Genomic DNA, 72,089 nt, shown 5'->3' on the forward strand with positions numbered 1-72,089 from the left:
CAAAGCATGTTTTTTTCTGGGAGATCTTGAGGGGTGTTTGACCTTGGCTATACAAGAGTACGTTACAGTGTGGGGGAGCTCTTCTACACTTGGAAAGGCAAATGGTTAGGAAAGTCTGGGGCCAAGACTATATATCTGGTAGTTTGAACACAACAGACTCAGGCAATATAATCAAAAAAAAAAAAAAAAAAACAAAAAAAAAACCTTTACTTCTTCCACTATCCCATTAAATCTGCCCAATGAGAGCAATCCTGTTTGCGTGAAAACTCAATCCCTCGGACTTTTCTGATCACTGTGCTGCAAGAGAAAGTCCTATGGTCTTTCAACATGGCAAACAGAAATAACAATGTCTTTTACATAATAATCAAAATTCTAAATTTGATTTCAACATCAAATCTTCACACTTCCCTCGAGCTGAAGCCTTTTTTGAGCTGATTGCTGACAGTAGGAAGGGGGACATGGTGTTCCTTTTCTCTTTTATCCTGTCATACTATTTCGCCCCTTTCCAGCTTGTTGTCATTCTTATGTTTTGGTCCTTCCTGTGTTGACGGGAAATGGCAGAGAGAAGAGGGAAGGTGGATGGAATGTGGGGGTGGGAATCACAATAATCCATCAACATTCTCCCTCAAAACCACTTGATAAAATTCTTTGTCCATCCTTCTACTTTTTCATATTTCTATTGTGAATAAGGAAAATTTAAGATTGTTACAAATGAGTGTAGGCTGGTTCCTTTGAAATCCTGCCTTCAAGGAAGTCTAGCACTTGCTTGAATGCAGCACCACCTATATTCTGCTGCTTTATTCAAAAGTTCCAATTTAATATCCTGTTAGAACTATGCCGTGGAGTATTGGTATCTTAGTTTGGACTGCTAAAAAGAAGTATTGTGGATTTATTAACAACAAAAAAATTCATTTCTCACAGTTCTGGAGGCTTGAAGTGAGATCAGGGTGCCAGCATGCTCAGGTTCTAATGAGAGCTCCCTTCCTGTTTGCAGGATGCCCACTGCTTTTTTTTTTTTTTTTTTTTTTTTTGAAATCTCACGTGGCTAGAAAAGCAAAAGAGTTCTTGCAGGTCTTTAATCCAGCTCGTGGGGGCTCTGACCTTATGACCTAATCACCTCCCAAAGTCTCCACCTCCTAATACCATCACATCAGGGATTAGGTTTCAACATAAGAATTTTGGGGGAACACAAAGCTTGAGTCTATAGCAGCAGCAGGTTGACATGAATTCTGTCTCCAAGGAAAGAGGTAATCCTAGAATCACATCTAAAGGATTTGTTTCCCTGGAGACATTCTTCAAGGGCCTGATTTACATAGTCCATCTGGTTGTGCTGGTAGCAGTGAGCAATGGGAATGTATGTTTGTCTCAAGAGAGCTTTGAAGAATCTGAAAGACTGGCATCAACTGGCATTCTTAGATGCAGTGTGGTTTGGAGGACTTGAAAATAATAGCCATAAAAACAGGGTCAGCAGATGATCTAAAGCAATCAGCAGATGATCATTTTTGAGGGTCAAGAATAAGGTAAAAACAGGGGTGCCTGGGTGGCTCAGTTGGTTAAGCATCTGCCTTTGGCTCAGGTCATGATCTCAGGGTCCTAGGATTGAGCGCCACACTGGGCTCCCTGCTCAGCAGGGAGTCTGCTTCTCCCTCTCCCTCTGCTGCTTCCCCTGCTTGTGTTCTCTCTCTCTGTCAAACAAATAAAATCATTTTTAAAAAAGAACAAGATAAAAACAGAGGAGGAGGCAAACCATAATAGACTGTATAGTTAAGAGGAACAAACTGAGGGTTGCTGCAGGGGAGGTTGGTGGGGAGATACACTAAATGGGTGATGGGTATTAAAGAGTACACTGGTGATAAGCACTGGGTGTTATATATGAGTGATGAATCACTAAATTCTACTCCTGAAATAAAACAAGTATATATATATATATATATATGTATTTGTATATATAGATATATATATTTGTGTATATATACATATATATTTGTATATGTATATATATATTTGTATATATATACAAAACAAGTATATATATATATATATATATATATATATATATATATATGAGAGAGAGTCTCTCCAAGGCAGTCTAAAATAAAGTCTATGGTTCCAAATCTCAAGGGCACTCAAGTATTAGAAGATAAAATTCTGTATATTTTGACATCTCTGAGAGTAATATATTAAATGTAAAAATCACAAAATTTCCAGCCCAACATTTCCCTGTCTCCATGCTTTGCTTAAAATAGTCTCTGACAACACTGTCTTCATTCCCATCACCTCTTGGGTAGCTGATTTAAAAGTTTATATGTTCATGCCATATTTAGGAGCTTGCATTTATCTTAAAACAATGGTGAATTATTGAAAGATTTTAAACCAGAAAAATTATACAATCATACTTGCCTTTTAGACATCTTATTCTGGCAAGATTGTAGAGGATAGGTTAGAGACATGTGAGACTAACCAGTACATCAACAGTTAAGAGAAAATGGAGAAAAAGCCAACAGTAAAACTAAAAAAATGAAAGTGGAAAGGGTATAAGAATGCTATCACAAATGCCACAAGTGGAGGCAGTGATAAACAGTGCTTCTAATCAGTATATGACATATATTAGAAAGTCTTAGGTCTCTTTTCTTAAGATTTTATTTATTTATTCATGAGAGACACACACACAGAGAGAGAGAGAGAGAGAGAGAGAGAGAGAGAGAGAGGCAGAGACACAGGCAGAGGGAGAAGCAGGCTCCCCATGGGGACCCTGATGCGGGACCCGATCCCAGGACCCTGGGATCACGCCTTGAGCCGAAGGCAGGTGCTCAACCACTGAGCCACCCAGGTGCCCTAGAAAATCTTATTTCTATTTAACAAGGGCATTACACACTCCTAACTGTACATGTATCTATTCATGTCTTTTTAAACATAGGAGCACATACGGGCACCTTGGTGGCTTGGTCAGTTAAGCGTCTACCTTGGGCTCAGGTCATGATCCCAGGGTCTTGGGATCCAGCAGGGAGCCTGCATCTCCCTCTTCCCCTGGCCCCCACTCATGTTTACTCTGTCTCTCTGATGCTCTCTCTCAAATAAATAAATAAAATCTAAAATAAGAAAAAGAAAACCCATAGAAATTCCTGAATTGAAAAAAAAAACTTGAAAATGAAAAGCAAGGACCATATGATATCATAATTCTAGAGAAGGTCTTGGGTTTCAATTTTTGGTGCTTATGTTTTTTCATTTGCCACTCAATCTTTTCTTCAAATGAAATCTTACCTGAAACCCAACACGCATATGTGATCTGGAATGCTTATCTTCCCATTCCCTAACTCTCACATTGACTCCTGGTGCATTCTGAAGGGTCTGTTGATCTCTGGTCTTGTGACCATTCATCATTTAAAACTGAAATGTTATATTGTGAGTTCCATGAGCTGTAGGGCCTTTTTTGTTTTACCACTGTATTCCCGATACCCAGTGCAGCACCTGGCACAAAGTTGGTGTCTAGTGAATATTTATTGAATGAATGAGTGAATAAATATTAGACAGAGAAAATTAAGTGACTTGGATGAAATTACACAGAAAATTGATGAGGGTGGGACTTCATACATGGGGAGTGACTGGGTGGATATCGGTGGCATTACCAGAATAGGAGATAAAAGAGAAGAAATATAGGAAAAAGGATGTTGAGATCAGTTTTATATATTAGACTTTGAGGTGCTTCGGGGGCATCCGGGTAGAGGCATCCACAGACAACAAACTGCTCAGTTTCTTTCTTTCTTTCTTTCTTTCTTTCTTTCTTTCTTTCTTTCTTTCTTTCTTTCTTTCTTTCTTTCTTTTCTTTCTTTTTTTCTTTCTTGGTGGGGGTTACACAGAGGGAAGAGGAGAAAGAGAATCCTAAGCAGGCTTCATGCCCAATGCGGCCGTGGGGCTTGATCTCAGGAACCTGGGATCATGACCTGAGCCCAAATCAAGAGTTGGGTGTTTAATGGACTGAGCCGTCCAGGCGCCTCTGCTCTCAGTCTATTTAGCTTAGACTCAATGGTCTAGCACTTCAGCTCTTCTTGTAAAAGGCTTTCATTTTGCTTGTAAAGCTCGACGTTTGTCCAGGGATGTTTCCCGCCCTCACATAGCCACCAAGGTCGAGTTTCCTAAACTTTATTGTGCACGAAAATCACATGTGGAATCTAGTTAAAATGCAGATTCTGACCCAGAAGGTGGAGTCTGAGCTTTGGCAGTCTTTAACAAGCTTCCATGTGATGTCAAAGCTGCTTATCCACATTTTTGAGAAGCAAGACCCTGCAAATCAGCAAAAATGGCAGAGAGCTGGTTATCAGTTTTTTTTTGTTTGTTTGTTTGTTTTGTTTTTGTGACATTCCACAATCTTTATAAAAAGTAGAGATGGATAGACTTGCAAAGTTTTGTCTGTCAAATGAATTTCTTCTTCTAAGCTTTGTTTTGGCTCTTCAAAGAACATGTTCAGGTGTTTTACAAGTTCACTTCGAAATATAATACGGCTTTCATTTCATAAATTAATTCAAGACAAACTTTCTTAATTTTAATGGCGATCCCATAAACCACTTATTCTTTCTAGGAGTTTTTTTTAGCTTTTAGCTTCAGGCTAAAGATTTTAGGCTAAGTTTAGCAGCTGTTGGAAGTAATGCAGCTAGAGAAGTAGGCTCTGTCAAGACATTTTGAAACATCAAGAGCTTAGAAAAAGTACCAATTGCAAAATAGTAACATGGGCTAAATCTCCCAAGAGGTACAGCTATTCTTATCCTGAAACATGGAGACCATCCCACTGCAAAAACAAAAGGAGATTTTTATTCGCAACCAGTAGCCTGGTTTCTTAGATATCATTAGATTCATTTAAATTGAATGAATGACGTAGGTATCATCTGTACTTTTTTATTTTTATTTTTTTTCATCTGTACTTTTATCTAAGTCCTTTCTCTTTTACTGTGAAGGTTTCATAAAATGTCATTATTTGTTTTCATTCTTCCATTCCAAAAGTCCTTTTAGGATGTGTTATGGTTCTGGACACTGAGAGACAGCTGTGAGTTAGACAAAGACCTCGAGGTCATCAGACTTGGTTTTGTAGGAAAACAGACAATCACGAAATAAATAAATGTGATAGGTTTTAATATGTCCCATTAAAAATAAAAGAGCAATGAACTGGAGTGATTAGGTATCAGGTGGTATTCTTAGACTGGATGACCCGGAAAGCCCTACTTAGGGGGTAATGTCTGAGCAGAGAGAGGAGTAAAATGAGGGCATGAACCATATTAATATGGAGAGAAATAAGAAGAGCAGAGTGAAAATGCCATATATTAAAGAATCAGCTTGGTGCGTGGAAGGGAGATTAAGACCAGTGAGATGAGGGACTCAAGGGAGCGGAAAGCAGTAGGAGATGGAAACAGGAGAGAGAGCAGCAGCCAGATCAAGTGGGGCTGGGAGTCTGGATTTTATTCTAGGGTGACTGCAAATATTTAGGGTCTTAAGCCGAACACTGCATATGGTTTCTCTGTCTTTAGCATTGCCATTCGTACATTCCCCCACTATAGTACGTGCTTCTACTAGGATACATTTCCGAATGAATACCTGGGTATTTTAATTGTTCCCAAACCTACGTTTCTGGTTGTAATCTTTCTCTTGGATTCCAGTCTGATACTTTCAAATGCCTACTGCTATTTTCAATGAACTCTCCAATTTTCTCCTCAAACTCAACACCACAAACTCATCATCTCATTCCAACGTCTCCACGTTTATTGGCCGTACCAACTTCTCTCTAGTTTCCTAGGTCAGAAATGATTCTTCTGACGTTGGGGATCTCCTTTACTCTATTACACTGACTCTAACCCTGGTTCAGCCTTTTCATCACTTAATTGCTGGAAGCACACAACAGATTTTTTACCTGGCTGGAGAGACATTCTTTTTCTTTTCTTTCTTTTTTTCTTTTTTAATATTCTATGTCTTTATTGTCATGGGAGTTTAGCAGGCAGGGTCCATATTTTTTGGTCAGTTCTTCTTTCTGTCCTATCACATATGTAGGAATGGTTCATTCTTTTTTTTTTTTTAATTGGAGTTCAATTTGCCAACATATAGCATAACACCCAGTGCTCATACAGCCAAGTGCCCCCCTCAGTGCCCGTCACCCCAACCCCCCACCCACCTCCCCTCCCATTACCCCCTGTTGGTTTCCGAGAGTTAGGAGTCTCTCATGGTCTGTGTCCCTCACTGATATTTTTACTCATTTTCTCTCCTTTCCCCTTTATTCCCTTTCACTAATTTTTATATTCCCCAAATGAATGAGACCATATGATGTTTGCCCTTGGAGAGACATTCTGACTTGAATTTCTTCTTTCTTCACATTCATACTGCATAGCTCTCCAAGCCCATTGCTGCTGAAGTTTATCATTTTGTTCGTAAGTGTATTCCTTATTCTTTTTATTAATAGTTTCTCACACTGTGTATGAAACATTCCATCTTCTTGTAGCAAACCTTAACTGGTGCTCATATGAACTGAGGGAGACGGTGTTTTTATCTCCATTTCATAGGTGAGGAAAAGGAGTGCTGGGTATGTCAGGCCATCTGCGGAAAGTTACAAGGACACCAACAGGGAGACGGTAGGGCTTAGATTTGAACACAGGCCTATTCCGCTTTAGTTAATGATTGCATAAATAAATACAAATCTTAAAAAAAAAAATAAATTCCTGCCTCTCTTTGGGGCTTTCCAGGACGCAGGCCTGCATGTCTTACGGAACTTGCAGGCTGTAGTCCACATTCCAGATTTCTTTCTTTTTTATTTATTTATTTTATTCATGAAAGACACAGAGAGAGAAACAGAGAGTGAGACAGAGACAGAGAGAGACACAGGCAGGGGGAGAAGCCGGCCCCACGCAGGGAGCCCCAGGCGGGACTCGATCCCGGGACCCCGGGGTCACGCCCTGGGCTGAAGGCCGATGCTCAACCGCTGAGGCCCCCGGGGGTGAGGACCCCTCTCAGGCCTCTCCAGGTGTGTGCTGTGCACGACCTTTCTCCTGCAGCTGTGAGCTCCCTGCGATGCCACGCGTCACTCCGGGCTCCAGGAACGGGAGCTGCTGGGGTGCGGTGCGCGCGGCCTTCTCCGCGGGGCCGGGGCCTTGGGCACGGCCCTTGGCGCACCACGTGCCTCGGGAAAGGTAAGGACCCGGGGATCCCCGGGGGGCCGGCGGTTCGGCGCCGCCTGCAGCCCAGGGCGCGATCCCGGGGACCCGGGATCGAGTCCCACGTCCCTGCTTCTCCCTCTGCGGAGGGGAGGGGAGGGGAGGGGAGGGGAGGGGAGGGGAGGGGAGGGGAGGGGAGGCCGCTTCTAGCTGTCCTGGCTGGAGGGGCGGGCGCACCGGCCCGAAGTCCTCAAGGGAGGCCCCGAGGTGCCGACCTCTGCCTGCAACGAGAACAGGTCACGTCCTTGACCCCGGGTCACGTCCCGGCTGAGCCTCCCGGACCCCGGGTCCCCCCCCCCCCCGCCGCGCCGCCTCCAAGCCCCGCGGGCAGCAGTAGCCCCGCTGGGTTCACGTGCCTGCCGCCCGGGGAGCCACCTTCACCGGCCCTGCGTGGGGCACCCGCAGCGTCTGCTCGAGCTCCCCGGGTCCGCAGGCCGCCCCCCACCCCCCCGCCCCCCCGCCCCCCGAGCTCCGGGGAGGATCCGCGCACACGCCGTGGCGAGAGTCGGGGCAGCAGCGGCAGCTCCGAGGGCGCGGCGGACCCGGCGGCCTTAGGACCGCGCGGCGCCCGGCAACCCGAGGCCCCGCCCTCCCCCCCGCGAGCGCGTGCGCGGCCGCCCGGTAGCCCCGCCCCCCGGAAGTGCCGCGGGCGGGCGGCGGGGCCCGCGTGTGGCGGTGGCGGTGGCGGTGGCGGGGACGGCGGCGGTGCCCCGCGCGGGAGCCATGGAGGTGGTGGAGGCCGCCGCGCAGCTGGAAACGCTCAAGTTCAACGGCGCGGGCCTGGCGGACGGCCCGGCCCTGCAGTCGGACGCGGCGGAGGACGCTCGGCAGGAGGCGGACGCTCAGCCCGCCGCCGCGCAGCCGCCTCGCTCGGCCCCGCGGCCGGAACCGGGAGCGGGACGGAGCTGCGTCACCGGCCCGGGCGCCGCGCTGGGGGACACGGGGTCGGACTCGGACTCGGACAGGTGGGGGCGCGGGGGCCTGCGGGGGGCCTGCGGGGGCGGGGCCTGCGGGGGCCTGCGGGGGCGGGCCGGGAGGGCCGGGGGCCTGGAGGGGAGCCCGCGGAGGTGGGGGCAGGCCGCGGACCTGGGGGGGGGCCTGGGGAGGTCGGGGCCGTGGGGGCGGGGACCGGGGGCGCCCGCAGGCCGGGAGGGAGGGAGCCGGCGGCCGAGCGCGCACGTGCAGGAGCAGCTCGCACCGCCCGCGCCTCGCCCGCCCGCGCCTCGCCCGCCCGCCCGCGCCTCGCCCGCCCCTGCGCCCCGCGCTGCCGCCCCAGGTCGGTACGCGCGGCCTCTGCCGCCTGCAGCTGGGCCCTGGAGGATCCTACGTAGGGTCGCAGAACAAGACAAAACAAACGAACCCCCCCCCCCCCCCCAAACCCAAGCAAACCCTGAGGATATTGGATCATTTCGACAACCACTCAGTGTGGCGTGGCCCTTTATGGTCATGAACTTTGGGATTTTGTGTTCGATCTTCTTCTTTTCTTTAAGATTTACTTATTTATTTGTGATAGAGAGAGAGGCAGAGACACAGGCAGAGGGAGAAGCAGGCTCCACGCAGGGAGCCCGACGCGGGACTCGACCCCGGGACCCCAGGATCACGCCCTGGGCCGAAGGCAGGCGCCGAACCGCTGAGCCACCCAGGGATCCCCCCCAGATATTCTTTTTATTTAAAAAAAAAAAAAAAAGGTCTAGAGCGTGGCCTTCGTGTTTGAACCAGTGAACTGGGGACCAGTTAGGAGGATTTCGCACGTTTGTTTCCGCTTTGGCTCGGCCGCGAGGCTGGGGGGACGCCTCCGCCTTGTGGTGGTCTGGGAGAGGACCTCGGTGTCGGGTGTCCCTGGGTCACGCGGACGATGCCTCCCAGGGTCCCAGTGTGTCACGTGGGCCGCTGAGCGGACGGACAGGTGTGCCCCTGCCCTCCATCCCAGGGAGGAGGACGAAGGACGGGACTCCGTGCATTGGTGTCGGGAGGAGAGGTCAGGGAGAGCAGAGCCCCGGTAGCCCTGCGTCCGGGAGGAAGCAGAGGAAGGGCGCGCCCGGCTTACTAGGGTAGTGAGCCTTGCTCTGTAGAGCCCGGCTGGACTGGGTTCAAGGGTGGAAGCAGGGCCGCCCTCAGCCCAGGGCCTGACCCTGGAGACCTGGGGTCGAGGCCCACGTCGGGCTCCCTGCATGGAGCCTGCTTCTCCCTCCGCCTGGGTCTCTGCCTCTCTCTGTGTCTCTCATGAATAAATAAATAAAATCTTAAAAAAGAAAAAAGTGAAAGCAGAGAAGCATGAGTGGGACGGGGATTGGTGTGGAAAGAGTCGGAAAGACCTTGCGTGAGTTCAAGATGTGACCGTGGCTCTCTGGGTCAAGTGTCTGGAAGTCGTCCTAATAGATGGGGCGGTGGGCTAGACAGGGAGGCATCAACCGGCTGGAGGTGCCGGTGGTTGGTAGGATGGGGAGTAACCCATCTGGGACGGGGCTGGAGACCAGCAGGGGTTAACTTGGACGGTGAAGTCGAGGTCTGTTCTGCAGCTGATGGGACATTGAAGCAGCGGGTAATGACGTGAGAGACGTAAATGGAGACATCAGTTTATGGAGATGATTTGCTTTTTTTTTTTTATCATGGATATTTTCGAATTTATTAAAGGTAGGGAGTAGTATAATGAACGTACATGTACTCATCACCACACTTACACGGTTTCCAGTATTTTGTTAATGTTGTTGTATCTAGTACTTCTAAAATTTTTTTTTTACCTCAGATTTTTAGAGCAAATCTCAAACACTATGTCACCTTGTCCATGTCCTTTACTATACGTTTCTGACTGATAGAGTACTTGTCCTGTAACCACCATGTCATGATCAAACATGGAGAGTTGACCTTAATTCCTTAATACCACCTAATAGTATTCATATTTCTCTAGTTGTCTTTTGACAGTTGGTCTATTTGAATTGAAATTCAAACAAGATTCTCAGGGCATTTGGATGTGATGTCTGTTTAGTCTCTTTTAAGTGAAGGTCATGTTTAAAGCCATGAAGACGGGATCCCTGGGTGGCTCAGCGGTTGAGCGTCTGCCTTCGGCCCAGGGCCTGATCCTCCCTCTGCCTGGGTCTCTGACTCTGTCTCTGTATCTCGTGAATAAATAAAATCTTTTAAAAATAAAGAAAATAAATAAAGCCATGAAGACACAGGAAGGCACCTGAGGGTGGAATCCCACGGCAGCTTAGTGGATGCCAAAATACGGAAGTTTTTTGAGGAAGTAAGTGGGAATCACGTCAGATGTTGCTCAAAAGTTCAGGTGACAGAGATGTCTACTAGACGGAACACCTTGGATGTTGTCGGTGACCTTGTAAAGGAGTGGTGGTGACGGAAGCCAGTTTGGGGTAAAGACGGAATGGGACGTGAGGGAACAGAGATAGCGGGCGTTAATGACACTCAAGAAACTAAGGGGAAAATGAGGCCATAGCTGGAGGAATTGAACAAGTACTATAGGATTTTGCTGTGTTGATGGGAATGAACTGGGGGAGAGCGAGAGATGTAGAATATAGTAGTAGCAGGAAAAGGTCGCTTGTGAATGGGCTGCCCATTGCCCCTGTAACAGAAGGAAAGACCGTAGGTGCCAGAACTAATAATGCCTTTGTTTCAAAAACTTGATAACCCATCCGAGGAGACGTGTTTTCCATGTTTGGTGGAGAGTATGAGACAGGCTGTACTCTAGGCATTGTTTAAAAAATTGCTGTGAGAGGACATGGATTGTGGAGGTTAACTAGGAACCTGACTGTAAAGGGCTCTGAGATGGCCTTTATCTTGTACACAGTATAGGTTTATGAAGAAACTACTAAAGCTTTTTCTCTATGTCTGATGTTTTCCTAATGAAAAATGGAAAGAATGGTACAAACAGAGCCATCAGCTTGATTCAACCCTTATTAGCATTTCAGAACTTAGTTTCACATATGTATGCTGGTACGACCTTTTAAAGTCGTTAAGGGTTTCAGCATGCATCTCTAGGGGACATTCTTTTACACAATCACAGTTGTTACACAACAGAATGGATAATTCCTTCATTTATAATGTGTAGCCATAGGTTTTTTTTTTTTTTTTTCTTTTAAGCAAGCATGTGAACTGATTAAGATGGAAGGTCACGAGACGGTGAAGATAATAGTAGGGGGAAGGGTTGATTTTTGTGGGAAGACTGATGTCAGTGATACTACAGGAAAATAGGTGAGAAATGAGGGGAACCCCTCTCTCCCCTTACCAAACAAGGTCATAGTAACAGTGGAAACGGGATTGAGAAATTGAATGAGAACGACGTTTGCCTTCTGAAGGTAGGATTTTATCATTGGCTGTGAGCTGGCATTGATAAGTGCCAGATGGCTTAAAATGATTCCAAGGTTTCTACCTATAGTGACTGAATTGAAGACTAAACAATGAAAATAAGAGATTCCAGGGGAGGAGCAGGTTCCGTAAGGAGAATCCTTTTTTTTTTTTTTTTTTTTTAAACTTGTTGCCAGAATGAAGTAAGTCTACGTTATTCATACAGAGGTGGCCAGTATGTAGCTAGGGATTAGGGGTGAAGCTTAGAGTTGTCAGTATCAAGGCTGACGATTTAGGAGTCATCTATACATGAATGATCATTGAAATCATTTGAGTGGATGACAGTACCCATGGGAAGAGGACAGAGAAGAGAAAAGGAGCGTGAACTTTTAAAAACACATAAAATGGGCTAAGGGAGTTTTTAGAGTAGAGTTGACATGGTTGAAAGCTTTCAGGAGTTTCCAAGTTGTATGAAGATTGAAAGCATTTTATTGGCTATTAAGTGATCTGGTCATTGATAATTAATAAAGGCTCTCTTTTGTCAGTTATTTATCACATGCTTGATTATATTAAGACAAATGTGTGATGTGTGAGTCTATAGTAATAATAGGATTTAGGTCACAGCAGGGATTTTGAAAATGTTATCAATGGATTGAAGACTACTTTCCAAATACCATAGCCAACCTCGAAATGCTAGGTTTTGAGTTACATCAGCACCAGTAACTGTGTAGTAGATATTTCCTAGTTGAAAAATTGTAATTTAATACCATTAAAATTATACTTTGCGACTAGGTTTTTTTTTACTTTTTCTTCCCTACAGTGACACAGATTCAGATAGTTCAAGCTCCTCCTCTTCCTCTTCCTCCTCATCTTCCTCATCGTCTTCCTCTTGTATATCACTTCCTCCACTGGTGTCAGATGGAGAAGATGATTTACAAACTGAGAAGGAAAACAAGAATTTTCCTCTTAAAACAAAAGATGAGTTACTCCTTAATGTAAGTACTTAGATTTGTTATTAAACCTAATTTGAATGTTAAAGATACATTATAATACTAATATTGATCTCATTTGGCCTGTATCCAGCTCTGTAAATTTGAAGACTTCTCAACCTCTTACTGGGCATATACGTTTGCTGTGCCCCCTTTTTTTTTTTTTTAAATAAAAGAGAAGATTGATCTGGTTGCTAAGGTTTCTTCTAAATCTAATGTTTGATTATTGTTCTTGATGGGCATCAACTTCAGTTTGCTATTTTTTGTTTTTTTATCTTTCCTACAAAGATTTCTTATATACATTTACAACTTTGGTTTTTGTTTTTGTTTTTGTCCACAAGTCAGAAAATTTTGCTCAGTAATAATTGAAATCTTTTTAATTGATTGCATTTAAGAGACGCAGAAAGTGAAATTAGATGGGTTGAGTTTCTTAGACTCCTCTTAGCTTGAAGTTTTGGGAGCATTTTTGTTACAGATGCAGGAAACTTACTTATAGGTTGGTATTTATTGGCACTTGACAGGTTTGGTTTGTACAGTTGATCCTTACATGGTTCTTTCCTCTTCTTTCCACCCTAGAAGGATGAAGGATGGTAGTTTGGTTGAAACCTCATGATCCAAAAGGAATGTCTCCTCAGAATTTCAGACTATAGGCTGTATTGCCACATTATTTATTCTCCCTACACCCACATGTACTTCAGGTACTACCGATGCTTTTTCAAAATTTAATGATCACTAATTACAATTATTATGTAATACTTAAATCTACGAAACAGTTTAATGCAAGGTTTGAAAACAGTTTGAGTCTCAAGGTAATTTTCTTTTCATGCCAATATTTTTTCTTTTTCTCTACTTGTAATAAGAAATTTCCTACCTCACTCATGCTTTTTATGTATTGAAAACCCCTTGATTTTTATACAGTTTCATCAGTGGTTCTTGTTTTCATACTACAGACATTGCTATCCCTTCGTGGTCTTTTTACGCAAAGGCTCTCCCAACTTACAACTATTTTCTGAAAGCATTAGGAGACTTCTTTGGTCTTTCTCTTGTACCTTAATCACCTCTCTACTTAAGTTTTCTTAGAGTATAAAAATCAACAAATAAAGGACCCACAGTACTTGTTATATGTGTCATTTTCTTATGTCTCTTACTTGGAATTTTTTACCTTGTGAATCTCTTGAAATTTAATTCAAAATCTTAGTCTATATATTTAAGTATTTTTCTTGGTTAGAGTGCTCATATTTTCATTAGAAAACTAAAAACTAAAAAATTTCCTCACACAGAGGCCAGGAACCACCTTCTGGAGGGCTGAGTTCATATCTGCTCCTTTTAGCTCCCAGCGTCCAATAGGATGCTTGACAGATAGTGGGTTGTCAGTCAGCAGTAATGCGTGATTATAGAATGAGTGAGGAAACAACAGGCATCTTGCATTCATTCATTCTTCAACTGTTACAGCACACCATTCATATACAGGTGCTGTAAGCAAGACCCTCCAGTTCTGTTCTCATAGTGCCTGGTGGAAAGAGACAGTAAATAAAGCAGAGACAAATATAATTTTGGAAGTGCTGTTCAATTGTGAGAGTGTATGTTTGGCTCATAATCAGAAAATTAAATTTTTGCTGGAAAGGTATGTTAGCTTTTGAAAGTTGAACAGTGAGCCAATCTGTTCCTTTTTTTGTGCCAGTTCCGAGGGATCTTTGGGAAGGATGGAAGAAGCAATTATAGTCTTTATTTTTCAACTTTGGATTCTTGAGTAGCTGTTCACTTTATTTTATATTGACATGATTAGGAAGTCAACTTACTGGAAGTTCCTAGTCTTTTAGACCACTGCTACTGGAGATAGGTAGAAGAATGAGTTCCCTGAATTGCCACACATCTTTGACTGCCACAGTCCGCATATGTGAGGACTCCTTCAGGACTTCAACTCTGAAGTTCAAGGGAGGAGAATGACTTGGCCCTGCAGACCAAGAATGGTATGGCCATGTATACTCTATGTCTTTAGGACTCTGCTGCTTTCTCCACGGGGCTGGCAGTTTGGTCATTGATAGTCCTATATGAAAGTCTTGGGGGATATGTGTACCAGTTTACCTGGGGCCTGGTACACAGCCCTGAACTCATCATTGAGGTTAGTGGGATTGTATTTAGGTTGCTTGGGCATGAGTCACATAATCACTCCTGTTTGCGTGGGAGGATATGTAGGAAAGTGAATGCTTTAGAGAACACACATGGGCAGGTGTGAGGGTGGGAACACGTAAAAGCCAGTTGACAGGAAGGGAGTCCAAATCTGTGTGTATTTTGAGGAAGGAGAGGGGTGGGTGGGTGGTACCAGCCCCTTGCAAACCACAAGGAATTGGTTCTCTGTTGCAGGAAAGAAGTCGTCTTCTCTCCACTTCAGAAAGGGACGCTGTTCAGTCAGTAATAGTCATCCCATTTAGAGAGTAAAAGGGAAATACTTGGAAGAGTTTATCACATAAGAGTTTCCAACATGTGACTTGTGTTGGACTCTTGTGATTGTCCAACCAAAAAAGACTCACCTCACCTCAAGAGAAGGGGGATGCGTTGTAAACTGACTTGGATAGGGAAGCCAATGGGAACTAAGGCAGCTACCGAGGAGATAGCCAGGCTCTTTCTTTTACAAGTCTTTGGATATTCTCATAGTTATCTTGAGTGTCCTTTTCTTTCTTTACTGACTGACTTCTGTTTACCTATAGATTAATCTTTTAAAATTCTAGTTTGCATGTAGATTGTTGTGACCCTGGCTTCTACTTTGATTTTCCCCTTGAACCAACCAATTAATGCCAGATTTCTTTGCCGACTTTTGAGACAATCCTATTAGATTTGTTTTTTGTGTGTGTTTTGTTTCTTTTTTCTTTCTTTCTTTTTTTTTTTTCTTTGAACATGACAATCCACTTTTCCTGGGAACTGTCCCTTGTTAAAACCAGCTCTAGCCAATGTCAAATATACCATTTTGTTCGGGTCATACTGGTATACCCTCTTAGCACGGATTGTGCATGGAGGTTTGATCTATGTATTTTATTTAGTTTCCTAATGAAATGCTGAAGAAAATTAAGGAAACATTCTAACCATGTTGGACTTGCTAAGAGGTATACATAAAACGGGCCAAGCAGTTTTATCAATTTCAGAGTTTGTGCTGGATCTTTAGAAGATCTCTAGAACATAGACCTGCCCAATTTAACCCAATTTTATGTTCATCTCTTTATAAAGTGTCTCATATTCTAGGTTGTTTCCTATTGCCATTCAGGCATGCTGACCTTAATTTTTACCTCCAGTTAGTCTGTCAAGCAGGAATGTCACCTCTGTGGATCTAGCTTTTTAAATCTTTTCCATCCTTGGCAAGTTAGATCCTGGTGATCTAACTACTGACTATCGCCGATCTTTAATTCTAAGTATATAGGACCACAGTGACATAATCTCAAGATTGTTCTTTTAGAATTAAACCTTAGAGAGTTGCAACAGTCCCTTGGGATGACAAGATATGGTTGTATCTTGATTTTAAAGAAAGGGAATGGTTAGCTACAGAGGCGTTGAAAAGGAAAGTAGTCTTAGTTGGCTCTTTTTATAATGTCATAGTTATGTAATATATGCTGTTAAATTTAACCAAGTGGAATTATTCTTTTGATCATAAACTCCTCTTTAATGCTGAGATTTATATAACACCTACACAGTAAATATAAAGCAGCATACATATTACAGCTTTGAAACTGCTTTAAACCACATAGGGTTTATTCAGTGTTTCAGTGAACTGGAAAATTAGGTCCTTTTCGAAAAATTTTCTCAGCAATTGATGTCCTGAACTGTTTATTTAAATAAATCAGGTGTAATTAAAAATTTAGAGTAAAACATTTTTGGGATTGTGACATTTCCGAACCTTAATCAGAAATTAATTTTATGGGGCACCTGGGTGGGTCAGTGGGTTGAGTGTCTGCCTTTGGCTCTGGTTCCAGGGTCTTGGGGTGGAGCCTGCGTCAAGCTCCCTGGAGCTCTATGCTCAGCGGGGAGGCTGCTTCTCCCACTCCTCTGCCCCTCACCCTCCCATATGTGCGCATGCACCTGCATGTTCTCTCAAATAAATACAAATCTTAAAAAAAAAGAAATGAAGTTTTTAAATTAATGTCTGTTATTTTCTTTTCTGAAAACTTGGAAGGCTTTACATAACATTTCAAAGTTATGGTTACCGTGCTTGTGATAAAAAGCGGACAATACTGCAGTAGGCATATTAATACGTATTTATACACATAATATAGCATGACCAAGAAAAAATGTGATGCTTGCAGGCAGTTCTTGGAACCTTCATAGTTTGGAGATTGCCTGTGTTATATTGTAAAAACAAAGGCATTTTGTAGTTAGGTTGAATACATGGATTTTCTTTCTGATTTTGGCAGCGCAGACAGATACCCTTAAACATCCTTACAGGATATAGAAGTATCTGGGCCACCTCAGGTGGTCAGAAGTTACAGCAGATTATTTCTTAATTTTTGATCTCTCATCATCCATGTATTTGCAGTGTACCATAGTCTTCACTTAATGATTGACTGAGTACGTTGTTTTTAAGGGCTAGCTTACTTTGTAAGCTTTGCCCTAAATACAGGCCTCTTTCAACTTGAGCATTTTATGACTCTAAATGTACTTGAGGTTATTATGTTGTATCATAGAATACTGATAAAACTTAACATTCTTTTCCAAATGTCTGATATTTAAGAAATGGGTTATATACTTGAGGTGTTTTTAAATTAATGCTTGGTGCTTTTTAAAAATAGTGCTCAAATTTTTTAAAAAATTAAAATTTTGTGCTTCATTATACAAAGTATTTTAGTAGAGCTTATAGCAAACAGAAATGATCCCTTAAGCTAAAAGAATATTTTCAGATATTCTTATGAAGATAGTGTTTTATTCAGTAAAGTAACCATGTATGTTCCGTGTATATACGTATTTATGGCTATTATTATATAAAAGTATTCCATTTATAGATTTCCCCATTCCTCAGTAGATTTTAATAAGTTCTGATTGCTTTAGAGGATAAAGACAAATGTCTGTTAAAAGGGAATCTAGCTAGAGAGTGTGCATATGCACTTTTGCTAAAAGCAAAGTGACACCAGAAAGTTAATGATTGAATGCAGGATGAATGGTACTGGACATACAAAGTAGTAGGATTGAGTGGAAGAAGAGATAACTGGCAGTGCAGGGGTCAAGGAAGTCATCCTGAATTTTAAGACAGATCAGATGGGTATGGAAAGGTGACAGGTGAAGAGAATTTGAACTGTCTCACTCATTAGATAGAGTCTGTTGCATGACACTTGTATTCCAGTGTTGCTTACATAGTAGGGGCTCAGGGAGTGTTTCCTTGTTCATTGATTTATTATCCATTTGCCTAATGTTGTCAATTAATGGGCATTTCTTTCATTTTGAAATTTGGGACTAAAAGTTGATGACATTACAGTTATTTGGCAGTGCTTATATCTTCGTGATATATAAAGGCAACGCCTTAGATTTGATGAAACATGGACTCCTCAGTTAACATAAAAAAGATATTGCTTAGGGACACCTGGGGTAGCTCAGCGGTTAAGCATCTGCCTTAACTTGGTGGCTCGGGGCATGGTTCTGGAGACCCGGGATCAAGCCCCACGTCAGGCTCCCTGCATGGAGCCTGCTTCTCCCTCTGCCTGTGTCTCTGCCTCTATCTCTGTGTGTCTCTCATGAATAAATAAATAAATCTTTTTTTTTTTTTTATAAATAGTGCTTAGAGTTATATTGTTGAAGGTTGTTTCTTACTGAGATGGATTATATTTTTATGTGAGTCAGCTTTTGAAGATAATCTTTTTTTTTTTAAAGATTTTATTTATTTATTCATGAAAGACACAGGGGGAGAGAGAGAGAGAGAGAGAGTCAGAGACACAGGCAGAGGAAAAAGCAGGCTCCACGCAGGGAGCCCGACGCGGGACCCAATCTGGGGTCTCCAGGATCACACCCTGGGCTGAAGGCGGCACTAAACCGCTGAGCCACCCAGGCTGTCCTGAAGATAATCTTAGAAACTTTGTTTCTGGCAGTAATTTTAGGGAAAAACAGGGTAAGAACATTGTATTCATTTTAAAAGAAAAATACAAAGACACTGCAAAGAAGTGTTGAAAGGGTCAACCAGGAAATTAAGAAAGAATTAAAAAGATTCATGGAAACTAATGAGAATGAAGATACAACCGTTCAAAATCTTTGGGATACAGCAAAAGCAGTCCTGAGGGGGAAATACATCGCAATACAAGCATCCCTCCAAAAACTGGAAAGAACTCAAATACAAAAACTAACCTTACAGCTAAAGGAGCTAGAGAAAAAACAGCAAATAGATCCTACACTCAGCAGAAGAAGAGAGTTAATAAAGATTCGAGCAGAACTCAATGAAATCCAGACCAGAAGAACTGTGGAACAGATCAACAGGACCAGGAGTTGGTTCTTTGAAAGAATTAATAAGATAGATAAACCATTAGCCAGCCTTATTAAAAAGAAGAGTGAGAAGACTCAAATTAATAAAATCATGAATGAGAAAGGAGAGATCACTACCAACACCAAGGAAATACAAACGATTTAAAAAACAAATTATGAACAGCTCTATGCCAATAAATTAGGCAATCTAGAAGAAATGGACGCATTCCTGGAAAGCCACAAACTACCAAAACTGGAGCAGGAAGAAATAGAAAACCTGAACAGGCCAATAACCAGGGAGGAAATTGAAGCAGTCATCAAAGACCTCCCAAGACACAAGAGTCCAGGGCCAGATGGCTTCCCAGGGGAATTCTGTCAAACTTTTAAAGAAGAAATCATACCTATTCTACTAAAGCTGTTTGGAAAGATAGAAAGAGATGGAGTACTTCCAAACTTGTTCTATGAGGCCAGCATCACCTTAATTCCAAAACCAAAGACTCCACCAAAAAGGAGAATTATAGACCAATATCCATGATGAACATGGGTGCAAAAATTCTCAACAAGATACTAGCCAATAGGATACAACAATACATTAAGAAGATTATTCACCATGACCAAGTAGGATTTATCCCCAGGTTTCATTTTTTTAGGTGAAAATATTTAGGGAAGCCCGGAGTGGCTCAGTGGTTTAGCGCTTGCCTTCAGCCCAGGGTGTGATCGGAGTCCCAAGATCAAGTCCCATGTCAGACTCCTTGCATGGAGCCTGCTTCTCCCTCTGCCTGTGTCTCTGCCTCTCTCTCTCTCTGTCTCATAAATAAATAAATAAAACCTTTAAAAAAAGAAAAAAAAAATTAGTGGGCTAATCTGAATCTTAAGTTTAGTATATTCGATAGGGAAATTAATGAGGGCAATTAATGTGTATTGAGCTCTATGGAACATTATAAAAGGACTTTTGTAAAGTTGATATATTAGACTAAACGTTATTTGTGGTCTTAGCTACCACACAGTGTACAGATCTGTTCTTTTTTCCAATATGTTTTACCAGCTATAGGGGAAAAAAAAAATGTTTTCAATCATGGCTCTCAGTACTCCAGGGATTGGATCATACTTTCCAACCATATCTGAAAAGTGAAGGCTCACCTAATAGCATCAGGCATTTGGCTGCCACATGCATGTCCTCTGTTTTTGGGTAATATAAGGAAAGTGGTCAGATAATTTTATTCCACTTTCCTCACTTTTAAGAAAAGTCTCCCCAGTCTAGCCAATTGAATTAGTTGCCATTTGGAATCTTTGATTCTTTTCCCATTACTGCCTGCTGCCCTTTTTCTAGATTTATAAGTAAAAAACCCCAATCAAGGTTCTTCAGATAATTTTGCCTCAGAAAATTATAAATTACTGACTTTTTTTTCCTTACTGATTTTTTTTCTTACCCAATAGTAAATCTTCAAAGAGCTAGAAAATGCAAGGTCATTGTAATGCACAAATGTCACCATCTCAGAGGGCCAATTTTGACCTTCCATTTTTGCAATGGATGTCTCACATCCATTTTTTAACTAACGCGTCTACAGTTTAAGTTTTAATGGGTTACATTTGAATGTTTTGCTTAACTGAACAACCTTGTAGGCCATACAGATGTTCAGGAATCAGAATATAATAATATTCTTGTAACATAAACAATAATTGCTCTTTCATGGATATTTCAGAAGTGTGGGTAGGACCATGCATTTCTTTAATGCCATAGTTATGGGAACCTTTTATCCAGAATTACAGTAATTGTGTTTGAGGCTGGTATATAATTTCTATCTAAATGTGCTGTCTCTTTGATTACATGCAGTTAAACATTTTTTAAATTGTATTATTGGCCATTTGCATGAAATATTCAGAACTTTGCTCAGTTTTCTCACTGTTCAGAGATAAGAAAACTGATTCCCAGAAAGAAAGTGATTTGCCCAAGATAGTGGGAGAGCAGATTCACAACTAGTAACAGGTAGATTTCGGTGTGCTGCGTTTTTAATACTTGGGTAGACCTGCATAAAAAGCAACATTAGAATTTGATCATTTGAGCTACCTGGTTATTTGGTTTCTGAATAATGTAGGATATTTTGTCTTGGTGATAGATGATTGTATCATAATGTAAGCTTTCTTAAATTGCCTCTGCTTGGACCATATTATCTTTTAATAGAGCCTTTGACTTGGAACTATATATTTAGTATGTTGAATTTTAGTAGTTCATTTACCAAATGGCACTATGTATCTGGGGATTTTAATTTCCTTTTTTTTTAAATTTTATTATTTTTTCTTTTTATTTATTATTTATGATAGTCACAGAGAGAGAGAGAGAGAGAGAGAGAGAGAGAGAGGCAGAGACACAGGCAGAGGGAGAAGCAGGCTCCATGCAAGGAGCCCAATGCGGGACTCGATCCCGGGTCTCCAGGATCACACCCTGAGCTGAAGGTGGCACTAAACCGCTGAGCCACTTGGGCTGCCCGGGATTTTAATTTCCATCTGGCTTTTTCTTTTGCTAATAATGTGAATGAAGTCTTTTTCTTTCTTCCCTTGCCTATTTTTTGTTATTACAAGTAACATTTGTTTTGAGTCCATATACATAATGTTAACTTTATTTAAGTGATAGCATGGATATTTATCTCTAGTTGTAGATATTGTACACTTAAGACAAGTTTTAGTTTTTTTTAATTTAAGGAAATGACAGTGGTAAAAATAGAGATTTATCACAGATCTTCATTTCCCAGGCAAAGTGTTCAGGTTATCATTAAGACTACATAGCAGCAATATGGTGTATGTTGTTAAAATGTGGCCTAAAGTTATATCTATATTAATGGCCAAAAATAGAGTGGTGCTATTAATCCCTAGGTGTATGTTTTGTAATGGAGGGCTTTTTGGGTATATGACAATGTAAAGCAGTGCTGTTCAGTAGAGCTTCCTGCACTGGTGGAGATGTTCTATGTCCATGCTGTGTTAATACTTTAACAGTTGCACATTTGAAATGTGGCTAGTCCAACCAAATACTGCATTTTAAATTTTATTTAATTTTAATTGAATTTAAATAACCAAATGTAGTTAGTGTCTGGTATTGGTAAGCAGAATAACAAGAGCCTTTCTTACCCAGTTATCCATCTTTCCATGAGGGTTCTAGGGTAATCCAGGCTCATACTTTAATCTTCCTTACCTGCAGTAAATAGCCTTCTTTTATTTTCAGTATACTGAGTTTTTACTTAAGTGGTGGAGAAGGTCTTTCTATCCCAAGTTTCCCTCATCACCTCTACCTTTGGTTTTTTAGTTTAGTTTTTTTTTTTTTTTTTTTAAGATTTTACTTACTTATTCATGAGAGACACAGGGAGAGGCAGAAGCAGGCTCCCTGCAGGGAGCCCGATGGAGGACTCTGGGACCCCGGGATCACGCCTTGAGCTGAAGACAGATGTTCAGCCACTGAGCCACCCAGGCGTCCCTGGTTTTTTAGTTTTATCACTATGCCTTTTACTTTTAATTCTTCATATCCCGTGTGTCCTATCAAGAGTGGTAGTGTCTGTCCTTCAATGTGTGTTCTGGCTACTGTTTTTTTTTTTTTTTTTTTCTTTATTGGAGTTTGTGTGTTTTTCCTCTTTTCTGTGATACAAACACATTCTTTCCCTACTCATGGAAACGTAAAGTGATGGATTTTTATTTCTTAAAAGGAGATTATGCAACTGAGCAGATTTATTCATTATCTTACTGGGAACAGCTGCTGAAGCTGCTATGTTAACAGGGAGCCAGATGTTAATCTAATGATTGTAATACTGTTTGCTGCTACAAACAGGAGGTATCTGCATCAGTTCTGGACAGTGAAGCTTCCTTAGAAACCTGCCTTTTTAAATTTTCATTCCTTGGGGATTCTGTTGAATTCTGGGAACTATGTTTTCATTATCTGATTTTGCTCTGATTGAAAAAGACTGATTTCTTTTGAGAGTTTTGTTTAACTTAGACTGATGAGATCTAAGTCATTTCATTTAGTAAGTTTATGCTAAGCACCTACTGTATGCTAGTCATTGTCTTGGGTGTTACAGCAATGAACAAGGCTGGCCAAGTTCTGCTTATTGTTGGATTTATTACCTTGAAATGGCTTTAAGCAAAACAGCACATAGGGTGTTAGTAATGTGTTTACAAAAAAGAAAACAGTATAATTTAATAAAGAGTAACTAGGCATGGTGGAAGTACAGTATTTCAGATTCCATGGTTAGGGCAGAGAAAGTAACATTTGACATACAGATATCAAGAGAAGATCATATACTGCCCATTCGGACACGATAGTCCCAGGAACTTTCCTTTTGAACCTTGTAAAGTTCTGCCTCTTGAAGCCTGACAGAAATCTTTATGGAAAGCATGCTTGTTTAAAAGGAACAAATACACATCTCTTACTCTTTGATCCAACTTCCAAAATATCTGCCATTTTCAAAGCAAATATATTGCTTGACTTGACTGGACTTTCAAAGGTAAACTCCGTAATAGGCCTTTGGTCTGGAGTTGTACTAGGCTGATTACATTTATTACAGGTTTTATGTATAATATTTAGTTCTTTATATACCTTTTATGTTCTGCAGAGTATTTGGGATAGAGATTTCATGCACATCACTTTTACAGGTAGGTCTGTTAAGTTAACTATCAAGAGGCAATTTAATGCCTTCATTGGTTTTTTTTAAGGAATATTAGGAATCTAATTGTATATACATTCCTATGTCATTAAGATACTGGGATCACTGAATTGGAATGAAAGGCATGGTGGCGATCACAGATAACAGTATTTCTCTGTTTTTTTTCTCTGAGTTTGGTTCTATATGAGACAGATCCTTCCCATTTGTAGGCAGTTTCAACCTGTTAATACATGGGTAGGAAACAGGATAACAGGAAGTAAGGAATCCTGGCAGACTCTGCCTTTGGCCACAGGAGTGGATCCCTGACTCACAACAAATATTCTTTGTATATCTTCACCTGTCTTCCTCATTGCTAGATGTGTCTCATAGACATCCTTAGAGAACATCGAGATTTCATCAGACCCTGGAGCTGACCTGATCTACTCAACTTAGAGTAAATTTTGTTTTATAATGATCTCAAAAGATGATGAAAAGGAATTAAAGTTCAGCAGTCTGGTTTTAAAAACACAAATAAGAACACAAGTAGGAATAGATGGTCACTTTTTGTTAACATTTTTAAAAAGAAATTTCAGTCAAGATGCATTGTTATGCTCAACATTTGAAACATTCCTAATAAATAGTCATACATCATGTCCACTATCATTGCACTTTCTTGATGCCTGGTATTCTGGACATACCAATCAATATTTGAAAAATGAAAAATATGATGTAATAATTGAAAATGAGGAGGACTTACTTTTTTTGGAAATACAGAAGAAAGTCATTAGACAAAAATTTCAGCATGATGCTTTCTTATGTTCACATGATACCCTATAAAGGATACATTTATAATGGCAATAAAAGCTATTAAATAAATATACAGTAGCAAATAAGGTATGAGATGGGTTCAGATAAACCTATGGACTATTTAGGACTTGAGACAATGTAATTAAATGTGATTTTGATCAATACTATATGATATGACAAAATGGTTCTAAAGTTTGTTTAGTGAAATAAGCATGAGAATAGTTAGAAGAATTCCAAGAGGAAAAATATGGATGGAATGGATAGAGGACCTAGCCTTATTCCCAAATATTAAAGCATACAGTGAAAGATACAGTTGTTGAAATAGTTTATTACTGACACTGAAATAGATTAGTAGAACTGAATGGAGATTTCAGTAAAAAACCCAAATATATGAATACATTTAGTATGTATTAACATTTATTTTTCATATTAGTAGGGAAAAAGATGGATTATTCTATAATCTATATGGTAATAATTGGCTAGTAATGTGGGTAAAGATAAAGCCAATCTGTGCCTTGCTTTTTTACAAGGATAAAATTACAAATGGACCAAATATACAAATATTAAAATTGAAACTGGAGAAGCAATGAAAATATGAGTGAATTTAAAAAGTGATTTTGGTATAGGGAAAGTCTTTCTCTCTGTGACATAAGTCTCAAAAGCCAATATATATAGATATATAGATATAGATGTATTTGACTATATAAAAATTAAAATGCTAAAGTTCATTAAGCAACTTAAATGCTAAAAACCATTCTGTGACAAAAGGGAGTGGATGTTTTCATATTTGGTGAAGGGCAAAAGTTCTTTAACCCAAAGTTCTCTTATAAGTTAATAAAAAAAGAACCTTCTGAAAGAAAAATGTGTAAAATATACAAACAATTCATAAACACAATTAGAAAGCCAGGAAACATGCAAGAATGCACAGTCTTTCTGATTAATGAAGAAATTAAAATAAAAGCAAGATGCTGTTTTATATTGTCAACCTCTCACCCCAGCAGAGATTTAAAGTTTGCGTCTCAGTGATGGCAAGAGGGTGAGAAAATCTCTCATTGCTTGTGGAATTGTTAATTGACAACCTTTTTGAAAATCTGTCAAAACTATAAAGGCGTTTGTACCTTTGGGTCTAGCATTTCGACTTACGGGGATTTATCACAGGAGTGACTTGAAGATGCATGTAAGGGATAGTTCACTGTATCATTGTATGTAATGATAAAAGTTAAAAAGAGGCAGATGTTTTATCAGGTGACGTGTTAAGTTATAGTCTACAGAGATACACTGTAAGAATGTCTAAAAAATCAGATGTTTGGGCAGCCCCGGTGACTCAGCGGTTTAACGCAGCCTTTAGCCCAGGGCCTGATCCTGGAGACCCAGGATTGAGTCCCACTTGGAGTCCCACATCAGGCTCCTGCAGGGAGCCTGCTTCCCCCTCTACCTGTGTCTCTGCCTCTCTCTCTCTCTCTCTCTCTCTCTGTCTGTCTCTAATAAATACATTTTTTAAAAATCTAAAAAATTAGATGTTTATGTTTTGGTGTAGAAAGATGTACAAAATATAGAAAAGATAGCTTGCAGTATAATGTGGATATAAGTAAAGCATTTTACAATTAGAAATAAAGTTTATATCTGCATGGTAAATGTATTTGAAAGGTACTGTTAACAGCGCTCTATGGAGAGGAATTGGAAGGTTGAAAGTAGTAAAATAGGGAATTTTTGCTTTTTACTCTGAGTCCCTCTGTACTACTAATTTTTTCCTTTTTTAAAAAACAGGAGCATGTATTTTATATTTTAAAGTTAGAAGAAATCAACAGTATCAGAGTTAACATCTGTATGAAAGCATAATATATTACATGGGCCTTTATTCCTCTTAATAGAAAATACAAAACAAGAACTTTTAATTCTGTGGCCAAATAGCATTTATTTATTTGAAAATAACATTATTTTGTGTTCTAAGCATTAATGACATACCCTCCTCCTCAGTTTGGAGGTTTTCTGAAAATACCTAACAGCACTTCCTCTTTGGAGATTTCCTTATCCTTTGTTCTACCTACATGATCCTGACTGTATTTAACCAGTGGGCTTTATTGCAGTCCAGAAGTAGGGAAAGTTTTTGTCCTAGATTTAACTGTAATTTGCTTAGTCAGTGGGGCAGATGTCAGATTTCATCACTATACTTGGGCGTTAGAAAATGCCATTCTGTACTTATTAGGGGTGCCACCCCTAGAAGCAGAAGTCAGTGTCATTTGCTCTCCATGTCTGCTGTCTCCCAGCATCGTAGTTCTCCATTCTCGTTTTTAACTGGGTGTGGGATTTCTTTAGCTGAAAACTTCTTAACAGGGCTATTCCATGTCACATGTTCTTTCCCAGTTCTAACAACTGTACTCCCTTCTCTATTTTAATACACACATGGACCACTTTCAAACCATGGTCTTGCCAAGAAAAGACTATCCATATTTAATATGCAAAAATGACAGGTGGTTGTCCTCTCCCTAAAAGTACTCAGAAAAAATTCTGACGCATAAAACACAATCATTTCCTCCAGCACCATTCAGACTAACCATGTAGAAGTTAAGTCTTCTGAATGGAGTTTGTTGAGACCTTCAGTGTGGTTGTTCGTGAGTAATTCTCAATCAGAAAATAGCATCTCCCAGAAGCGAATTAAACTTTAACTCTGGTTATTTGATTTGTTAAAAACGTTGAGTCCTTGAAGAGGAAAATGATTACCCATGATGTAGTCCTCTGTAATACACTGTACTGTTTAGGGTTTTCCCATATTTTTCAGCATTTCTTCAAGTTACCTTTCTCCTTCCAAACCAACTCCTAACATGCCAGTAATAGGATCTTTACACTTTCAAGCCTTCTTAAGGAAGAACTTCCTTCTAAAAGTTAGTTGTGGTCTTTTGGCAAAGGTCAAAAATAGAAAGTTCGGTTTATTTTGCTTAAAGCCTAAGGTCAGTTTTATTCTTAGACTTCTCTTCAACTTCATCTCTACTTCAGCATCTAGTTTCTATAGCAACTGAGATTACTATAGTAGCTGGGTCAGAAAAGAATTTTTAAATGTAAAGATATTTAGTTTTTTACATAGAGAAAGAAGAAACTAGGCAACATTTCACAGCTTTTCGAGGGAGCCTATGTTCTGTTTCCCAAGAATTCTAGATTTTTTTCCTGAAGAGGCCAGACACTCTTTTTCAGACAGTCCCAGGAAAGATTGCTGTTGCTGTTTTCAACTACTTAATCTCTGTCAAATTAACCAAATTAAGACAGCTAAGAGAGAGAACTCTTCTTCTGTGGAGAAATTGTAGTGGTCAGGAGAATTATTTCTCTGGGAATCACTATGTGAAATGTCTTTTTTTTTTTTTTTTAACATTGGATTCCTTAACAATAATAGCTTGTTTTGTTTTGTTTTTTGTCTCATTCAAGTATGATTGAAAAAATATAGGTACTTTTGTCCATGTTCTTAGTCTAGCTGGATTAAGGTATAGATGCTGTTGCGTCACTCATGTGGGGAGATACTGGAGGTGGAAGAAATACCGTCAGACACTAAAAACAATAACATCAGAGATGGAGTAAGTGCTTAAGGCCCCATCTTCAGGAATGTTTATAGTGCTTTAAATGGAAATGATGTCCCATTTTTTTTTAGTCGTTGCAGCTGGAAGAAAATTAATGCTTTTTTATATTATAGGAATTACCTTCTGTTGAAGAACTCACTATTATCCTGCCTGAAGATATTGAATTAAAGCCTTTTGGGATGGTTTCAAGTATTATTGAGCAATTAGGTATGTAAATAATTTTACAAATAAAATTATTTATATCCAAGTTTGTACTCATCAAAGGCTTTATGACAAGTGCATTTTCTGTGACATATCTAATAATACTTCATTTTATAGTAATTAAGTTTGAATAAATTCTGTTTTATATATGTAACTCAAAAATGCATTGTCTTTAAAAAATATAAAGTCTGCTTTTACTGACATTTCTCCAGAATTTTCTTTGATTTGGAGTATTTGTTTTTTATTGCTGTTAAGTTTCTTCAAACTTAGTGGCTTTAAACAACACAAATTTATGGTTTTATAGTTGTGTAGGCCAGAAGTCTGATGTGGGTCCCACTGGGCTAAAATCAAGGGGTCCATCAGGGCTGAGTTCCTTTCTAAAGGCTCTAGAAAGGAACTCATTTTCTCCTTTTCTGCTTTAGAGGCTGCCTGTATTCCTTGGCTCATGGCCCCCTTCTTGCATCTTCAAAGTCAGTAATATACCTTCTCCCACCCTTCTCCCTTCATCACATCTCTCCCTGACCAAAGCCTGGAAAGATTATTTACTTTTAAGGGCTCCTTAGGAGGGTTGTAATCTGGGATAATATCCCCATCTCTAGGTCCTTACTCTTAATCATATCTGCAAAATAACCCCCCCCCCTTAATGTAAGATAACATATTTATACGTTCAGGGTTTAGAGTTTTGGGTGTTTTGGGCAAGGGAGACATTGTTCTGCCTACTGTCCTTGATTTTTATTTTAGAAACATGTAAATTAGAAAGTTCTGTCATTTAATGTCATGAAATATAAAGCTATTGGCTAGAAAAGAACTAGATATTATAGATTTCTTTTAGCCGCAGGATGTGAGGTAGGTATACTAAAAGCCCTTGAAGTTAATGTAGCTACCATTAGCTCTCATACTAAGATCCATCTGAATGTAGAACTCAGAGTTGACAAAGTCAGAGGATATTTGAACTGGATAAAAGACCTAGATTGTCCACCAGCCCCCTTAGTTTACAGGACTTAAGGGACCCAGAAAAACCTAAATCATTTGCCCTTATGATCAGTTGTGTAATGGGTCAGTGGTAGTCCAAAAATTGGACTTTTGACCTTTTTCTAACATTGTCCATACCAATATTTTAAAAAGTTTGTAATTACGTAATTTTGTACTTCTGCAATTCATTAATCAAAATTCTGATTAAAGTGGAACTTTCTTTTAATAAAAATCATGATTATTAAAACTAATTCTTGAGTCATTACATTTACTGGTTTTTGAGTTATCTTGGGCATTTAATAATAGGCGTAAGTCAAGTAAGTAATAACTTGATTACATAGTGAGTTGAGCATTTATTAGACTTGATGCATATAGAAAAATAAAGGTTGTAATGTTTCTCAAGAAAAAAATATGAAATATATGATGTGTAAGGAATAATGCTTTTTAAAGATACTGGTTTGACTAGCATGCCCTAATAGACTAACAAAGTTCTCAAGCTGTTGGGAATAAAGATTGACTCAAAATCAGCACATGCTACTCTGTTTTGAGAGCGGAAAATATCGAACGTGATTTGGAGCAAATTACAAAAGAGAAAATATAATAAGTTTTAGTACATGAAGCAAAAAATATGTGAATTCAGATAAGAGCCTAAGGAGAAAAAGGCAGGATTTGGCTTTGTACTCTGCAGTTATTCTACAATGCTGGCTTGTTTTTCTTTCTCTCCCTTTATTTACTTTGGAAAACGCAAGAGGCTAATTAGATCTTATCCACCTGGGTAGAAGTAGAGAGATTTTCAGGAAATTAAGGATCTTATACTGGTACATATTTTGGTTATTGATAGCCTTGGAGATTTTTATCAGCATATGGTACAAACTTTAGGTTTATTTGTACCCAACTACCTGCAACTGCCACCTAGAAGGAAACACGGTCAGAAGTCATGTTGTTAAAGGAAGAGGATTGGAACTAGGGATCCAGGTTACTCTAGGTTCTGGGGATGCCTTCGTCTGAAATTGGCCATGTGATAATATTAAACCCTTAAATCCTGTTTTTTTTTTTTTTTTGTTTTGTCTTTCTATGAAATGAGGGTATTGGATTAGGTGATCTTTTATTTTCATCTAATTTGATTCTTGGGGAGGGGATTAAGGTGGAGAAATGATTGAAAATGCTGTGAGTGCTCACTGTCACCATCAGTCCTTACTCATCATCTTTATTCAAGAAACAGACCTAATGCAAAAACTGTTGATCTGTGCTCTTTTACTCCATATATGTTTAGAACTTAGAAGCACTGTTATAATTAATGAATACAGTTGGAATTTTGTAAATGAATTTTAATAACCTGAACATATTTCATTTCTCAAGTGGACATGCCATTATCTGTGTAATGTGGCAAAGTATGCTTACGTGTTGCTCTAATTTTCTAAGAGCCTATTGTTTGCTTTTTTTCTCTTTGCTCTGGTAGCTTGCTTGTTTAACATTTGTGGCACTTACAGGAATTGGAGATTATGATAGACTAGTGGGATAATGCTTTTGCTTTTTGAGAAGGAGAATGATAAAAATTACTGTGAGTTCCATTATTCTGCATCTGTCCAGAGGAAGATGCTTTTGGGAAGTCTTTAGCTTTTTCATTGATCAGTAAGTACTCAGTGCTTTGTAGAAAGAATTTCTAGAGTGAGAAAGAAGACTAATTTTTCCTAAAACAGGAGTTTTGTGACTAAATGTGATTATACTTTGAGTAAAAATTGCTTGGGAAAATGTACATGACTTGTTTTATTGACTTCTTAGTGGATGATACCAATTTTCTGTGAGAATTTTTACTTTAGTTTTTTTTTTTTTCTTAGAATTGTAGCTTTTTGTTTTAAATTAAAATATGTAGAATCTATTTCCGTGTGCCACTCGATAATGGACTGTTCTCTTAAGAGTAGTTACGAGGTATATTAGCTCACCTTAAATTTCATTTTAAATTTTGTTGAAGTTAAAGGCTAAATTCTCACTTAAATTTTACATTATCTTGTGATTAAATCTTGAAATAATCTCCTTTGTTTCGTTTTTCAGTAATAATTGAATCTATGACTAACTTACCTCCAGTTAATGAGGAGACTGTAATTTTTAAAAGTGATCGGCAGGCAGCAGGAAAGGTTTGTAAAAAAAATTCAAATCTTACAATTATTCTGTTTCTTTGTTGATTGGTTTTTCTGACTTTATCTGTCTTAAAAAGAATTTGTTAATTTTAGTAGATGAGCAGTATAGAGCTCTGAGTTTTATTTCTTTACTTTTATCTTTTGAGTTTTATTTTATTCTTGATTTTTTCAATATTCAGGCCATTTTTTCCTGTTTGTCAGGTACTTTGTGAGGCGGTGGGTCTGCATATTGAATACCTCCAGGTACCCAAAGTTGAGTGCAGGAAACTTTCTACAGTATGGTAGTTCTTAACTCTTTTGGTTTGTGAGTCCCTTTGAGTGGTGGCTCTTAAAACTTTTTAAACTTTGGCTTCCTCAGGTGGAATCTTAAGAGTGGAAAAAAGAAACAGGGGAAAAAGATTTCAGCAATAGCTACAGTGTCTCTGTAAGCACATTCTAGGGAATTATGAGTCTGTGTACTTTAGCACTTGCCATAAAGTCAAATCCCTTACAACATTTTTCAAATGGAACACTCTGCATGTCCATCTTTAATATGGGAGACTATACTTTTTACCCAGTAAATAGGCAATGCTGAGTGTCAGCAGAGAATGTAAGACCTCTAAGATCAAGAATATAAATACTAACCAAGTGTTCCTTTTTTTGGGTAGAGGGGTAGTTTATTCACCTCAGCATTCTCCACTCTAGAAAGTACAGTGCTTTGTAAATTATAAATGCTAAGTAAATGTGTACTGTGTTGAAAACAAATAAAAATAAGAAAACAAGAAACCAGCTATTATCTTTGGGGAAGTCCCTTTTGGGCTTTAGTTTTTCCCAGATAACCAACAGTTGGCTTCCTTTTTGTTCTAGGAGATACAATTAATTTACACCTGATCAGGAAAAAAAAAACATATCTTTTTAATTATATTATTGGGTCATTTATATATATTCCGTTTTATCTGCTATTTCCTACTGTCGCATTCACACATATTAGAAAGAGATCAGGTTTTTATCAGGGTCCTGCCTACCTTGTACTACCTACATATGTTTGGTTTTGTTTTTTGTTTTTTGTTTTTTTCAGATCAACAAGCTAATTAACTAAAGAGAAATGAGTGATTTAGGATTGCAAAGCAATCAGTGACAGAATTAGTTGGAGCCCAGAGCTGATATATTTTGGCAATTCTTGAGAAAGTTGGTGAGAGGAAAAAAAGACTTTAATGCCTAAAGGATGATGCTGTACTTTTTTCCCTTTCAAATACCAGGCCTCAGTCCTTTTGTTTCAACTATTGGTTCTGCTGGTGCCTGTGTTAAGTGGTTAGAGATTCACTGGGGGCTTAACCTCAGAGAAGGTGGAGAGAGAAAAGGAATAGTAACGAGTCAGTGACTGCCTTGAGTAGCTCTCCATGCCCATCGGTATGTGTACTTCTTTAGGAGAAACCAGTATTCTGCTGTAGTACAAAGACCAAGCATTTCTCACTGTCCTCCAGGAAGTAGTAGAAGAAGAGAAGGGAAAAGAGGGAATGGAAACTTCTTTCTTGATTTTCTGGATGAGTTGAAACTGATTATTTCCATGATTCCTTTTATTTATGATTTTCATGACAGTTGCCTTTTTCTTTAAGTAGCTAGCTTAGACGATTTTAATTTCAAAGTACCCAACACTTTGCTAATTAAAAACCTCTAAATTCACATTTCTTATATCTTGATCAGATACATTTGAATTTTTAGTTCTATAATTGTGGCTAATGTTAATATTCAGCTCTTTTGTCAGTTGACATTGAAACTAGTCAGATAAAAATGTAACATTTATGCCTCTAACTTTAGTTATGTGACATAAGTCTAGAGAAAAAAAATCAAATCAATTTCTACATTTTATATAGAGAGCTTTGTATATTCAAGAACTGACAAGCCTTTAAAAAATGTTTGATTATAAATCTAAATGCCTTGATGTGATTCCCCCAAAATAATGGTATAGGCTGGGGTAGGTAGAGTTGGGATTATTAGTTGAACCAGTGACCAGAAAATGAAATCGAATCTGTTTTAGATCTTATCTGTATACTAAATTAGTTTTATCTTCAATGTCAAACCTTTGCACATTCTTTTCTTTTCCCTCTACTCTTGAACATAATGAGACACAGTGATAAATATTCTGTATATCTTAATTCATTGATGCTTAAGCAAGTGGAATTTTCCCCATTTAGTCAAAAATCATAAATCTTAAAAAGGAATAAAATGGAGTTTCCCACCTAGTCTGTCTGCCTGATGCATTTTCCTTCCACCTTCCTCCCCCTTCCCCACTGATCTAAGGGAGGTGTCCTTGGATTTGTGTTCTACCCTTTGCCCTTTAATCCTAGGAATGATTAGTTACTCTTGGTAAATGATGAATGAAGTTTTATTTTTAATATTTAGGTCTTTATCAGGGGATTAAAAATTGACCAACCTGTGCAATTTATTATCCCTGTACAAGATGAATTACTTATTTGTTTTGCATTTACTTTTCATTATTTGTTAGAGTTGGGAAGGAATTTTTACCGATTTTTTTTAAAAGAATATATTACAATCTTGATTGGTAGTATGTGCTGAATTTATGAAAGTCTCTGTATTATTTTGATACAGCGTTTATTTTTCATCCCTCAGCAACTTGTGAAGTAGTAGTAACACAGTGATTAGTGTAAAGCGATTGATAAGAGAGAATTCTGGATGGCTGTGGGGGTTCATTTCCCCCTTTTCCCTTTTGGTACCTTAGCCAAAAGCTGGCCCAGATGGAACAAGCTAGGGCCTTTGGCAGGTGGCATTCTTAGAAGGCTGTTCTCAGAGCAGCAGTATGCAGATCTCGGCTCTCCATTTGCAGTCTTCCAGCATTATCCCTGGGCCTGTTTGATCTGTTTCCTTTTACCTGTAGAAACGAGGATTACCTGATCCCTCTTAGGCTAAGCAATAAATATATAACGTGTGTGTGGAGAGGGGAGAGTGCAGCTTCTTCTCTCTCTCTCTCTCTCTCTCTCTCTCTCTCTCTCGGAGTGCTTTGCGCAGGTGTAGCCCTCTGACTCTGGCAGGCCCCCAGCCACTGCAAGTTGTGCCATGCAGTTTACGGAACATCTAAGCCTGGACTATGCTGTGGCATGAGAATTTGGGGGAATGAATTTACTGCTCTTGTCAGGTTTTTTTCCTAACAGTCCTTATGCTACATCTGTATGACATGGTAGTGGTATGGTAAGTATAAAACATTAGTTGGATTAAGAATTTATGATAATTTCTATGGAATATATACTTTTATTTAAAGTGTAAGGAAAGCTTCTTGCCTACCTTAAAGTAAATATCTTAGAGACATTATAATCCTCAGTTTTGTTTCTCACACTGCTGTCTCAGCCACTCCTTCCTTTCCCTTTTATCTGTTGTCGGGTAGTTTGGAACTTGCAGGATCCTCAGAAGCAGGCCTGAAGAGTGAGCTGGGATGCAAGGTTGGAGGAAACTAGGAGATGAAAGGGGCTGGCCTGAGCCCTAGTTTGTCTGAGGTTGCTCTTTAGAGTTTACTTAGCTCTCAGGTATTAGCCAGTCTAAAATCTATACTTCGTAATTGATAGTAGTTTAGAATATTGTTAAACCTTTTTTTCCTATATCTCTGGATTAGCTAAATTGCTTATGTCAACTCGGTCAAGTATTCCATGGCTCTTTGAGGTAGGAGCATAAATACCTCACCATTTTGATGTAAGCCATGTATGCATTCTTTAAAGTAGCTTCCTGTTACCTGGTGTTACTTTACTTAAAACCTTATAATGATTTTATCATAGGTATGGCTCATAAACACTTGAGATCTTAAGAATAGTTAACCAAGTACACTTTGATTTTATTCAAGCATTTTGTATGTCACTTAGCTTTTTTGTTCAAACCAGTCCCTGTGTAAACCTGAAGCTGTACAGGCATTTCTTTAGTGAAATCATTTCTCAGGAAATGGAATTCTTTTGTCCATGAAACCAATCCGAGGGAAAAACAGCTTTATGTATCAGGTTGCAAACAATGACTATTATAATACCTTTATGGGAAATTTTTCTAAACATATTTCCTATTCTTGTCCAAACTTGAAGAATTAGATCTGTCTATATTTATCAAAGGAGCTCAAAAAAAGAAAGGTTTTTAACACTTTTTAAAAAATGACAAGACAATCTATTACTGTATGTAATGTGAGCCAGTAAGAGTTGTGCTGCAGTATTTCCCTCTGTCCTTTGCTGTTCTGGTTGGAAGAGGTCTACTCTTTGTATCTAAATCCTTTCAAAGTAAATTTGCTATTTTCTTTAAAATTAAAAAATAGGGATCCCTGGGTGGCGCAGCAGTTTGGCGCCTGCCTTTGGCCCAGGGCGCAATCCTGGAGACCCAGGATTGAATCCCACGTCGGGCTTCCGGTGCATGGAGCCTGCTTCTCCCTCTGCCTGTGTCTCTGCCTCTTTCTCTCTCTCTGTGTGACTATCATAAATAAATAAAAATTAAAAAAAAACAAAAATAAATAAAATTAAATTAAAAAATAAATTACATTTTTAATGCTATTAGTGTTACTTCAGAATATGTTGGCATTTTAATTGTATTGAATACTACTAGTTATTTGTGGGTATTCATGCCTTCAGAATATTGGTACCCTGATGGGTGAGCAGTTTTATTGCCTCCCTGAAAATTGGTAAACTGTCAAATGATATAAAAGATAAAATGAGAATATTTACTCTCAAAAATGAAGAGCTGAGAACGTATTAAAACAGTGCATTTGGTTTAAAACTTTCAGTGCAGTTGGTTTAAAATGGTCCACGCGATTTGGAAAGTTATGTAGTAATTTATATCCAGTTTTAATAATCATACTCTTGGCTCCAATAATTCTGGCCCTTACAAAAGAATTTTTGAAAAACCTAAAATACAGAAATTTACATTTAGAAGGATGTTCTTCATGGCACCATTTATCATATTATACAAATTGTAAGCTCCCTAAGTGTCCTGTAAGACAAGTTAAATCATGCCAGATCTATAAAGGAGTATAATATAGCTACTGAAATTACACTGCAAATAATATTTATCATGTGGAAAAACTTAATGCAACTTTCAGTTTTAAAAGTGTATTCAAAACTGCAATGTGATCTCAAAAGAAAAAAATATTAGTAGAAAAAAGACTAGAAAAGTTGACACTGACATTGGTGATGGTCTAGTTTCTATGACATACACCTATTATCAGAAACATTTTTTAAAAAATTTGGGTATTTTGAGAATATTTTGAAAACAAGAGATTTCCTTTAATCATAAAACATTTTCAGAAATAAAATATGTTTACACTAAAAGCAAGTTCCTTAACATAAAAGTTAAAGGCCGTATAAGCTTCTTTTGTTTTGGAGAAATAAGCAACTTCAAGTTCAAATCTACTTTTTTCTAGGTTTTGAATTAGAAACAGTTTAATTTTATCAAAATGTTAACCACTGTATGGAAACAGCAGAAATGATTGAATACCCACCCATTAAAGCAGAAGCTTGCTTTTGAATTGTGTTATAAGATTCCAAGTGACAGCATTTTATTTCTCACATTATAATTCTTTTCTTCATACTTGACAACTTAAATGAGGAATAATAAAAAAAAAAATCATTTTTGTATCTAGTTGGTATACCACCAAGATGATTTGAATTTAGCAAGGAACAAACTTGTTATACTTGTTTTAAATTCATAAGGAAGGAAATCTGGAATGAGTTGGTATAATCAAGACATGAAGACTTCGTGAGTAGGGAAAAAGTAACTTAAATGTAAATATAGTTTTATTGCTATGACATGTCAAAATTACCTTGTAACAATTATTGGTTTTAAAAAATATTACTAATTTTTTGAGTTATTATTTTACATATTAAGGAGGTCTTTACGTTTCTTCTATTTTATAGATATTTGAGATATTTGGACCTGTTGCACATCCATTTTATGTGTTACGGTTTAATTCTTCAGAGCACATTGAGAGTAAAGGTATTAAAATAAAGGACACTATGTATTTTGCTCCATCAATGAAAGACTTCACCCAATACATATTCACAGAAACACTTAAACAGTAAGTATGTTACTGATATGCTAGTTGTTGTCTGCTTATCTAATATTTATATTTTAGGAATAATTTTCAGTGAAGGTAGTTTTCTGTTAAATATCTGTGTTCCAAAGCGTTCATTCATTTTCCTAATTAACATCTCTGAAAGCAACAATCTGTTAATAGATTTTACACGTAGAGATGATTTTTATCTTTTACCCAAAATGAAATAATCAACTACTAAGACTATATATGGGCCATATAAAGTTTCTGATTCTAGTTCATATTTTTTTCCATTACATACCTTTTTTTTCTTTTTTTAATAGACATGCTACTTCAGCATTAGTATTACCACTTAAATAGAATTCTTTCCCATTTTAAATAAAACTATTTCTTGGAACATTATAGGCTTACCTATTTAATAAGACTTCATAATTCTCAAGAAAAAAAGAAAATGAGTAAATTTCAGGTGGCTTTTTTAAAAAATATTTCATTTATTTATTCATGAGAGAGGCAGAGACACAGAGAGAGAAGCAGGCTCCATGTGGGGAGCTTGATGTGGGACTAGATCCTGGGTCTCCAGGATCACTCCCTGGGGCGAAGGCAATGGCTAAACCACTGAGCCACCCAGGGATCCCCTCAGGTTGCTTATAAATTGTAGATTTACAGAAGAGACAGCAAAAATGTGTCCCTAAAAAATTGTGTATTAAGTTGATAAACAGGGTTGATTTAACCAACAAATTACTGCTTTCCCTTTTGTGGATGCTAAATGATGCCTTTGGCATGTGGGTAGTAACATTCCTCCATGTTTATGCAACTCATTAATTGTGCATTTTCCATGTGTTATTTGTGTTGCCAAGTGTTAGCTGTAGAGCTGCTTATATAACAGTTGAACTTGTTATTATAATCATATAATTTATTTATAGTAAATGAGTAATATTTAGTTCAAGTAGAATAGTTTTTTCAGGAAAGAAAAAACAGTTAAATGTTTTGGAAAGATGTAATGAGTATGAGCCACTAAAAATACTGTAAAATTAGGAGTGGAAGAAACACTGCAAAGGATTGGGGGAGGGGTGAGGATCTTAAATCCAAAAAGACTTTGTACTCAGTTTGGCACACAAGTCCCTTTTTAGGTCTAAGCTCTCTTTGATGGGAAACTTGAAGTGTAGTTGAAGCGTTAGGAATGTGGTTTTTGCAGAACGTAGAAGGGAACTTGAGTCCGTGAGTGGCCTTAGTGCTGCCTCAGTACTAGTCCCTGTTGCATGGCGTAAAGCCTCTAAAGCCCATATTAAATCCAGCCTCTGAATGTCATTTATCATAATTCATCAAACCCATGTTTAAGAATCCACATACTCCTGAGGAACATTTTGCCTAAGTCGTTCTTTGTGTCGGTAAGGTTGATTTTTCCAAACAGCTGCTGAAAAGAAAGGTGGCTTACATAGAAAAGTCACGTTTTATAATCATGCCTTAGACAGCGTTTCCTTCTGCTTTTGACATTGATGTTGCTCTGGATGTCCCTTTTTTAGGCGTTTAACAAGTAAAACATTTTAGCTTTAAAAAGATAAACCTAAAAAAGCTACTCTGAAGATATTTATTAAATAGATGTTAAACAAAAGAAATCTTTGTTCTTGATTTGCAAGAATAAGAATTTTTTCCTAGACAGAAACAATAAACTGAAGAATTGGGAAATTAGGTCTACCTGGCAAACTCCCCACCCGACAAGATGATTTTGTTCTATCTAGACTGCAGTTTACATCTGCATGGGAACTCGGGGAGGACCTTGCCTTTGAGGTAGAGAAGTTTTCCTCCTCTCTAGTTCAGCCACCCCAGTAAGCCTGTGTTAACTCTAGCTTCCCATGCACTTACTCTCTTGTTAAAAGTGCTTTTTGAGATGTGGCTTGATCTCTTCTTTAGTAGGTTTTGATTTTCTCTGGTAAATGCACTGATGGGGAACTTCCTCTTTTTACGTCCTTAAACCCCACCCCTGCTAAGGACACCATAGGCCAGAGGGTGGCACGTCTATGCACAAGGGAGTCCTGGGGCTGTTACATGCACAGGCGTGAACTGATAATTAGTGAGTAAAAGCTTTTTTTTTTAAGTGGTAGAAAAATCTTTGGTAATGCCTCATATGGTGTCAGGAGTTCTGGATCAGACTTAGTGATTTTCATATTTTGCCAGCCCACTGACATCTGTACACTGATTTTTATGGATTGTGGATTAGTGTATTAATGATTTTAATGAATTCCTGAGAATCTCATTTTTGAGATCTGTATTAAAGCAGAGAGGACAATGTCTAATATTTTATAATATTTTAATTGAATAAGAGGTATTGTCAAACTTATAAAATCAAAACGATTAAAGAGATCAAGATGAGCTTTCAGAAATCCTAGTCATACTTGATAATACATGTACTTTTGTTGGTCATAGAGTATAAAACTTCCCACTAAAAGTAGTTAGTGCATGTGATTTTACTGCCCTCCAGACTCTTCAAAATTCTTTCTCATTAGCAAATAAGGTAGCTTTTATTCCGCCCTCTCTGCCCGGAGAACTACTGTTGGACTAAGCTCCGGTTACCCATGGAATATTGTTGATATCCCGCAGGCAAGTAGAGGAAGAAGAATTTCATGTTGTTACCTCTACCCTTAAATCTACAAAATCTTAAGGGAATGTCTCATGGTCATCTTGTACCCTTAGCACCTGGAACAGTAGCTGATGTAAAAATCAGTGTAGAATAAGCATTTGTTGGAGTGAGCTTTATACAGTCGAAGTCGTAGCACCTGGAGATGCTTATGAACTGCAGACCCCTTTTCCTCTGCACACCATTGCCTCGGCTTCTCCTTCTGATTTCCCCCGGTGCTGATATTTATATGTGTCCAGATCTTGTGTTTTTCTTAGGAGCTTCCCACATCTTCTGAAACAAGGTGAAGAACGTTATACGTGGTCCTTTATTTTTTGCTCTTATTTCCATGTGTATTACAAAATTAAAGGTTGAGCTCACGTCTTCTACTTCACTATTTTCTGTACTATTAAGTTATAAACACAGACTGTTATGTACTTATTTTCTTCTCACTGTTTTCTCTTTTAGGGATAGGGGATCAGATGCGTCATGGAAGAATGATCAAGAACCACCACCGGAAGTAAGTAAAAGTCTCTACACAGTACTTTAGGAAATAAAGCAGGACTTAATTTTTTTTTTTTTAAGATTTTATTTATTTATTCACGAGGGACACAGAGAAAGAGGCAGAGACACAGGCAGAGGGAGAAGCAGGCTCCATGCAGGGAGCCCAATGTGGGACTCGATCCCAGGACAGGACTATGCCCTGAGCCAAAGGCAGACGTTCAACCGCTGAACCACCCAGTAGTCCCTTAATTTTTATTTTTAAGATTATTTATTTATTTTTTTTGAGAAAGAGCATGTGCCCAGAGGGGAGGGCCAGAGGGAAAGGGAGAAGCAGGCTCCCCACTGAGCAGGGAGCCCGGTACGGGGCTCCATCCCAGGATCCTGAGATGATGACCTGAGCTGAAGGCAGACACCAAACTGACGGATCCACCCAGGCACCCCAGGATTTAATTTTTTAAATTCATCTTGACCTTAGGGAGGTCCTTAATGCTACCTGGCAGTCATACTGCCATCTGTGGGAGCCTGTATTCTCCCCCTTTCCCAGGTGACTGTTTTATACCCCTCACTAAGAGTTTTTGGTTGATCATTTTAGGGGAAAAAAATATTTTCAGTAATATTTCAGTTTATCATTTTCTTCTTTTTCCTTGTTCCTGTTTTTTTTTTTTTTTTCCTACTGGTGAAGGCAGGATTGTGATTATTTTTAAAAGTTTTACTCTATACTTAGGATATTAACCATATGGGACATGAATACATTTAATGGTGCTTAGAATAAGCTACCTTTCTTTTGGAGGTGCAAAATCCTTAGAATGTACCTACCTCTCCTTTTTTTTTATAACGATCGTCCTAAAAAGAGAATTCTTGATTTTCTTTCTTGATTCCATGTCAGTGTTGGTTTTATGTCCCAAATAGCTTGATACACAGTTTTTCTAGAGATGTGGAATAGTCCAGAATGATCTGTAGGATTATTTAACTTTACATGGAGATGTTTAAGCGTATATTCTTTTTTTTGTTATTAAAATACAGAAAATGCAGCAATGAGTATATCTTTTGAAAATAGTATGAATTCATACAATTTAAAAGAAAAATATAATTATTATAAGTGAGAGTTTTTAAACATACTCAGGAATTCTGATTCCTGATGAATCAGTTTCTTAGTATTGATTGATGATATTTCTTAGTATTCTAAATCCTTCTTGGGTTTCTAGAGTTAACTTTGTTCATTTTAAATGTTCTTAGGCAGTTCTGAAGATTCATGTTAATTTCTAATTTTGCTGGGGCATGTCATGAATCATGTGATGGTAACTTAGAGGGTTACTTAACCAGTGAGTGGTCCTAGTTTAGTAACCACGTTGCCGTGGGATTATGCTTTTCAATTTATGTTATGTACAGCTGTGATTTCTGTTAAGGCTCTGAATCAAGTTCACTTAACCATTATGTTCAGGTCATCTTACTCCTGAAGTTATATGTTTTTAAAATATTTGAGAAAATTCACCAAAGTTTTACACCATGTATCTTGTGAAATGAAAACATCCCTGTTGTTTTAGTACTAAGCTTTGCAGTTGCTAATTATGGTAATGTTAGTTGTCTGTAAAAATCCGCGTGATTAGGTTAATTTCAAAATGAAATCCCGGCATGCTCCATGGTGTGTTTTGTTTTTGTATTGTTTTTTGTAGTTGACTGAATGCCCCTTAATTCTGTAGTAAGGGAAAACTCTTAAGATTTTAAATTTTAGTTTATTATGATGAAATTTTGTAGTATATAATTATTGCCTGACGTTAATCATTGATCATGTATAAGGCATGTGCCTTTTTCATTTTGGTATTCATTTCTAGTACATGAATATGTAATTTGTAGTTGAATAAATGTGTTTGCAAATTTAAATTAATATGTCTACAAGAAATATGTGAATTTTTTTCTGACTTTAGCAGGTGATAGCAAAATATTGCCAAACCAGTCTCTAAAATGAACCAATGCCAATTAAAATCCTTTACTATCTCCATCCTGCTCTTAGAACGTGCCTGATGACTTTCTTCTCCGATTCATCATCCCTGACTTTGCTATATAAGAAGCTTTTGCTTTGCCTTTCAGAACCAATTTCATGCCCCTTTTATACCATGCCTTTGCACATATTCTTGCTCCTTGAAATTTTCCTTTCCTTTATTTTTACTGCTAATTCATCATTCGAGATTTATCTCAAGTTTATCTTCTAAAGATATAAAGATGAAAATAATAACTAAGCCTTTCCCTGCAGTCCAATCTAAATAGCATCCATGGTGATTTTTTTCTTCCTTTACTTTGCTTTATTATTTATAGCTCTTACTATACTTGATGTTATATTATTAAAAGAATTAATACCTATAAAGTGTCTGGCATATAATGGGTACATATAAGTTTTTGAATGAATGAAAGATAAAACACTCTTCTATTTTATATTAGATCTAATTATTTGTTATTTGCATATTCGCAACTATTCCTTTCCTTTACTGATAGCTGATGCTATGATGAATCTTGACCCTTAAGCTTAATTAAAGTCAGTCTTCTAGCTAGGGAAGGTTGTTAAAGATTGGCATTTTAAAGTTACTACCTATCTGGGCACAAAAAGAATTACCTGGTACTTTTTAGGGAAAAAAAAAAAAAGCCGTGAATACTCTGGCCTGTATTAATTCAGAGTCCCATATGTAGTTAACTCAGATATTACTAAAAAATATGTATCAAAAAAAGTAATATTCTTTCAGGGTCAGTGTTAAATAATAGGCTTATTCTTCTCACTTCCAAGAATGTACCAATGAATCGGTAAATCCATGTGACATAATTTATATATTTTTCTCCTGCAAGGCCTTAGATTTCAGTGATGATGAAAAGGAAAAAGAAGCCAAGCAGAGGAAGAAATCTCAGATTCAAGGCCGGAAAAAATTCAAGTCTGAATCTAATGAATCAAGTGAGTAAATACAATATATAGTAATTTTTTTATCTTCATGTACATTTATATAAGTCGATAACTAATAAAATTGAAGTAAACATCTAGGATCTCTTTTTACCTCCTGGCATCCACCTAATAACATTAGAGGCATTGCACACTGCAAGATGTGGCGGACGAGAGTATGAGGAATAGCAACGTTTGTTTTTCAAGATAAGGATATAAAAATGGCTTCTGGGGTAAAACTAATAAGCCTTGTTAGTCATTTGTGCATATAGGCACTTTTTTCTTAAGAAACCTCTTTGCTTCCATGTTTAGAATTCAATGATACGGTACTTAGTACCTAAATCAAAGTATTTTATAACCTGCATTTCCTTTTATTATACCTCCCTATTTTTCCTTTTTTAAAACTAAACTTTTTGTAGAGTCACATGCAGTTGTAAGAACTTACTGAGATTTTCTTGCAGGTCCATTACCCAATTTCCAGAAATGGTAACATCTTGTAAAACTGTACATTACAATACCACAATCAGGATATTGACATTCAGACAGTCAAGATCCAGAACATTTTCACCACAGAAAAAGATTCCTCATGTTGCCTTTTTATAGTCACTCTCACTTCCCTCCATCCCACCTCCTTAACTCTTGGCAATTACTAATCTGTTCTCAATTTCTGTATAATATATTTTGTCATCTCAAGAATGATTACGTAAATAGAGCCATACAGTATGTTGTTACCTTTAGGGATTAGCTTTTGATGCTGAGCGTAATTTCCCGGAAATTCATCCAGATTGTTTTATGTTTCAAGTTTGTTTCTTTTCATTTAGGAGTGTAGTTTCCCATAGTAAGTTGTTTACCAGTCATGCATTGAAGGACATCTGGGTCGTTAACATTTTTTGATTATAGGAATAAAGTCTTTTATGTATTTGTGTACAGGTTTTTGTGTGAACACAACTTTTCATTTCTCTGGGACAAATGTCTACGAGTAATTGCTGGATTATACAGTAGTTAGATTCCTATCACTTAGTGTATGAGTGACTCAGTTTCTCTGTATTCTCCCCAACATTTGGTTTTGCCACTATTTTTTATTTTAGTCATTCTAATAGGTGTGTAATGAATGATATCTAATTGTAGTTTTTTTTAAGTTTTTATTTATTTATTTATTCATAAGAGATACAGAGGCAAAGACATGGGCAGAAGGAGAAGCAGGCTCCTGCAGGAAGCCCAATGTCGGACTCAATCCCGGCATCATGACCTGAGCCAAAGGCAGACACTCAAGCACTGAGCCACCCAGGCGTCCCTCTAATTGTGATTTTAACTTGCATTTTCCTAACGACTAAGGATTTTGAACATCTTTCCATGTCCTTATTTGCCATCTGTTTATTTTTCTTCAGTGGTATATTTGTTGATGCGTCTTGCCCATTTTCTAATTGTATTTCTGCTCTTTTTGCTCTTGAGTTGTTAGAGTTTGTACATAATTTGTTACAGCCTGTAGCTTGTATTTTTATCCTCTCAAGAGAGCCATTTGCAGAAAAAAAGTTTTTAAACTCAATGAAGCCCAATTTATTGTTTTCCTTTTGTGGAGTCTGAGAATTTCTTGTCTAGACCTACGTTCTAAAATTTTTCTTTTTTTTCCTAAAAATTTTGAGTTGTTTTAGCTATTCTAGTTTCTTTGCTTTTCCATATGCATTTTATAGTAATAATCTCTATATTGGCAGAAAGTCTTGGTGAGATTTTTTTTTTTTTTAATTGCTGGGATTTTAATGGGAATTGTGTTAAATGAGAAAAACAGTTACCTCTTTACTGGTTTGGAAAGAATTGATATATTAACTCTTTTGAATCTTCCATTACATAATAATGGTATACATCTCTACTAATTTAAATCTTTGGGTTTTTTTTCCAGCAACATCATGTTTAGAATACGAATCCTGTACTTTTTGTTGTTAGTATATACTTAAGTATTTCATTTTCAAATCGTTGTAAATGGTTTTGCATTTTTAATTTCTGTGTCCAAGTGTTGCCAGAATATAGAAATAAAAATTAATGTTTATTATGTTTAATTTCTATCTTGTGACCTTGCTGAACTCACTAGTTTTTCTACTTAGCCAATAACATCAATTGCAAGTAGAGATGGTATTCTTTTTTGTTGTTGTTCAAACTGTATTGTATTTTTTTTTTTTTTTTTTTTTTTGGTCTCCCTTTCTTACTTTTACTAGCTCTAGCCCCTGGCACTATGTTGAATAAATGTTCTTTGTTCTTGATTAGAGGAGGAAACATTGTTCTTCATCATTAGGTATAATTTAGGTTTAGGGTTTTTGTAGTTGTTCTTTATCCTGTTAAGGAAATTTCAGTCTATTCCTATTTTGGGGGGCTTTTAAGAAATTATGGCTGAGCATTAAATTTTGACAGCATTTTCTTTTTTTTTAATAATTCATTTTTTATTGGTGTTCAATTTGCCAACATACAGAATAACACCCAGTGCTCATCCTGTCAAGTGCCACCCTCAGTGCCTGTCACCCAGTCACCCCCACCCCCCCCGCCCTCCTCCCCTTCCACCACCCCTAGTTCATTTCCCAGAATTAGGAGTCTTATGTTCTGTCTCCCTTTCTGATATTTCATACCCACTTTTTTTTTTTCTGTACTGTTAAGATGACATGATTTTTTTTGTCAGCCTGTTAATGAGGGAGATTACACTGTTTTTTAGAATATTGAACCAGCCTTTGCATCCCTGGAATAAACCAGAAGTGGTCATAGGGTACAATTCTTTATATGTATACTGTTGAATTCTCTTTTCTCTGTCTTTCTCTGATGATTTTCTCTGTTCTGAAACCTGTTTTACTGGATATTAATGTAGCTATCCCTTTCTTTTAATGTTTGCATGTTGTATCTTTTGCTATCCTTTTACTTTCTACCTGACTTTATCCTTTGAAATGAACTTTTGTCGACATACAGTTGTAGTGTGTTTTTTAGTCCACTCTGCCAGTCATTCCCTGTTTTAATGGATATATTTAGACCATTCATATTTAATGTAATTATTGGTATGTCAGGGCTTAAGTCTATCTTTTTCTGTTTGTTCTCTCTGGTTTTCATTTCTCTGCCTACTTGTGGGTACTGTAACATATTTTAGAATTCCATTTTGATTTGTCTATAGTGTTTTTGAATGTATCTCTTTGTATAATTTTTTCAGTGGTTGTTCTGGGTAGTATATGTACGTTACTTATCAAAATCTACTGATGTCATTGTTTTGCCAGTTTGTGGGCAGTGTAGAAACCTTACGTCTTAGAAACCTTACCTCTCTTTATGTTGCTTTCTCTAATTTATAGTATAAATTGCTTTAAATAGTTCATATATACAATTAGAATCACTGTTACCTATTATAATATTTGCTTCAACCATCAAACGTAATTTAGAAAAATCAAATGACATTTGATTATATTTACTCAAATTTTTGCTATGTTTCAAATTTATTCTCTTGTTTCTTTAGAGAACTTGTAGTTCTATCAGTTTAGGTCTGTGGGAGATAAGTTATTAGTTTTTCTTCATTGTAGAATGTCTTTAGTTTCCCTTTTTTCCTGAGGATATTTTTATTTAGTTTAGAAGTCTAGATTGAGTTTTCTTTCAGCACTTGAAAATGTTGTGCCCCTTCTTCTGTCTCTCATCGTTTTTGATGAGACATCTATGGTCCTTCCTGATCCTCTGGCCTTTTATAGTCATTTAAAATTGGTATTTGGAGCCTTATGCTCTCTTGGCTACCATAAGGTAATATTGGAAGTTAAAGAAAAGACATTGAAATTTTAGGCAGTGTTTTTTGATGTATTAAAACTAATTTTAATTTTGTTCTTATGCTTTTTTCCTCACTCAAAGGTGAAAATTTTTCAGAAGTACATCAGAATTGGAATGTTCATACTTCTGTTACAGAGCATTCAAAAGGATATCGTAACAGAGAATTCACACGAGGATTTTCCCGGGGTAGATATCCTCGACCTTGCCATGGCACGCCTCCATCACCACGGTTTTATAACTCAGAGCCTATGGTGTTTCAGGAGCCTTCAGGATTTCTACCTCAGAGACAAGATAATCCTATCATGCCACAGTATCCCTTTCCTCCTCCAGTGTTTGATGTGCACAATTTTTCACTCCCTCCTCCTCTACCACCACTTCCTCCACCTCCACCACCTGCATCTGTAAACCTGGGTTGGGCTGCACCTAACATGGCACCTCATCCATTAATTCCCTTACCATACTCCATACCCCCACCCCCTCCACCACTGCCTCCACCCCCCTCTTCTGGAGATAACAGTTCTTCTCATTTTGGATCCTACTACTAGGTGAAAGTATGCTAATTTCTGGAGAAACCTGGACTTTTTATATGGAAGGGATTTTTTTTTTTAAAGAAAGTAACTATGGAACTAGATTTTTAACGTTGTAAAATACTAAATGATCCTTCAGTTGTAAGTTGATATATATTTGTAACCTTTGTGAAATTGTATCCTTATGAAAATACCACTTTTGTGGAAGAGAGAATCCAACTATGTAATATTTAATTAAAACAATCCATGTTTACCCTATCCCTGCTCAATTAAACAGTGTATATAGCTCTAATAATAGCTCTGGAGCAACTTTTATCATGAGTCAAAATATATTGAACACATTGATGTTTTCTTGGTATATCTGAAAACAAGAGGTAGAAGTCCTGTTGAGAGTCTTTAAAATAAACTATTTTTATAAATGTATACTTGAAAAGCGGTTTTGATTATTAGTGAAATTTACCAGTAAATTCAAATATCCTATTTTTAAAAAATATTTATTTATTTTAGGGAAAATAAGAGTGAGTGAGTGAGGTAGGGGAGGGGTGGGGAGGAAGAGGAAGTCCCACCCACACTCTGCACTGAGTGCACAGCCTGACACAGGGCTTGATCCCATGACCCTCAGGTCACAACCCAAGCTAAAACCAAGAGTCAGACATCTAACTGTGCCACCAAGGTGTCCCCCTCCTTTTTTTTTTTTTTTTTTTTTTTTTAATAAATGAAGGGTACAGAGAAGAAAAGTCTTCAATATTGGTAGAAATTCTGGCTATAATTAAAGTTAACAGTGATTATGCATAAGCAAGCTTTTCATTATGTGGGTTCTAAAACTTATTGTTCAGCAGACTTTACTATTTAATTAAAGGGACATAGGAATTATTCATAATAAAATGTTATTTATTCACAATAAAGTGTGTGTAACCCCATATTAGGACACTATGTCTTCTATATCTATTTTCCAGATTCTCACATGCCTGGCACAGATTAGATGCTTAATAAGTATTTATTGAATGACTGACTCAATTTAGAGCTTTTAATTACCACTAAATGTTATTTGACATCATGAAGTGTAAATGCAAAGAAAATAATGGAATTTTAGAAACAAGAGGCCTTAGACATAGTTTAAATGAGTCCTCATTTAACAAATAATGAGGAACCTAAGGGTTCCAAGTTACATAACTTAATTAAGATTATTCAGTGGGATGACAAGGAGTTGAACCTAGTTTTCTTGATTCTCACATCAGCACTTTATGCCAAACTGTTGCTTCCCATCTTTTATTCCTTGACATTTTTAGAAAATAATATTTGTAAGTACATCATTGGGGTAATCTGGAGATCATTCATCACAGCCCCATGGACTCTGGTTGCACCCAGAGGCCCTTCACGTCCCTGTAGGCTGGGGAGACTGCAAGATTCCTGGGGCCCAACTGAGAAGTTTTTGCTTGGGTATACATTGACTTTACCGTATGTTTGTACTTTATTCTTTCTTGAAATGAGTTTGTAGCTTCTCTTTAGGAGTTAACCTTCATAGATTATGGCAGTCTTTTTTTCTGGTTGATAGAGTATTCTTAAAATTGAGATTATATCTAGAAGCACTAAAAATTTTTTTCTGTAAGAACAGAAAGATGTTAAAATTCAATTACAGTATATCAATGAGCCGTTATAATTAGCATGGCACTTAAAAAGCCTCTGAACCTCAGTACCTCAAGTACTGTTATCTGACTGTAGGTTTTTATTATCAGAAAAAACAAGACTGAATTATACCATTTGGTATCTGCCTTCAATTAAGTAGCTGCCTTAAACATTTCTATTCAATTTGCTTCCTCCTCATAAGTAATTGAGGGATTTTGAAACTTCAGGGTGCCCAGGAATCACCCACAGTAATCACCTAAGGTTTGGAAATCTTTCTAAAAATGCACATTCTTGGACATTATCCCCAGATTCCAATTCAGTAGATCTAAGATGAGACCTAGGAAACTTTTTTTTTTTGTCTTCTACTTTTCAAATGTTGTTCTTTATTTTTTAAATTTTCTTAAGTTTTTAATTTCACTTCCAGGATAGGTAACATGTGGTGTTATATTCGTTCCAGGTGTACAATACAGTGATTCAACAATTCTCTACGTGACTCCGTGCTCCTCGTGATAAGTGTACTCTTTAATCCCCATCCCCTGTCTTTAATATTCCCCCACCCATCTCCCCTCTGGTAATGATCAGTTTGTTCTCTGCAGTTAAGAGTCTGTTTCTTGGTCTCTCTCCCTTTGTTTTGTTTCTTAAATTCCATATATGAATGGAATCTTATCACTTGTCTCGCTCTAAATTATTTCACTTAGCATCACACTCTCTAGATCTAACCACGTTGGTGCAAATGATTGCAAAATTAAAATGATTGCCTAAGCTAATATGTATGATTTATTAAGATGAATGATGAAGAACTTCCTTCCTCGCCACCCCACCCCCCCACCCCCCGCCAGAAAAGATAGTGAAGCTCGTGATAACTGGATGACTTGTCTACTTAATAGAAATAGGTTTTGAAAGAACTTGGTTGAGACTGTCTAGAGGAGACCTGGAATAGAACGTGTAGTTTCAGGAACTACAGAAGAACATCTCTCAAAAGCTATGTAGTTAAGTTATAAAGTTGAATACTAAAATGTATCCATCCCTTCTGTGCAGCTAAATGATTACTAGATCTGATTGGAAGTAGGGGAGATGAATAAGCAATGGCCCGGGGGTGGGGGGGTGGGGGGGGCTGTGTGCCTAGGTCTCCATTGTTTTGGGTCAATGAGGAATATAGAATGCTTTCCCCTCTTTTTCCCTCTTCCCACCTACATACATTCTGATTTATTCTTCCCTGCCCTCCACTTCCGCTACTGTTTGTGCTACATTTTTTTTGTTGCTGGCTTAGAGTTGGTGAACACTAAGTACATTAAAAAATTCATAACATTTGATGAATAAGGAATGAGTAGAACCTAAGTTCTAGTCTACTATAATTTTAAACTAATAAAGAGAAGTGCTATTTTAAATCCCCAGGTGCTGAAAATCTTTGTATTTTTGAAGGGCAAGATTTCTTAAGATAACAATCATGATTTAGGGAGACACAGAATCTCAGACATAATGCACTTTTTTTTTTTTTTTTTTTTTAAGAGCACAAGTGGTGCGGGAGGGGCAAAGGGAGAGAAAATCTTTTTTTTTTTTTTTCTAAAATATTTTAGAGAGAGGGCAGCCCGGGTGGCTCAGCAGTTCAGTGCCACCTTTGGCCCAGGTTTGATCCTGGAGACCCCGGGATCGAGTCCCACTTCGGGCTCCCTGCATGGAGCCTGCTTCTCCCTCTGCCTGGGTCTCTGCCTCTCTTTGTGTCTCTAATGAGTAAATAAATAAAATCTTTAAAAAAATAAAAATAAAATATTTTAGAGAGCAAAGCAAGCATGGTGGGGGTGGGCAAAGGGAGATGGAGAGAAAATCTCAAGCAGACTCCACTGGGTGCGGAGCCCTGAGATCTGGCGACTCTTCAGACCATGACCTGAGCCAATACCAAGACTCTGTTGTTTAATCAGCTGAACCACGCAGGTGCCCCTATATAATGCATCATTTTTATATGTTCTTTTTGGACAATAATGTTAGTGTTTGCCTTCAAGTGTATAAAATTTACATCTCAAATCTTAACTGCTTCCAGAGCCTTCTACTAGTACCTTATACAGTGTCCCATCACTGAGACTTTTTGTTGTTGCAGAAAAAGGCAAACCTGCCTCCCCTCTGGGTGACACAAGTCAGGGAGGTCAACCACTGGAAGAGCAATAATTCCTTATTTGTATAGTTCTCACCCCTTCCCTGTCTCTTTTGCTAGGATACCTGAAGTGGCTTGAGAAAATTTTTTGCTTAGGCTGCTACCTTCACATGTTCAGGGTATTCAGAATTTTTGAAAATAGTCATGTACTCCTATAATTAAGTGTTAGGGAAAATAAATCAGTATATGGTTAAGTAGTAGATCCTTTTAAGAAAAACTTACAAATTTAAATTATTTTTATAGAATGTATGTTCACATTGTATATTCATAAAATCTTTGTTCTGGCGTTGCATATTTGGAACCAATGATAATTTGGTACCAGTATAACTAAAAAGATATTTTTAATAGAATGCAAGCTGGAAAAAAAAAGAATTATTTATGAGAATTCATTGCCAGGTAATGTTGCAACCACACTATTTATGATTTAATACCTTTTATACTATTTATAATTTAATGCATTTAGGGTAAAAAAAAAAAAAAAAAACCCTGCACATTTGTATCTTTCTCTGATAAATTGCCAGAATTCCAAAAGCCTTTCTCTACTTCTCACTCTGAGACCTAGTCTGATCCTAGATTTATGTGGCAATTATGTTCCAGAAAACCAAGGAAACAATTACTGTTGTGTGCCTGAAATTAAACTTGAGAAATATCTTCTTAATATCCTCTATCAGACCAAAGTACTTGTTTTGAGCTGCTTGCAGCAATGAAACTGCATCTCATTTTTGACTGTGTGGGCTTTGTACCTAAGTTGTTATTTTTGGTGTATTAGACATGTACAGTTACTTAGTGCCCTGGAAACAAGGGACAGATTTGTACATCAAACTAAAATAATGAAAATAACCAGTGAAGAAATTCTGCACATTCAATAAAAACATATATATACTTACATGTATATATGTACATATACACATGTGTATACACACACACATTTGAAGGCTAGCACAAAAAGCCTGATTATTATGCATATTTTAATTCCTTTTGTTTCTACTTATAAGGTTGATAAAATGGGAATAAATATTCCATTGGGTTTTTTTGGTAGTTGCATCACACCATCCCCAAACAGAACAAAATAACCTTATATGGTAAAAGCTTTTTATTTATATTGAGGATATATGGGCTAAACATTGTTTCCAATAAGAGATATGACCCAAATAGTAATGGAATATAGCAAATAACAAGTGAATGGAATCTATTAGGATAGAATCCCTATTAAAATGTGATAAATAGATGATGGTGGTCTGTGATGTTTGGATGATAAAGATGGACTTCCCAAATGTTCTCCGTATCAGTAGCTACTACACTGCAGAACCTGTTATTGCAGCTTTTTAAACTGTTTATTGTGTGCTCCCATGACATACAGGAGTGCTGGGAAAACATTTGCTCTCTCCCCCATCTCATCACTCTTGCAAATGTCTGTTTGTCTAGGCGTCATGCAGTGTTTCATCCTAAGCAGGATTTGAGACTGTCAGGCTCGTTTATGTAAGCTGTGTTAGTAGCTGATTCATTCAAAGCAAATAATTAATTTTCTTTGGTGTTAGTTTGGTTTTTGACCAAGTATAATTGCTAGTACATTTGTTGGCAACAACATAAGCTCAAATGAATTGTTTGGCAAGGTTATGAGCAGAAAGATATTTAAGGGCAGAAGAGAAACGAGGCTTTAGCTTTATTAACATTCAAATACAGTTAGTTTGAACCGCATGAAATTCCCTACATAGTAGACATTTCAAATGGTTCAGTGTCATATATGGACTATAAAATATATAATTTCTCATTTATTTTTCTTCATAGAACATTTCTCTATGTCTTTACTTTCCAGAACACATTTTGGGAAATACTTGTCACGGATGATAACTGGTAGAAATCATGGTGGTGCACATTTCTCAGAGATATCTCTGGTCTTGCTAAGAAGACAATCTAGGAGAAGATCATGGGGCCCAGAAGAACTGTTAAAATATTTTATATTAGGTTAGGAAAATACTGTTCTTTAGTATAGACTTCGTGGTTCTTAACCTGGAGTTTGTCCCCCGGTCTTCTAGAATCCACTAAAAACCTGTGAGATGTACGTTTTTCTAGGAGAGAGGATCCTTGACTTTCATCTTGTTTTTAAAGTAATATCTGAAGGGAAAGATAATGGAGAGTCTTTCAAAAGGTTTTCTCCTTTTGGAGCAGCATAAATGTTTCTCAGATTCGATGACACACACACGTCCTTTTATTAATAAGTGTTGTGGATCCCCAAGAACATATCCAAGGACCACAGTTTAGGAAACATTGAGTTATGAAACTAAATCTCACGCTATGCAAATCTCCTTTCTGTTTCTTATAGAATTTTTATACCTGCAAGAATATGTCTGTGGATCTCAACTTAATTCTCTTAGGTGATGTTGGGTTTCAAATGGCTGTATAGGAAAAACTTCGAAATGATCATAGCCAGAAATAGAGGAAACATTTAACAGTCTTAGATGTCTGGAAAATGTCTAGCTTCTATGTTTCTGCGCAATGGGGGAATTTCTTTATAATTTAGACTAGACAGGAAACCACTCTGACACTACTAGAAGGGGGTAGTAGCTTCAGTTGGACAAATTTAGTTTTCTGTCTCCATTTTACAGGGCTCGTTCTAGCCATATTGTGATCAGAGGTGAAATTTGACCAAATTGACAAAGTCTAAGGACACTTCTACAAATATTGTAAATGTCCATACATAAGAACGACTGAAAAGGGAAGGACCCAAATGGAACACAAAAAATGGTCCAGAAAAATTTCTGGAGAGAGAAATGGAGACTAAGCCAAGATGAGGCCATCCAGGCATAATCAATTTCGACATCTCTCCATTTCCTCCGGACAGAGGATGTGGAAGATTAACTATCTCCTATAGTTGTATCATTTATGTTTGTTACAGAAAAGGAAAGTGTATAGATTGCTCATTGAAATGCAAGTTCAGTCATGCTAGTTGATAGACTTTTTTAGTTTTCGTAAATTTTTAGTCAAAATAGTACATCGAGGCACTTTTACATATAACTCTCTGACCTAAGTGGGCATTTAGAGATGGTTCCCATTGTGGTCAAGCAGCATTATCCCTTTCAAAATGTTCATCTAAAAAGTGTCATTTTTGTGAACGCAACATGAAATACAGGCTTATTTCTTATAGAGTGCTTACATTGTCATAATATGCATGACCTTTTATTATAACTGATTGTACCGATCTCCCATATGGAGGGTAATTTCCTTGAGGACCAGCGCTATGTGATCACATCCGTCTGTACTCTGAGCACGCAAAAGGTATTCAAGAGACAGGAATTGCAACCTTGTTTGTTGCCAGATGCTTCTTGTTGATTCATAACCTGTGGGATTCTTCTTTGTGTTTCTAGAATACAGTGGTTTATGTGTGTTCATTCCAGATGAATGCCACAGCATTAGTGATAATTCTTTTCATTTAATAACTTGAAAGTATTTCTTAGGATATCGAAAATCTATCTTGGCAAAGATTTTCACATCGGATGGGCCTCAAAAATGGCTCAGAAAGGGCAGTAGAAAATGGATTTCCTTGTTTTCGGAACTGGTTCTTACAATACCCTATCAACACTAATGTGGAAATTGGAGCATTTTGGCAAGCAAAATTAATGATCTTTTTTCTCGAGATACTAATGCTTAAAATTCATTCTTTAGATGATATCAAAATATGGCTCAAATTCTTTATTAAGAATGATAAATTTGGGCAGCCCCGGTGGCTCAGTGGTTTAGCGCTGCCTTCAGCCCAGGGCGTGATCCTGGAGACCTGGGATCAGGTCCCACGTCGGGCTCCCTGCATGGAGCCTGCTTCTCCCTCTGCCTCCCTCTCTCTCTCTGTGTGTGTCTCTTATGAATAAATAAATAAAATTTTTTTAAAAAATGATAAGTTTACTGTAGGGTTTTTGGGCTGATCTCTATTTTGGTCATCCAATAAGGTTGTATACACATGCTGCTCTATCCAGGAAGATACCTTTCAGAGAGCTAACCTTATAGATAGGAAAGAATAATGAATGATATGCATATGTATATATAATAAAGTTTCCAGAGAATTTAAAAATAAAGATTGAGAAGGCTAGTATTCTGGGAGTTATTTGCTTTCCTTTCCAAGTTTACTTTGTAAAATGGCTTCAGGATGAGAAAGCCACTTGAGATCATGCAGTAGGTTCATTTGTAAATATGAAAGAAATCTGTGACTGTCTTGTAACAACTGATAGGGAAGTACATATAATTTGCCGTTAATATTTCTTTGGGTTAACCACCCAAGTGAAATTGGGGTTACAGAGCTATTGAGCTTTCAACTGCTCATTTATTTAATAGACATTTGTTTGGTGCTTACTGTTGCTCGTCCATTTGATGCTGGGTCACAACCCTTAGAGTGCAATTGTAGGAAATACACAAAGAAGGGTGCCAGGTGCTATCACACAAGTATATGTTTGTACAGAGTATGGTGGGAACATAGAGGTGAGAGAGGTCAATTGCACCTTGGGTAGGAAGGGGAAAGGGAGAAAATAGGAAATAATTTACAGAGGACATGATTCTGGAGCTGATTCTTACAATATAAGGGATAAGCCTGAGAAAAGCTATGGAACTGTGATACAGGTCAACATGTTTAGCATCCAGGCAGGCAGATAGGTATGACGGATGCAGAGGGAATGGCTGGGATGGAGGAAACCAATCCCAGAAGCTGGGAAAGAACTAAAGGCCAGATGACTGAGAGCTTTGGGGGCCTTAACCCTTAAGGGAGAGCCCTCACCCCATAGTTTCACCCTGAGTTAGTAACACCCCCCCCCCCCCATAACTTGGAAATACCACTAAGTGGGAGAACAAGTTGCAGGGATAAAATGGAAGGAGGCAGATCAGGAAATTATTGATGAAAGTGTAGGAGAGTGATGATGAAGACTTGCTAGTGGTTGAAATGGGGATGTGATTTTGGATGATAGAAATATCAGTAATGTGAATCGATAGGACTTGGAATGGGGTTGAGAAGGGAAGTCCTCTGTAACAACTCTCAGGCTCCGGTTGGAGTGACTATGGTCAGTGTTTGAGAAAAGGGATATATTTTGCATGGTTTATATCTATTAATCTTTTTGTGAGATCGGAAATACTATTATAATTTTGTAAAGAAGGAAAAGGAGGCCTTGTAGAAAGCAAGGACTTTATCCAGCTTCTTACAGGTAGAAATAATGAAATCATATTGAACACACTGTCTGATGCTGGGATCTGAGCTTGTAACCACCATTCAAGGCTGCCTCATAAGGTAATGATAAACTGCAAGATTTTCAAAAGTTAAAATTAGAGGAACAGAAAAAAGAATGGTTACAACAAAACCAAGAAGATAAGACTATTAAATTCATGTTTAAGGGGACATTAGTGCTGAGAAATTCTGCTAGAAAATTATCAGTATATATATATATATACCCTTGATATATAAGGTCAGACAGAGATGCACACACCTATGCACACAAAGTTGAACAAAAATAAGTCAAGATTGATTCAGTGATACAATTTTCTGTTCACCCACTTATAATTTTACTCCTCTCAAGATTCCATAGCAAGAATATTATAGCATTTTTATAATTAAGTACAATATTTCCAAGAATTTCATTCATGTATACACGGTGGGCTGAAACTTCATAACATTCCTGTACCTATTAAAGTAATTAGTTGGAAATGTAAATTGCTTTTTAAATTAGTTGTAAATCAGTTGTTTTAAACATTGATGTAATTAGTAGAAATATAGATTGCTTTTAAAGTTGGTATACGTTTTTCAGGTTACTAAGATCTGACTGTAAATGTCAATCAAAAACTAATGAGACCTGTTGCTGTATTATGTCAGTTTTAGGAATTTATTTTGAATATTTTTAGCAACAACTTAGACTCCTAAGATCTGTTGAATTCAATGCATCCCTTGCACCTTCATTTTATTTGTTTACTATAGAAGCAATTTTGTGATTAGAGGCAATTTGGTATCATAATGATGATTTTAATTAACATGATAACTTGACAGACGTTTATATGTAGTTTTTTGATTTACCTTAAAAATTATGCATAGAAATCAATCTCTATAAAGTTGGTAGAGAAAAGTTACAAAAAATAGCTAATTGCAAAATTTTATCATACACATGAAAAATATACAACTTTCAATATTTTAAATAAGAAAATATCTTATTAACATTCTTTGGTCAGTGCTTATATTGATGGGAGTTTGACACATTTTTTCTTATTCGTAGATTTTGTTTGTTTATTTATTTATTTATTTATTTTTAAGGATTTATTTTTTTATTCATGAGAGACGGGGAAAGAGGCAGAGACACAGGCAGAGCGAGAAGCAGGCTCCTCACAGGGAACCTGATGCAGGACTCCAGGCACTCAACCGCTGAGCCACCCAGGGGTCCCAAGTCTTTTAAATCAAAATATAATTTATAGGATGTGGTCAGTCAATTCACAAAGAAATATATACGAAAATAAAAATTTGGAAAGAAAATACTCAGCCATTAAATAAACTTAAAAAATCCAAATAAAATTAAGTAGAATTCTATTTTTAGTATATCAAATTGGCAAAAAGTAGATAAAAAGAAATAGGGTTTTCATAAGTGTGGCTGAGGCTACAATTAATTATGCATTGTTCTATATACCAATAGTATTAAGCTTTATGAAAGGTAATTTAGTAAAATGTACAGTCTTTCACTAGCCCTTGGTCCTCATGATTCTGCTTTTTGAAATTTATTATGTTATTATGAAGAAGTCTCCTTGAACATTATGTAGTTAAAATAAACATAATACTAATATTAGATAAACAAAAGGATATTGTGAATAACTTTATACTAATATAGTTAAAACCTTATATGAAATAGATACTTTTCTAGAAAAATAAACTTTTAAAAATGAACACAAAAAATATTAAGAGTAATCCTTTGGTTATTAAGTAATATCAGTATGGAAAAAAAAATCTTTCTACACAAAATACTCTGGGCTCTGATAGCCTTACTAGTGAATCCTATTAAATATCATAGGAAAAAAATATGCAATCTTACACAGATTTTACCAGAAAATAGAAGGAACAATGTGAGAATTTCTGCTTTTATGGGACCGACATAGAATCAATGCCAAAATCTCACAAGGACATTACAAAAAAGGGAAAATTATAAGTGAATCTCATTTATAAGTATAGATATAAAAATACTACTACTCCTCACAAAGTATATTGGCAACATGAATTCATCAAATAAATAGAAAAGGACACAACACTACCAAGCCGGGTTCCTTCCCGTGAACGTGAAGTTGGTTTTATATGTGAAAATCAATCAATATTGCTCATCACATAAACAGATTATTCCGAACTTGCCAATTTAGTACTATCACTCCTATTTAAGTCTAGGAAATACATTTTCCAGGATCTCCCTCCTGCAAGGTTCCGGATTAGAAGTGATCAAGGGGACATTTTTGCAAGACTAGACGAGGGGAAGTGAAGGAGAGGTAGATTCGAGTTACCCCTGGGCTCAGCCATGGTTGACAGACATAGAGGTGGGCCCCAGCTCCCAGCTCTGTCCAGCTCCTGGCCCTGCTGACCACCAAGTGCTTTCCTGCGGTTTCCTCAGAAGAGGTAGCTCCCCACAAACCCCCAGATAACTCCGTTGTGGTTCCACTTCTGTGCTGGACGTACACAACTGGAGTTTTCCTGCATGCTCCTACCTGTCCCCCACCACTGTCCTGTTAGCGACCTGCTATTATTTCTCTACTCTCTTCTCCCTTTCTTCCCTTTTCCAGAGTCCTCCACATTTGTGTATCTTTTAATTTCTATAGTAAACTTCCGATGCTCATAATGCTTTTAATGGTTCTATTTTCCGATTGAACCTTGAATGGAATTGAATTTGAATAGAAGCAATAGGATTTTAAGGTTAAGAATCCGGTGGTGTTCTTCTATCTGACTAGATTTAAAGATAGCATTGACCCCATTGTCACAGTCAATAAAACAGGAGTAGCCCTCGGCCTGGAGAACTAAATAGTTAGCTAGTTGTTTAGAGAAGACAACATTTTAAGTGATCAAGTAGTTGCTGCCATAAAACACCGTCCTGGGAATGAAGAATAAAGACTTTGCCTTGAGTTGATTGCTTCTAAGTGTCCCTGAGGGTTTGGAGAGAGGAAGAGTTAAGCTCTGGGCTTTAAATTCTAATCTCACCGGGAGCCACAGGCATCTGCCTTGGGCTCAGGTCATGATCCCAGGGTCCTAGGATCAAGCGCTGCATCAGGTGCCCTGCTCAGTGGAGGAGTCTGCTTCTCCCTCTCCTCTAACCCTACCCCTGCTCAGGCTCTCCCCCCACCCCCATAAATAAATGAAATCTTTAAAAAAAATAAAGTATAGTCTCCAAATCTGGGTATATATTCAGAAAACTTCTATGTTGCTTAAAGTAAAACCAAAACTCTCTCCACAAAACTATCTTCTATAGCCGCAGGCCTAAAATTTCCGAAAACCAAACCCAGGCCTGATCCTGTGGTTGGCTGAATTTACAAATGCAGCAGCATGAGTGAATCTCAGAAGCACAGTAGGAGGCAAAAATATCAGACATAAGAGGTATATATTGTTTGATTCCATTTATGAGAAAATAAAAAAAAAAAAGTAAAAACTAGCTAACCTAATCTTTAGTTTCTAGAGACCCAAAGTTTGATAGCACAACCATTAAAAGAAAAAGCAAGAAAGCAATACCATAAATTTCAGAAGACTAAGTACCACTAACAATGCGGAAAGGGATGGATAATAATTGGGAGAGGGCAAAAGTGGGCCTGTCCCGGGACTGGTCATGCTGTTTCCTGACCTAGTTAGGGTTATGTGGGTGGTCACCTTGCGATGATTTAATGAGCTGTCCATTTACGTGCTATGCAATTTCCTATACATGTATTACTTTTCAAAATAAAAAGGATAAAAATAACCCTGAAATGGCTTCTCATCTCCTCCAGGGTAAGAAGACAGGGTCCTTAAATGGCCTGTGAGTCCCTCAACGATCTGCCCCCCCATTAACTGTTTGACTTCTCAGTTCCTCCTCCCTCTCTCACTCTTTTCTACATATAGACTTGAACGTGATTAGAGAAGACCTAACTGCCATGCTGTCTGATGTAGCTTGAAATTCTTGAAGTCCTAATGTAAAATGGACATTAAAGCTGCCTGGAAATGTGCTGTATTTCCCTAGTCCCTTCCCTGGTCTCTCACCTGGAGCTGATTCTTACAATATAAGATATTGTAATATCAATATTTCACTGCTGTATTTAAAGTCCTACCTCTTCTCTATCTTCAAGCCCTCCGTTTCCCCCACCCCCAATTTCATTGTCCTTCCTCACTCCCAAGTATCCATTTCCTTACCTCTTCATTCTGCAAAAATGCAATGAACATAGAGACTTCTTTCCACACCCCCCTTCAACGAGAGAGCCATTAGCACAGCCGCTGGGAGAACTATGAGCAGCGATGCCCCTGCAAGCAGCTGCTGTAGGATCTCCACCTCACCTAAGAAGAGTGAGGTGCACCAAGAGTGCACACCTCCAGAGGAAGCCCAGGTCCAATGTCTGCGTAGGGCCAATTGAATGGGGGTGGCATACAGGCCTTGAGGACAAGTTCAGAGCTCTCTCTGGAGGAGGTTAAGGCTTTGTTCGGCGTGCATTGTTCTTCGAATTTTTCTTCCACCCAATCTTGTTTCTTCCCTCTCCCTTGCCTAGGTCTTGATCCCTAATATATATTCAGTATTCCGGACTTCATGTCAGGTTTGCCACCAGAGAACCCAACCTGGGACACCTCACGAAGCAACGCATCGCTGTGACCATCCCAGACTCCCATTACCATGTTCACGAGCCAACAGGCATCTGTTCCAGTCCTCTGTGACTGTCTTCTTTAGAGAGTGCTTGTATTTAAAGGCTCTCACATCATTTGTACACTGTATTGATTACTAAAGACATCTCTCTAACAGTTTTCCCTACCCCCCTCCTACATCACCAATCTTTCCTCACTAGAAATAACATAATAATATTACATATAATATATAAGAATATATAATAATAATGATAACATCTCCTACTGGAATAACAATAGATTATTTCTATTATTTTTTCCATCCTAGAATTTAAAAGAAATCATTCTTTTTTTGGTTCATTTCACTAGCTATTGCCCTATTCCACCGCTCTTTCGCAAAAAAAAAAAAAAAAAAAAAAAAAAAAAAAAAAAAATCTATAATTCCTGTCTCCAATTCTTCTGTTTTCTCTGTAGTGTATTCTAATTAGGTTTTTGCCCACCGTTGATCAGTGGAAACTGCTCCTGTCAAAGGCATCGATGACCTCTACAGAGCAAGCTATGATGGTCTAATCTCTGCCTTCATCACACTTCTTTTCATGGTTGATCATTTTCTACTCTTTGAAGCTTTTTCCACTTCTAGAATTTCAGACTCTCCTGTTAATTCTGCTCAGTGATCATGCTTTCTCAGATGGGCCCTCCATTGCACAATTCCAAGAGATGCTGGGTACCTAGACAGAAATACATATGGTCTCTCCTGGAGTTATGCAGTGAGGTGGCTCATCTTTTTTTCTGGTTTGTTCCCTTGCTCTGACTCTAAATGTACAGGTGCCACAGGGCTCTGTGCATTTCTGTTTGCTGAGTACTACTCCTCGCGTGTCCAGACTTTACTCAGACTCACATCCACAGACTGACTACCTGTCATCTTCACTTAAATGACTAATATCTAAACATGTCTGAAATGGAGTTCTAAACTTTCACCCCAGCTCGCTGCACTTGGAGTGTCTGCTATTTCAGTTGATGACGACTCCTTCCTTCTAGTTACTCAAGCCTCAGACACCTCGTTCAAAATAAAACATATAGGAAAACAATAAAGATCGCACGTTGCTTTTACCTTGTGCTCGGAAATGAGGGAATAGTAGTGGTCAAAGTAGAGAATTAACCTACTTTCAATTTTCTAGGAGTTTGAATTTAAATCTTTTAAATGGGTTGATAATGACCAAAGAAATGTTCCCTCTGCTTCCTCCTTTTCTGCTGGTCCTCATTCCTCCCCCCTTGATTCTGATATCTGTCAATTTGTTTAACATCAGATCAATCTGTCAGCTTTATATCTACAATATATTCAACACTTGTCACTTTGTGAAAAACAACAAAGGGCACATATGTGATAGCCAGAGTCACATCTGGCTACTGCATCGCTAAGATTTTTTTGTGGGATCCACTTAGACAAGGAATTTCATAAGGAGCCTTTGGAAAGTAATTTCTGGGGTTTAACTCAGAAGATGTGAAAATAACTCAATTTCTAGTTATCACAGAAAGGAGAAACAAACTCAGGCAGCTCCGTAGCTCCTTTGGGTAGAAAAACCAAAAGCAAAACTAAAAGCCACATTGAAATCTATAGAAATGCACCGAAACACATAGGAATCGCTTTTGCTTGACCTTCGATTTGCAGAACAGTGAGAAGATGAGTCCATTTACCACGTAAATTACTTTTGAAGTCAAGATGGTGGTGGGATTTGCAAACGAATCTTCCAGCCTGGTCAGACATTCTCTCCTATAGGATAGTTTCCATGGAAACCCTGTCTGCAGCCCACAGATTTCATGTGCTGTACGTTCTGGCTCAATAAATAATGGAAAGCTGTCCTCTTTCTTATTTAACGATCCGCAGATCTGCATACTCGATAGGCAGGGGGCCACCTCACCTGTCATTTGCAGGGAAGGAAGGCAAAATGACGACAGGACAAAGACTCCATCTCTGCATTTTCAAACCACAGTTTGGGTTAAGAGATTATATTTTCATTTCACCTCCGATCAGAAGATCAGACCTGTATCACTGGCCATTCCCACCTCACCTGATCCTATCGACGAGGCGCTCTCAGGCTCGCTGAGGATGGCGGTCACCTGGAAACGTGTACAGGACTGTGAGGTGTCTTGACAAACCCCTATCTGAGTGGACTGATGTTGGTTTTTAGCTCCCCACCGAAGAACACACCTCCTCCCAGGAGCGGATGTACAGAGCAAGTTGGGACCTGCTTTTCTGTCTCGTTGAAGTCGGTTATGTTGTCATCATCCCCTGGTACCATCTGTGTTTTTTCTATACATCCCCAAATGTTACTTTCTTGATGCATTCATAGAAAACTATTTTAAACAAATAATAGTCTCATCATAAGAGGGTTGTTTTTTCTCCCTAGACAAACTGAAATGTGTTAGACACTAGAAGATAAAGGAGTTTTAAAAAGTTCAGAGTCGGTACTTACAGCTTGTTTTTCTCTCTTCCCAAAATGAACAATAATTGTAGGCCGGTGTTGCAGAATCATCTAGCCAGGTGGTATTAGCTTTTTAGCTATGAAATAATCTTAAGCACTTCATTTTGAGGTAACTTATGGTATTAATTATGCATTTTACATTGATAGGGAAAGTAAAGGTGGGAGGTAGTGGGAACAGAAGAAGAATTCCTGAATTGTATATGAAAGGAGTAATTTCTGTAGTTAGATGCTCTCGGGCCTTGTGAGATTAAGTTTCTAGTTGGATAAAAAGAAGGAAAGGGAAGCACTGAACCCCATATGGCTAGAATTGTTGTTGAAAAGCTCATTTCTTCTCCAAACAGAAATGTCCTGGATGTGGTAAGTTCAGATGGAGAATTATTATTATTGTCAACTTATGGCAAAGACTTGGGGAGAGAAAAGAAAGAGCTATACCTTCCTGAGCATAATTTTGTTAAGGAGATATAACTCAAGGGAAAAGACATGATTAGGCCCTTTTCTAGTGAGGATCTAACCTGATAAGGGAGGAGCTCCGCAGATGGGCAAGAATGGTCACCCAGCACCAGCTTTCTTCTGACACATGGTGTCAGGTGTGTGATGCCCATGGTGAATATTGAATGAGCGAATAAATGAAGGAGAGAATAAATCAAAGAATATGCTTTTGGGACACCCGGGTGGTTCAGTGGTTGAGCGTCTGCCTTAGGTTCAGATTGTGATCCCAGGGTCCTGGGATCCGGTCCCCGCAGGGAGCCAACTTCTCCCTCTGCCTGTGTTTCTGCCTCTCTCTCTGTGTGTCTCTCAGGCATAAATAAATAAAATCCTTAAAAAAACAAAAACAACAAAAAAATCACATTTTTGCCTGTTAATTTAATTGAATGCAACTTAAGAACAGTATTTCATTACACTTTAAAATGCCCATATTTCTTCTTTTTATTACTGCGTGAAGCATAATTAAGGACTATATCAATGAAAAGAATGAAATTATTGTCTTAATTTTAAGAATCATCAATTTCTGTCAAAAATTGTTGATTTATCAAATAACACAGGAGGAAAGTTTTGACTAAATGAAATAAATAAAGGTTGGTGTAAATCTTCAGCAATGATTCCTTTAAAGTATGACAGACTTCATATTGAACTCAGTGCTCAATGTTTGAATTTTATTTTCTTTTTTAGGAAGTGATTTTAATAGCTGAGGATTGGAGGTGGCGCCTGGGTGGCTCAATCGATGGTGCATCAGACTCTTGATTTCAGCTCAGGGTGGTGAGATTGTGAGATCAGGTCCTGCGATGGGCTCCACACTCAGCAGGGAGTCGACTTGAGATTCTCTCCCTCTGTGCCTCCCCCATTTGCACTCTCCCTCTTTCTCTCTCTCTGAAATAACTAAATGCATCTTTAAAAAAAAATAGTTGAGGGTGGGGAGCAAAAGATGCTTTCTAAGTGCTAATCTATCATACTCAGAAGTTTCAAGAGACATGGGTAAGCTATTGGCTAATGGGTTTGAATGACTGGTTGTGGGAAAATAAAAGAAATGCTATATGCTATTATGGAGGTATGTTCCTCGTCTCCTCCCCTCCTTCCATGTCCTTTCTCTTACCCTTTCACATTTCCCTCCGAACGCTACCCCGTCCCTCTTCTGGCCTGGAAGCAGTGACATTGAAAATGCTGGAGTACAATGACATAAGATCTCAAAGTTTGAGATCCAGTGACTCCAGATACTGTGATTTTTCAGAGAGCCCAAAGAGGTTATTTCCTTACTAAACTACTCATGTATGCAAATTACGATGTACGCAGGAGGAAAAAAATATTTTCCTAATCTCCATACTCAAGCAAGCTACAAGCTTTGAAATATTCATGATAGTGCATTGCAACATAAGTCAGGGATCTTGCAGATAGTATCTATTTCTGATATTTTAATTTCTGTTTATTGGGCATTATCAAAAGGGGCAATATTGTTGCTAAGGAGATAAAACTTAATCCTTGGAAAGTGATAAGTTCTTACTCTTTTTATTTGTTTATTCATGAGAGACACAGAGAGAGAGAGAGGCAGAGACACAGGCAGAGGGAGAAGCAGGCTCCATAGAGGGAGCCTGATGCAGGACTTGATCCCAGGACCCTGGGATCCTGACCTGAGCCAAAGGCAGACGCTCAACCGCTGAGCCACCCGGGTGCCCCAAATTCTTTTCTTTTTATGTACAAAGCACAGGTCTACAGACAGCAGTTATATAGTATATCTGAGGTGTTAAAATGTCTGGATGGGGGATTAGGAAAGAATATCTAAAGAAGTTTCTAAGGGGGGCAGTAATGAGGGGAAAAAAGATTAAGAAACACCATTACACATGGTGCTTTTAGTTTTCTTTTTATTTTATTTTACTTATTTATTCATGATAGACACACAGAGTGGGACAGAGACACAGGCAGAGGGAGAAGCAGGCTCCATGCAGGGAGCCTGACGTGGGACTTGATCCCGGGACCCCAGGATCAGGCCCTGGACTGAAGGCGGCGCTAAACCGCTGAGCCACCCGGGCTGCCCTGCCTAGTTTTCTAAAAATTTTTATCTTCCCAGGTTCTGGCTAACGGAACAAATGGTAAATAACCAAAATCCCCATGGGAACCAATTTTTTAAATAGTTGAACCAAAGCAGGACTTCCAGGTTAAAGCTTATTTATAAAATGTTCCTGGTTCTGGGACTGAAGTGAGGTCAGTCATTCTTGTCTGAATTGAAGTCATCTCATTCCTGCAAGATGATCTAAACTTGAAAGAGAAAGAAAAAAAAAAAAAAGGAAAAAAGCCTTATTCTGGAGAGAAGACAGCAAAGGGAGAGCGCTGTGCACCTCAGCTGGCAGTGTGAGAACAGGCCCCGGAGCCTGTGGGCCTGGGCGCTTGGCCGTCAGGAGTGGGAGCAGAGGGTCCTGCTGCGGGGGCCCAGTGGTCCCTACCACTAGCACAATGGCCCAAAGGGTGTGGGATTGGTCAACATTCCCAGTAAAGGTGGGTGTGGAGCAGCAGTTCTGAAATAAACCTTTCCTTTTGAAACTCTGAGAAGAGGATGGAGAATTCTTTCTCACTTAATTTTTTTTTAATTTTTTAAAAAATTTATTCATGCGAGACACAGAGAGAGAGAGAGAGAGAGAGAGAGAGAGAGAGAGAGACAGGAAGAGGGAGAAGCAGGCTCCATGCAGGGAGCCCGACGTGGGACTCGATCCTGGGACCCCAGGGTCACACCCCGGGGCCGAAGATGGGTGCTAAACCCCTGAGCCACCCAGGGACCCCCTTCTCTCTCAGTACTAAAACTCCAAATGAGTTTTGTTTTTTTTTCCAAATGAATTTTGACTACTAATCTTGCCTACTTGACTACTGATGAATAGATCTTCATGTTGGAATTACATTTGTAACCAAATATTCATCTCTGCAGAGTGTTTCAAATACCCTTTTCTAGATACGTGTCTGCCCATAGTCACTGATGTGTGAAGTATGGTAGCAGGATATGGGAACAACCCAAGTGTCCACCGATGGAGGAGTAGATAAAGAGGACGTAGTGTGTACGTGTGCGCACACACACGCACACACGCACTGGAGTACCAGTCAGCCGTAAAAATAAAGTGATACTTTGCCATTTGTAGCAACGTGGATGGACCTCAAGGGCATCACACTAAGTAAAACAAGTCAGACAGAGAAAGACAAATACTCTAGGATTTGACTTACATACAGAATCTAAAAAAAAAAACAAAAACAAAAAAAAAAAAAACAAAAGAGAACTCAGACTCCCAGAGACAGAGAACAGGGTGTTGGAGGGTAGGGGAGCTGCAGGGGAAGTGAAATGGCTGAGGGAGATGAAGAAGCACGAACTTGCAGTTATAAATGAAATAAGTGACGAGGATGCAAAGGATGGCAGGGGGCCTGGAGTCACTTCCATTTGCTGACTTTATAAGGTGACGCAATTATTGCGGCAACCACCCTGCCGAGTATACAAATGTCAGATCTCTATGTCCTGTACCCGAAACTGGTATAATATTGTTTGTCAATTGTGCCTCAATCAAAATAACTAAAAGTTAAAATAAAATATCATTTCCTATATTGTTCTCTAAATTGCTCAGGAAACATAAGATTTACTTTAGGTCATTTTTCAAAATTAATTTTTAATTTTGAATTACTTTATTTCATTTTTTAAAATGATTTTGTTTATTCCTGAGAGAGAGAGAGAGAGAGAGGCAGAGACACAGGCAGAGGGAGAGGCGGGCTCCATGCAGGGAGCCCGACGTGGGACTCAATCCCGGATCCTGGAATCACACCCTGGGCCAAAGGCAGATGCTCAACCACTGAGCCACCCGTGGGTCCTGAAAATGGAAACTTTAGTGCTGCCCAATGCAACTTTCTGCTGGGCTGGAAATGAGGACTATTGGCGCCTCCAATATGGTAGCCACTTGGGGCTCTTGAGCACTTGAAATGTGCCTAGTGGGACAGAGAAACTGCATTTAAATTTTAATTAATTTCAATTAATTTCAATTTACCTGCTTGGGGCTAGTGCCTTACACAAAATACCTAGTTTGAATACTACAGGAATACTGACAAATCACTCTGAATTTTCCTCATTACATAGATTTAGGATCGCAGGCTAATCCCATGTCTTCCGTTAGGATAACTGTCAATAGCAGGGCCCCGGTTCACAGTCCAAATAGACAGGCTTCCTACAGGTGTAGTCAATGAAAATGCATTGATTGGGCATTTTTTAAATAAAATAACCCCTGAAATCCTATAAATGGTTAAAGTTACACTAGAGGGTACTAATATTGGCATTATATTTAAATGAAGCATGCAATTTAGAACAAAATGTTAACACATAAACATTTTAAAGCGTAATTTGGCAATTTATTATAATTTTCCTTATTCTCGATTATTACTTAACTTACACTTAATCCTCAACAGGAACTGAATCAAAGCTTGCATTCAGTGACAAAACCTAGCAGCCAGTCACTGACCACGGAAAAAATAATGTGTGTTTTCCACACCTACTGAAAGATTGAAGATAAATTTTAAATCAGACACGTACCCCAAAATGTACGCACACTGCATTTACAAAATAAAATAGACTTGCTTCGTTAAGGCAAGTGTATTTTGAGTTTTTACTTTTTCTTCCGGTTTTATTGAGCTAGAATTGACATACAAGGTTGTGCCAGCTTAAGGCGCACAACATGTTGATCTGAGACATTTGTATGTTGCAAAATGGTCACTATCTTCTCACCAGCTAATACCTCCATCCTGTCATATCTTTCCTATTTCTTTTTTGCTGTGAGAACAAATAGGATCTACTCTTAGCAACATTCAGATATGTGATATGATAATATTAGATATAATCACTACGCTATACATTAGACCCCAGGGCTTGTTAATCCTATAACTGGAAGTGCGTGCCCTAAGCCAGTATCTCCCCATTCCCTGCACCCTCTGGGCCCCGGGAACCACCACGTAACTGTTCCTTTGCATCTGGCTTTTTTAGATTTCATATAGAAGTGGTATTATATAGTATTTACCTTTCTCTGATTTATTTCACTTAGCTTGATGCCCCCAAGATTTATCCGAATTACCTCAAATGGCAGGATTTCCATCATTCTCATGGCTGATTAGGAGTCCACTGTAAATACACCACATCTTCTTAATCCACTCATTCATTGATGGACACTTAGGCTATTCTCATGCCGTGGCTGTTGTGAATAATGCCGCAACGAACATGAGGGTGCAGATATCTCTACTAGATGCTGATTTCAATTCCTTTGAATATACATCCAGAAGTGAAATTGCTGTATCATACAGTAATTCTATTTTTAATTTTTTTTGAGAGACCTCCATACTGTTTTTTTATGGTGGCTGCACCATTTATATGCCCACAAACAGTGAACAAATGTTCCCTATTCTCTACACCCTCGCTAACACTTGTTATCTCTAAAAGCAAGTATATTTTTAGGTATTTTATTTTGTAGGGATGGAATTTTGCTTATAATAAGACGAAAATGCCATCCAGCAGGTTTACTGTCTCAAGAAATGATCATTTCCGACAGGATTTTTGCAGCGGTTATAAGAGACAGTCTTCTAGTCTATATATAGTACGGGAAAGAATATTTACATTACTTGGTCAATTTTTTTGTTTTTTTTTTTAATTGGTCAAATATTAAGTAGCTAACATACTTTTGTAAGAATCACAGATAACAAAAACAATTAAAAAAAAGAATCATAGATAACAGATTCAAAAGTATAAGTTTCATCTTGTGCTTATTCCCCTTGTTTTCCTCCGGTTTTTACTTTGTGATCTAATTATAGGTAACATTTATTAAGCATCTAAAATTATCTGCCAAGCACTCTGATTGTATAGATGTTATCTCCCTTAGTGCCGCTGATGGTACCATTATGGAAGAGCTATTATTATCTGAATTGTACCCTGGAGTAAACTGCCCCGCACCGTGATTAGCTTACTGAGGCTCCTATAGGCAGCAATTCCAGAGCCAGGGTTCTCGTCAGGCCCTGCCCCAGTGCGGGGCCCAGGCCTTACATCTCAACCTCGGCACCAACTGCCCCCAGGAATCTCCGGCATAGAACAGCATGTTCTGGTAGCAACAATGGGGACTCCACAGACTAGCAGTTTTAGAGGAGGGGGGTCTGCTGATGTCTTGGTGTAACACTGTGAGGATAGAACTTTTGATAATATCAAGGATGAAGAATGATTTGGGTTGAGCCTAATAATTAAAATTTCAAGTGCTGGGTTTCTTTATTTTTATTTATTTATTTTTTAATTTTTATTTATTTTATGATAGTCACACAGAATGAGAGAGAGAGGCAGAGACATAGGCAGAGGGAGAAGCAGGCTCCATGCACCGGGAGCCCGACGTGGGATTCGATCCTGGGTCTCCAGGATCGCGCCCTGGGCCAAAGGCAGGCGCTAAACCGCTGCACCACCCAGGGATCCCTAGTGCTGGGTTTCTTGTTCTCCTTTTCCTTTCCTTTCCTTTCCTTTCCTTTCCTTTCCTTTCCTTTCCTTTCCTTTCCTTTCCTTTCCTTTCCTTTCCTTTCCTTTCCTTTCCTTTCCTTCCATCTCCTTTCCTTTCCTTCCATCTCCTTTCCTTTCCTTCTTTCTTTTCTTTTTTGAGACTTAAAATGTCCCAATACATGAAAAGGCCCTGATCAGATTATTGAGTTGTGGCTACTAAGTTGGATTTATCTTATGTGTAAGTCATAACTCTCCTAGTCATTTATACTGAACCACCAGGAATTGCACAAGGCCTAAGTGATCACCCCTGAGGTTGGAAGACCAATGGTTCTCATGGAACCATTTGCTCTGATATGATTCAGAAAGTGAAACTTACTATTTCCATCACGTTGTAAATTGTTTCTTGGTGATCATACATTTTGACTCCAATTAATAAATTAATTAGTTAAGACTAGGGTCGTGTGTCTTCTTAAGTATAAATGTCCATTCTTGACACTTTAATAAAGACAAGTAATATCAGGAATAAAAATAGTGACATCTTGGGGCACCAGGCCGGCTTGGTAGAGCATGCCACTCTTGATCTCGGGGTCATGAGTTCGAGCCCCAGGTTGGGCATAGAGATTTTTTTTTTATTTAATTTTTTGAGATTTTTTTTTAAATTAGCATCTTTGTGTGTCCATATTTTGTTATATAGGAGTAAATATAAGTCATATCTATGAAATATAACAAACAATGTAACGTTATGTTTTGAAAACATTTCTACAGTAGCATCTTTCTTGTGCATTAAGTAAATAGATGCAATTTTATTAAAACTCCATTTTTATGAAATGCTCAGTGCAGTGCACCACATACGGCATTAGTGGACAATACAGACTTCATTATGTGTTTATTTACACGCTTGTTAGCTATTGAAAATCCCCAGTGTATACCCTGTCCTGCTGTACGCGGGGTAGTTTGGCCAAGCAAGTAGAGAATATATTCCTTTTCTGCAACAAGCTTACGATCTATTTATGAACAAACATCTAAGAAACCAGTCAAAGAAAAATTCCAAGTCAGTGCATTAACAATTCAAAATTTCATAGTCTGCTGCTTCTGTTTTAATAATAGAATACTCAGCAAACACTCAAATAAATTGGCATATTGGATAAAAGGGGAAAACGTAACTCCTTGGGAGCCTGTGGGTCTATCGATTGATTTGTGACTGACATGCCATGAGTCATCTCAAATTGTGAGGGATTCGGTGTTAGAGGCTTTGACCTTTCAGCGTTGACATAGAGCCCTGGAGCTTCTTTTCTCTCTTTTCCTTCACCCTTCTTTCTGACTCATAGGTGGAAGGTAAAAACATAGGGAGAACCAGTCAGAAAGAGGGGCTGTTTTTCCCCCCCTTTCATAGTTTGTCCTCTGAGAGATGAAAGAGGAAAACACAGAGTTTGAAGTCACAGCCTGCGGCAGGAAATAAAGCTTGCAGGAGTTTCCCCTGAAAGAAATCTCAAACATCAGGAATGTGCA

The 72,089-nt window shown here is 38.3% G+C and overlaps 1 protein-coding gene across 1 annotated transcript; it reads left to right on the plus strand.

The window, feature by feature from the left end:
* The first annotated feature begins 7,856 nt into the window (after window positions 1–7,856).
* On the plus strand, window positions 7,857–47,991 carry NAF1 (nuclear assembly factor 1 ribonucleoprotein). Its single transcript, XM_055336680.1, has 8 exons — window positions 7,857–8,152; window positions 12,307–12,481; window positions 28,016–28,109; window positions 31,128–31,210; window positions 37,087–37,247; window positions 40,306–40,357; window positions 43,177–43,279; window positions 47,123–47,991. The coding sequence occupies exons 1-8, from the start codon at window positions 7,911–7,913 to the stop codon at window positions 47,584–47,586; spliced, it is 1,374 nt and encodes a 457-aa protein (XP_055192655.1). The 5' UTR covers window positions 7,857–7,910; the 3' UTR covers window positions 47,587–47,991.
* Window positions 47,992–72,089: the final 24,098 nt, after the last annotated feature.

Source organism: Nyctereutes procyonoides, unplaced genomic scaffold (assembly GCF_905146905.1).
Source record: "Nyctereutes procyonoides isolate TBG_1078 unplaced genomic scaffold, NYPRO_anot_genome, whole genome shotgun sequence".
NCBI lineage: Eukaryota > Metazoa > Chordata > Mammalia > Carnivora > Canidae > Nyctereutes > Nyctereutes procyonoides.

Coding starts and splice junctions, on each gene's coding strand:
- NAF1 (XM_055336680.1), top strand. CDS start 7,911: ATGGAGGTGGTGGAGGCCGCCGCGCAGCTGGAAACGCTCAAGTTCAAC. Junction 28,110..31,127: donor AAGTATTATTGAGCAATTAG/GTATGTAAATAA, acceptor TTCGTTTTTCAG/TAATAATTGAATCTATGACT. Junction 43,280..47,122: donor GTCTGAATCTAATGAATCAA/GTGAGTAAATAC, acceptor CCTCACTCAAAG/GTGAAAATTTTTCAGAAGTA.